This window comes from Dendrobates tinctorius, unplaced genomic scaffold (assembly GCF_039654945.1).
Source record: "Dendrobates tinctorius isolate UK_male_01 unplaced genomic scaffold, ASM3965494v1 ptg000213l, whole genome shotgun sequence".
NCBI classification, from domain to species: Eukaryota; Metazoa; Chordata; class Amphibia; order Anura; family Dendrobatidae; genus Dendrobates; species Dendrobates tinctorius.
The window spans coordinates 375,821-447,909 of NW_027361880.1; the positions used below are offsets into that span (position 1 = coordinate 375,821).

Here is a 72,089-nt window from a genome sequence, read left to right on the forward strand (position 1 = left end):
AGCAGTCTGGCGGTCAGACATGGCCTCAGTCTAGCCCTTTTTATTACTGGCCTTGCACTTATCAGACACCCCTTCTTTTGTTCAAGGAATTCTAAGTTTCTATGAGGATTTTTTTTTTTTTAACCCCGAATAGCCATACTCTTTGACCTTAAAGGAGTGGTCCAGGACTTATTCATTATTCTTAGAGCACTATTGAATACATAGTGCTATACATGTGAAAAGAGGTGTACATTCATAATACAAATATAAATTACAATGAACAAAATAACAGTGACAGATTGATGACCTATTCATTGGATAGGTTATAAATGCCAGATTATTGGGCATCCAGAAACTCCTACCGTTGAGCTGTTTGCAGTTTGTACTGTGTCCATATATACAGAGCTGAATAGTAAATCTCTGTACATTGGTCATTGGCCATTCTTGGGTCCCTAAGCTCCGCTCTCTCTCTCTTAAAGGGACTCAATCAGCACCGAATGACTGTTCAAACTATTCCTGCCACTTGGTGCTTCACGGCGGAGCCAGTCCTTTAAATTCACCTTCCCACCTGCTTATTATCCCTCTCTCTCCACCACCTTCTCTTATTTGATTGCTCTGCCTTCATAGATCCAGAGAAGGATGGAGATAGAGGAAAACCAAGAAGTTGGGGAGGTGTCTATAAATGGTTGGCCTGCCATGATGCACTGAGTGCCTGTACTTGGTTTGAGTAGTCATTCTGTGCTGAAAGAATCTAAAGAGAACTTGTCGCCAGTTTTGTGACATAGCAGCTAAATATATCATCTTACTCAGTGTCTGTGCTGCATTTCTATATATTCCCCCCCCCCCCCCCCCCGACTCACCCTGAAAAACCTTTTTGATTTCTCCCGAGCTATATGCTAATTGTTTCCGTTCGGTCCGATGGGCGTGGTGCTTTGATCCTCTCCCCCAGCTGCTGCTTGCCATCCTTGACATGGATGATGCCTCATCCTCATCGCTGTGAGAAAGCTCGTGTCTGCGCAGATAAATCGCATTTCGCGCTTGCACAGTATGCTTTGCTCAACTGTGGGCAAAGCTGAAAAGCAGAAGTGCACATGCCCATCGGACTTAACAGACCCGGTTAGCATACAGCACAGGAGAAATCAAAAAGCTTTTTCGGGAAGTCGGGTTATATAAGGATAAAGGGAATACAGTGCAGACGCTGAGTAAGATGACATTTTTAGCTGCTATGTGACAAAACTGGTGATGGATTCCCTTTAAATAGGAGCTCGGTTGTCGTACCCAGTAACGGCCAGTACACAGTGAGCAGAGCGGTGGTGTTGCGGCTCTTTGTACTGTGTACATCTAGTCACAACGGGGACTATAAACAGCTGGTCAGGGAGGTTACAGTGTCGGATCAGCAATGATTACAATAGTTGGATACTGATGAGTTTTTTTTTTTTTGCTTTTACTGTACAAACTTTATTATAATTTTTATTTTCTCTCAAGTGAAGTTTGTTTTTATTTAATATTAATGTTCACTTTATTTTTACAGACTAAAGCCAATATACCTTTAAGTTTCACATAAGAAAACCACCAGCTTTGCACTTCTGTAATTGGTTCATCCAGGGTGCTTGTCAATATAATCCAGTAAGAGAAAAGCTGGTACTCCGTCCTTCTTGAGCAAACTGTGTTTTATTACACCTTTATTCCATACATGCTAATGTGGCGCCCTGAGGGTCCAGTCGCCACAGAGGTACTGCATCTCATGCAGAGGTGTGGTATCCCATTCTCGTGTAAGGAGGGAGCACTACCCAGGACTCTAGCACTTGCACCCAACACACACCAGTTCAGTCAGGGCATCTGGGTGTACCCTTAGGGAGGATGGCCTCATCCCAGGCTGGCTAGGAAAGGGTGTTGGGGAGTGAGTGGGGATGGTAGGAAAAAAGGGAGGATCTTAAGGGACAGTTGGTGGGAGGAGTTAGTGCTGAGGTAAGAAGATCGTTCTGGAAAGATTCAGTCAGAGGGGAGTGAGGGCTGGCAGAGTCTGAGGAGAGTTGGTGAGGAAAATGAAAAGGGCTGCAGTAGGAAGAGCTAGAGAGTTTTGAGGAAAGCCTGAAGGAAGTTCCTAGGAGGACAGAAGAGGAGTCCTTGGGCCACAGGAAGGGCGGAAGCCACCCGTGGGGCCCGTAACCAGAAGTGGAGGGACCAGGTCGCAGTGGGGGAATCGGCACCCAAAGACTAGTGGAGGACTAGAAGATTCAGCTAGCAAGCCGGAGGCTGAGGTAACTATGTACCTCAGCTGCTACCACATCCATTCACCAAAAAGGTAGCCATATAGGTGCAAGGGGACTCGAAGAACGTCGCCCGACAAGGTCTGCGGCTGCTGGCTTGGGGACACTGCTTGTGAAGGTGCTGGGCAGAAGAAGTGGAAACCAGTAAAGTAAGACTGCCAGGAGAGAGATACGTAGAAGGGAGTCCTGGAAAGGTGTATACCAATCTACCTGGAAGTTTGCTGGACCCTTCAGCTGGAGGACACGGCACTAAGCAGTCTCCTGCGCACAAGAGAACTGTGAGTAAAATATTGGAAACCACCCTGCTGTGTCATCTGTCATTCACGTCTCGCCTGCCCTGCACCGCACTCACAGCCACCATCTTTTCTTATAATATCCTAACTGCCCTGGGACACAGCTCTACCTGTGGAGAGCTTAACCATCTTTGCTGCCCTAACACCATCCCAGAGGATCTGCATTGCATTGCAGCGTCAGCTACCCTTGCCGAATACCATGGGCGTCACAACTAAATTCCCTATAAACTACCCCATCATCATTTATTATTTTCACTGGATGCCCAGGGCCAAAGATCGGTCACTGGTGCCGTGACCTCCCTCTTTAAGAACCATCCGGCCCGGTATTGAATCGAGTATCCCACGGCCCTGTGGGGCGCCCCAACTGGCGTCATGAACAAGATTCATAATTCGGCATTGCCGGGTACTGTGTGCTAGAGTCTTCATTACATTGTGTGCAAGAGACTTTATTATACTGTGTGCCAGAGATTTTAATGGGCTGTCAAAACACCGCCATAACTGCGCCACAGGGTGCTCGCGATTGAACTTTCAAAATAACCGCCATTGCTGCATCACAGAGTGAGCGCGAGCTGAGAGGAGTGAGCTGTGGTGGGTGGGGCCTCACAGTGACGTGCAAAGACCATGCCCGCCCACTGTCAACATTATTATGCGATGCGGAGGTGTCCGTCAGCAAGGAAGACCTGCCTCCTGCATTGCTGTGGTGGGCATAGAGAAAGGAGGAATGTCAACCCCCGAAGGGCTCAGTGGAGAAAAGGAAGCACATGGAGTGCGTAGCTGCAGGCATGGCAGCATAATACCCGGAAGACACCCCAGAGAGTGGTGATGACCCGGACCCACCGACAGCCAGAGACCCGGGACGCAATGTGGCGGTAGGAGGAGAACACGTGCAGGAGTGTTGGTTGGAGCATGAGAACTTCACCAGCTGAGTTTCAACTAACCTGTATCGGTCACCTATAATGGACCCGGACCTACTGGGCATGGAGGTGGAGGCGCTCACCCGTCAGCTTCTAAAAACAGCTGATGGCGGGGGCAGGATAGACCGAGGCCTTCCTGGAGAAACTGACCAGGCGGCCCCCAGCAACATCTTCCACCCCAGAGAAGGAGAGAGGGCCGGCACCCAAGGAGTGGAAGTAAGTGGTGTGGGCCTGACTCGGAACAGCGGAAGCATTACCACAGCGCTTCTGCTGCGTCCACCTCTGTACACTCATGGCCAGGACTCCGAGCTATTCAGTGAGTTGTCACCAGAAACTGAGGGCACGCTGACAGCGGGTAATGATGCAGCTCCCGCACTTAACGACACCCTGGTGGGATCTTAACGCCCCTACTAACACCAACACCCGGACAGATGTACAGACCGCTCCACTGGGATCAGGAAACCGGTGACCTGGACAGGATAGCTCCCGCCAATCAGTGGGCCCCGGAAGGTTTATGCTGAGCCGGTGGTGTTTCAGGGGGGACAGCAGGATGCGAACATGATAGCGCTTCAGGAGGAGATCCCCCACCATTACACTGAGGAAATATTGCCGACAGAGGGAAGAAAAGGAAAGGGAGAAAAGCAGGGCCCAGAAGGAGGCCTTTGAAAGGCATAATCTGGAAGCTAAGGCCCAGGCCCGTAAAGCCAGAAACTCCGATCAGAGTCCACTGCGGTAACAGGTGGTGATTGTCTTACATAAGGAAAAGGGATGTGGTTATATTAAGGAGCTGGGCATGATAAATGATATCTTTGTCACCCGGCTGGACGTTGAATCCCACCTATTAGAGGGCCATCCCTATAGAGATTTGCACCTGGGAGGTCAGATCACTTACACCCGCCACATAGGTGAAAAGGGGTGGTATGCATTAAATGGCCTAAAGTGCTTCCCCTTGTCAAGGGAATTAACATCTGCGGACCTGGCAGCATACCCAACCACTGAAAGTGCAGCCAAGCCAGTCACCAAGTGCACTCAAGCTACTCAGACACCAGTAGCAGCTGCAGGACATAACTTGACAGTGCATGACTGCGTCGGCCATGACCTCTTTGTGTCACTAGGAGTGAACTTTGTATATGAACTTCCCCGCCCAGGGAGTGGTAGGCACCAGGACCTGCCATGGAAACCAAAGAAGTGAGAAAAAAAATATGACTGTAAATAGTTATAGTACCTGGTTAGGTATGTTGAGTTATAATAATTGGTTAGGTATGTTTTACTGCTGTTTAGAAGAACTGTGAGGTTATGAAAAGTGAATAATCCAAAACTCTTAGTGTAAATAGTTAGCACTTCTTAACCCCTTTCTGACATCAGACGTACCGTCCATGGGTCCCGGGCCCCTATGCCCATGGACGGGATAGTACGTCTAGCGCGATCAGCGGTGCTCACGCAAACGTCACTACTTCCCTTCCGAGCCCCGACGTGTGCCCATACAGTAGTTTTCTCCCACATATGAGGTATCAGCGTACTCAGGACAAATTGGACAACAACTTTTGGGGTCCAATTTCTCCTGTTATCCTTGGGAAAATAAAAAAATTGGTGACTAAAAGATCATGTTTGTGGAAAAAATACGATTTTTTTTTAGTTTCACGCCCGGGCGTTATAAACTTCTGTGAAGCACTGGGGGGTTCAAAGTGCTCCCCACACATCTAGATAAGTTCCTTGGGGGGTCTAGTTTCCAAAATGGTGTCATTTGTGGGGGGGTTTCCACTGTTTTGGTACATCAGGGGCTCTCCAAAAGCAACATGACACCCGCAGACCATTCCATCAAAGTCTGCATTCCAAAACGTCACTACTTCCCTTCCGAGCCCTGACGTGTGCCCATACAGTAGTTTTCTCCCACATATGGGGTATCAGCGTACTCAGGACAAATTGGACAACAACTTTTGGTGTCCAATTTCTCCTTTTACCCTTGGGAAAATAAAAAAATTGGTGACTAAAAGATCATGTTTGTGGAAAAAATACTATTTTTTTATTTTCACGCCCAGGCATTATAAACTTCTCTGAAGCGCTGGGGGGGTTCAAAGTGCTCACCACACATCTAGATAAGTTCCTTGGGGGGTTTGTTTCAAAAATGGTGTCATTTGTGGGGGGTTTCCACTGTTTTGGTACGTCAGGGGCTTTCCAAACGCGACATGGTGTCCGATCTCAATCCCAGCCAAAAACGTCAAATGGCTCTGCTTCCCTTCCGAGCTCTGCCATGCGCCCATATAGTGGTTTACTCCCACATGTAGGGTATCAGCGTACTCAGGACAAATTGCACAATAGCTTTTAGGGTCCTGTTACCCTTGGAAAAATAAGAATTGAGGGTGAAAATATCATTTTTGTGGAAAAAATTTGATTCTTAATTGTACGGCTGTACGTTATAAACTTCTGTGAAGCCCTTGGGGGTTCAAAGTTCTCACCACACATCTAGATAAGTTTCTTGGGGGTTCTAGTTTCCAAAATGGTGTCATTTGTGGGGGGTTTCCTCTGTTTTGGTACATCAGGGGTTTCCAATCGCGACATGGTGTCCGATCTCAATTACAGCCAAAAAAGTCAAATGGCGCTGCTTCCCTTCTGAGCCCTGCCATGCGCCCAAATAGTCGTTTACACCCACATATGGAGTATCAGCGTACTCATGACAAATTGCACAATAACTTTTAGGGTCCTGTTACCCTTGGGAAAATAAAAATTGGGGGTGAAAAAACCTTTTTTTGGAAAAAATATGATTTTTTTAATTGAACCACTGTACGTTATAAACTTCTGTGAAGCCCTTGTGGGTTCAAAGTTCTCACCACATAACTAGATAAGTTCCTTATAGGGTCTAGTTTCCAAAATGGGGTCACTTGTGGGGGGTTTCCACTGTTTAGGTACATCAGGGGCTCTCCAAACGTGACATGGCATCCGATCTGAATTCCAGCCAAGCTCTGCCATGCGCCGAAACAGTGGTTTCCCCCCACATATCAGGTATCAGCGTACTTAGGACAAATTGCACAATAACTTTTGCAGTCCAATTTCTCCTGTTACCCTTGGTAAAATAAAAAAAATTGAACCTGAAGTATTTTTTTTGTGAAAAAAAGTTAGATGTTCATTTTTTTTTTTAAATATTCAAAAAATTCCTGTGAAGCACCTGAAGGGTTAATAAACTTCTTGAATGTGGTTTTGAGCACCTTAAGGGGTGCAGTTTTTAGAATGGTGTCACTTTTGGGTATTTTCTATCATATAGACCCCTCAAAGTGGCTTCAAATGTGATGTGGTCCGTAAAAATAAAATGGTGTTGCAAAAATGAGAAATCGCTGGTCAACTTTTAACCCTTATAACTTCCTAACAAAAGAAAAGTTGTTTCGAAAATTGTGGTGATGTAAAGTAAACATGTAGGAAATGTTACTTATTAAGTTTATTGTGTGCCGTATCTGTGATTTAAGGGCATGAAAATTCAAAGTTGGAAAATTGCGACATTTTCGCCAAGTTTCCGTTTTTTTCACAATTAAGCGCAAGTTATTTTAATGAAATTTTACCACTAACATGAAGTACAATATGTCACGAGAAAACAATGTCAGAATCACCGGGATCCATGGAAACGTTTCAGAGTTATTACCTCATAAAGGGACAGGGGTTAGAATTGTAAAAATCGGCCCGGTCATGAACGTGCAAACCACCCTTGGGGGTGAATGGGTTAATGTGCTCCCTATTGGTTTTACGTAAAACACGGTACCACAATTTTATTTTGTATTTTACAACATAAAACCTTAAAATGTGAATAGCGCTCTATTTATTGCACTGTGGACCAAAGAACAAAAACCGCCTGGTGTGGCCGAAAAGTGGTCCAATGAGGTGAACAGCTATGCCTTGTAGCCACGCCAAAGGCCTACGTTGGGGGTTTGAGATGGGTCCCCCATATTGCACTAAAGAGGAAGAATACCCTGGTTCGGGATGCCACTGAACTTTGTTGCATTTGATGGGAAATGTTTTATTGATAGTATAGTTATATTGTATTGCAAATAATTTAATATTTTACTAGTTTTCTATGCTTATAGTACATGTCTCAGATAGTTTTCGATAGTGAGGATAGTGTTATTAAATGTATATTTATAAAGATAGTAGTTATTTGTAACATTTAAGTATAAAGTGCCTTCCATAAAGGGAAGAAGAGTTATTTATTCAGATATTTAACCCTGTTGAAATGCATTTCAGAAAATTTTGTATGTTTCTCTGTAACACCTGTTTTACTTTGTTCCAGCTGCCTTTTCCTACTTTGTCACTTATGACAAAAAAAAGGAATCCATGTTGCAATGTTTGCTGAAATGGAATAAAACATCTCTACAAAATAATTACAAAGCAATTTTTATTTACAGGATATGTTACAGGTTCAGGTAACAGGCAGAAAAAACAGTTGTCTTAATGGTTTGTTTACTCGTCAAGAGCGCTCCTGTAGATTGACCGTTTGTACCGGCGGAATGGTCCTGCGCCTTTGGTGTGAACAGTGCATTTTCCCAGGCTGCAAGCAGAGGAAGCTCAGCCTCTGCAGCATTGGGAGACCCACTGGGGCACTGAGGCTGGATGTATCCAGCAATATGGCCAGCTTCAAAGTACCGTGAGCAGGCTATAAAGCATAGAGCCTACTAACAGCGAGCTACAGTATTTGCATGGGCAGCTAATAAAAATCTCTATTCTTGAGAATGGAGAGGATTTTTTAATAGGGTCAATTGCAAAGTTAACTTGTTTGTTTGCAAGCACTATTCAATTTATCGTTTTGAACTTGAGACAAGATAAATTTACAACTATTGCAGTTAAAGAACGTCTATTTACATAGGGAAGGTCTAAGAAAAAAATGCAGGGACCTGCCTACTGAGATTTGAAAAATGCAGTTCATAATTTTCATTAGCTGCATTTCACCGTTTCCATATAAATGATTCTGATATTACGTGCAGAGACCACATAGGTAGGCAGAATTTAGGGCAACACTACTTGGTTTTTTTTCAGAAAGAAGATATTTTGTTCCTTAGTAACAGACTACCTTCCCTTTTTTGTACATTGAATTGTAGTCTGTTGCTGTGGATAAGAGGATTTAACGCACCAATCTCAACAAGGCGACCTACTCTTTAAGAAATGAAATCACGATTCTTATCATAACTTTAAGATCCGCTTTCTTCAAGGTTCACTGGCAGTATATTGTCAGAGTGTCCTGCTGATTACCACGGATGAAAGTTACTGGTGGGACGATGTCACGGGATAAACTTTCCAGCCAAGCCATGTAGAGGGAACTGGGACATGCTGATTTGATGGAAATTGGCAGGCTTCTGCAACACAAATAAGAGAAGGGTACAGTATTAGCATCTGACTAATAATGTCTTAAAAATGCATTTTATATGTATTTGGAGTTTTCTGTCAAAATTATAGGGTAAAGGAAAGAGAAAATGCTATAGGGAGACATTGTGAAGGACAGTATTGGACAGATTCACAAATCTGTTACCAGGCTTCCCCCATATAAAGTACGGCAGCATTCTAGTTTTCTGCATGCATGTCCCCAATCCGCTCTGCAAGGCACAAAAAATAGCTTTTATACTCACAAATGACACGGTCAGGGCCGATGGGCACTTCTCTCTGTCCTGCTTAGGGCAGAGCAAAGCACTGTAGGTAGTGCGCATGCATCAGCTTTACGTATAGGTCGTCAGTGCTCTTTGGCCTTTTCCGGCACATGCGCACTACAGTACTTTGCTCAGCCCTTGGCAGGGCAGAGAGAAGTGCTCCTGCAGAGGAGCACTACAGCGGACACTGTGTGGATAATATATAGAGAGGAGACGCCGGACCAAGACCATAGACGCCCAGAGGACCGGACTGCACCATCTGTGTATAATAAAAGGTCTTTTTTGTGCCTTGCATTGTTGACTGGGGACAGAAATACATTATTCCAGAATACTGCTACAGATTCTCTCATCTCTTGGCATCATAGACTTGGCCCTATCCTGGATATCATCATACCTAACAGACCGAACATTTAGTGTCTCCCTCTCACACACCACCTCCTCACCTCGCCCCCTGTCTGTCGGTGTTCCTCAAGGCTCAGTCCTAGGACCCCTACTCTTCTCCATCTACACCTTTGGCCTGGGACAGCTCATAGAATCCCACGGTTTGCAGTATCACCTCTACGGCGATGACACGCAGATCTACCTATCTGGACCTGACTTCACCTCCTTGCTGCCCAAAATCTCACAATGTCTGTCTGCTATCTTAGCCTTCTTTTCTGCTGGCTTTCTCAAACTGACCATGGAAATATCCCCTTAAAAATGATACTTTATTGATTAAAAAACCACAAATGGTTATACACCAAAAAAAAAAAAAAAAAGGAAAATGTGACAAAGACACAAAGCAAAATAGTGTTCAAACAAAACCCCTAAAGGGAACAACTAGGAATCCCTAATATATGATCTGAGCTTCCACCTGCCTGGCCGCTGAGGTTGGCACCCTAGGGGGGAATGTTGTTGCGCCCCCGCTCAGTGATGACTGTCCCTAGGGGCCCTGATATACCCTGCGGCCACTAAGGAGACCCTCTACCCGATGCTTAAAGGGACCCCTAGTTCTAAACAGATAATCCTGCTATAAAGAGGACCCTATGTCCCTTAAAAGTTAAAAACAATAGAACACGTTTGGCATCAGGTGGCATAAATGGGTAGCAGATTGTTGTAGCAGACCCCTCAAATGATCTCAATCACAATACATAGTGAATATAAATATGCAGACTGAACATGGACAAAACAGAATTCATCATCTTTCCTGCATCTCACTACCCCTCCACCTGTTCTATCCGTCAATGGCTGCTCGCTTTCCCCAGTCCTGCACGCTTGGTGCCTTGGGGTGATCCTCGACTCTGCCCTCTCTTTCAAACCACATATCCAAGCCCTTGCCTCCTCCTGCCGCCTCAAGCTCAAAAATATTACCTGGATCCACGCATTCCTCAACCATGAAACCACATAAACACTAGTGCACGCCCTTATCATCTCCCGCCTCGACTACTGCAACCTCCTACTCTCTGGACTCCCCTCTAGCACTCTGGCACCGCTACAGTCCATCCTACACTCTGCTGCCCGACTAATCCACCTGTCTCCCCGCTATTCCCCAGCTCCCCCCCTATGCCAGGACCTTCACTGGCTTCCTATTGCCCAGAGGCTCCAGTTCAAAACCCTAACCATGACATACAAAGCCATCCACAACCTGTCTCCTCCATACATCTGTGACATGGTCTCCTGGTACCTACCCACACGCAACCTTCGATCCTCAAGATCTTCTCTACTTCCCCCTTATCCCACAACCACATACAAGACTTCTCTCGTGCTTGCCCCATACTCTGGAACTCTACCCCAACACATCAGACTCTCACCAACAACGGAAACCTTCAAGAAGAACCTGAAGACCCACCTGCTCTGACAAGCCTACAGCCTGCAATGATCCTCAGTCTACTGAACCACCGCACAACCAGCTCTAAACTCTCCTAGTGTATCCTCACCCATCCCTGTAGACTGTGAGCCCTTGCGGGCATGGCCCTCTCTCCTTCTGTACTTGTGTGTCCCTTGTTTTACACATGTTTATTGTACTTGTCTATATTTCCCCTTTTCACATGTAAAGCGCCATGGAATAAATGGTGCTATATAAATGAATAATAATAATAATACTGTAACATAGGGCTTACAGGTGCTCACCGTAATGTATATTGGGAAAGCCTGATGAAATTGCAACAGCGAAGAAGCAAAAATTGTAGCATTTGGGAAATCACATGATCGATAGTCCTATTAATAATATGCATATGATGAAAAAATTAACAAACCATCTCGATTTATTCAGTATCAAGTATAAGCGCCACTTGCAGAAATACACACACACCTTTGCATGCTATCAATGAGGTTATTAATGGTTGTCTGAGGAACGTTCTGCCGCGCTGAATGCACTTGGGCATGCAAATCATCAAATCCACTACTGTCAGCTCCCTCTACAATTGCTGACCAATGACATCCCAGACGTGCTCAATGGGAGACAAGTCCTTGAGACACTACTGTATATGCAGTGGTAGCTGGTAGCATGTTTAGGTGATGCAGGCTGCTCACAGGAACACAAGCAACATGTCGTCTATCATTGTCGTATTGAAAAGCAGATCCTGGGAAATACAATACCACTGATTCCACAATTAAGTCAATTTATTGCAGAGCTATTCATATATTATGACACCCTACACTTAAACATGGGAGTAGGACCTATGTAACAATCTCTCATGAAGGCCTCTTCATGATGTAGCTCAGATGTTCTCCATACCAATCCGGCTATCATTGCTTCCAAGACAAAACTGGGTGGAGAGGATGGACCATCCGCTCCAGCCTCCATTGTCTTGCTCTGTACCATAGTAGTCTTTGATAGCGTTTGGAATGAGGTAAAAGGAACATCTGCAGCTGGACTTTTGGCTAGTAGCTCAGTGTTGTGCCTTCTGATAGTTTGTGTAGACACTGATATACCTTATGCCTGGTAAATGGCATCCAATATCCGTTGCAGTATGGAATGGATTAATCTTGGAACTACTGGGAAGGCCATTTCTCCAAAGTGGCCGATGAGCTGTTTTTTCAACATAGTGATGCCAAACTATATGGTGTTTGTGCCATTGTGAGCTGCTTGCGTGGCTTAAACATGCTACTATTCTCTGCAGCATCTCCTGACTTGTCTCCCACCGTGCACTTCTGGGACGTCATTGGTCTGAAATTGCAAAGGAAGCTTCCAGGAACAGATCTGAATGGCAATCAGTGTGACTGAACATTCCTCAGACAATCAGTAAAAACCTCATTGATAGCATTCAAGTCCTGTAAGTACATGTGTTTCTGTGTGTGGCTCTCATACTCGATACTAAAAAAATAAAGATGTTTTGAAAACTTAGTTTCCATTTTTTCACCATATGCAAACCACCAACATGTCTATCCATCCTGTAATTTTCATAACTCCACAAATTTTCCTTTTTGATTTTTCAATTTCCCTGTTGAGGAGTCTATATGTTTGCTTGTATATTTTTTCAAGTGCAATATCAGACATAGATGAGCAACAACTGTTATTTTCTTGTGAATATCCTGTGTTCGGCCGGGGTCCCATTAGCGTATGGCATCTGATGATTCTCTCATGTGAGAGTATTGGATGTGATATGCTAACGACACTCGGCTCCTGCTCTGCTGCGAGTGTGATCCGAGTGTCAGTGTTCTGTGCTCCAATCCTCTCGCATGAGAGACTGGAAGCACAGGTGCAGAGGAGACAGAGAAACTCATTTTTCCATCTCTTCTGCTGCTGGCATTGGTGGGAATCGCATTGCGCTAGGTTGATATCCGAGTGCAGTGCGATGCTTCACACGCACCCATAGACTTATATGGGTGTGTGCGATCTGATTCTCGGGTGCAGTCACAGAATGCCGAATCGACATGAGAAAATAATCCCAGATGTGAGCTCACTGCACCATAGAGAAACATTGGGGTGAGTGCAATCCGAATTTTTTTCCAATTTCATCACAAGTGGGAATGAGCCCTTTATCTGCTTTTCTCACAATTCAAAGTTTTCAGACAAGTTATTATAAGTTCTGTTTATGAAGGGTGCAAAAAGGGGCATAATTCCATACAAGGCCTCATTTATTGTAAATGACAATAAAAAAAAATGAACCCACAATTTCTTGTCTTTCGATGCTGATTTTTTTCACTTACATTGCAATAAGAGCAGCATCCTGGGAGTTTTGTTGCAGGATCTCGTTTATTCTGACATATCGTTCCGTCTGAGAAGGAAATGCAAATCGTATTAATAAACCACCTTGATAAAGTACTTCTCTACTTAAATGCTGTTTGTTTCCCTCAGTTTGGCCGGGATCACACATGCGAGAAACTCGGACGAGTCTCGCATCTTAATACCCGGCACTGCCGCCGGCCCTCGGGACCGGAGTGTGCGGCTGTATGTATTTCTATGCAGCTGCATGCTCCGTTCCCGAGTGCCGCCGGCAGTTCCGTGTGTTAAGATGCGAGACTCGTTCGAGTTTCTCACATGTGTGATCCCGGCATTTGGAGAAGATTTGTGTCATTTTACCCGAGGAAGACATTATATACCTCGAAATGTGTTGAATACCGAGGCATTAAATAAATTTCCACAATTCAAAAACATCTGGATTATCTCCCAACCTGCTATTAACATTGGAAATGACTGTGTCACATATGGACGCCACAAAAACAGCTGCACCCATCACATAATCTAAACTGGTGAGCAACTGTCCCCTCTATCATGTATGTAAATCTAGTATTCTTTTATTCAAATAGGTGTGGTCATCAACTCTTCTTGAGGACCACCTCAGATGGTATAGTGTGAAGAGGGCTACACCTCAGGAATGGAGGGCTCCAGGAGCAACAAATAAACCAAACATTCAGGATAAGAGCGACATTTACATCAACTGCCAAAATTTAATTTTATGGCAAGTGTTATATCCTCTTTAACCCCTCCACATTTTTTGCTAGCCTTTTTTTCCAAGAGCCATTATGTTTTTATTTTTCCATCCTCATTGCCGTATGATGACTTGTTCTTTTTTTCTTGTGGGACCACTTGTAGTTTTGAATGAAACCATTCATTTTACCATTCAATGTACTGAAAAATGGGAAAAAAATCCAAGTGTGGTGAAACTGTGAAAATAGGCACTTCTGACAACTTTTGGGGGGGTTTCTTTTTACGCCGTACATTCTATGGTAAAGGTTACTCTGAATCGCAGTTCTTCATGTCAGCATGATTACGGCGATACCAAACGTGTATAGGTTTTTTTTTTTCAAGAAGGTCAGGCAGTTTGGATACACTCATGATTTTAAAAAAGGCATGGTTTCTATGAGTGTATCAAAACTGCCTGACCTTCTTGTTACCTGTTTTTAATATGAAAAAATAAACAGATGTTTTAAGAAACCTTGGATTTCCTGGGATCATTAGTCCAAAGAGGTGCTGGAAGTTAAGTATTTGAAGTAAAAGAATATCCAGACATTACAGCACGGGATCACAGCTGATTCTTTTTGTGAGATAAAACAAAACCCATATTACATATGCCCACTATCTGACCTGTGATGAGAGATCAGCTCCTGAGCCACCACCCCATATGATCACCCCCATAATTGTGTACATGTGTGTGACGTTATAAAGGGATTAAAGAGGTAGCCCACCTTTTTTTTTTACATGCATAAACAGTATTTGTGGCTAAAACGCATTTTCACTACTGGATTTCATTAGAAATTTTGCTTTTACAAGCGCTTTGTTTCCCCGCACAGTCAAAAATGGCTCCCAACCATTTCAACTCTTTTTCTCCAAACGGGAATGAAATTGTTGGAACTTATTGTCCTTTGCTTTTTTGATTTTTTCTTTTTTAATATCTCTACAGACTATCTTGCCAAACAATGTGTAGGCATTTTGCTGGCCTATAGAGCATACTGACCTTATAGTAGAAGCCAATAGCTCATACATTATTTATATATACTGTTTATACAGCACACAAGAAGCACTGTCATTTTCCTATGAAAACTCACCATCATCCCAATATTATGTCATATCAATATAATATTTACCTTAGCTGTGTGGTTTAGGAGGTCCTTTTCACTGATCCTCCAGGGTGGGATCTCTAGTTCACTCCCGCTCTGGATATCAACGTTATATGGGGCAATAAGGTCCTCAAACAACTGCATGCTGTTTGCAGACAGGAAAAAGAGGTTAAAAGAGGATCTTATATTTAAATATGACAAGGTTTTCGATTTTCTAGTAGAAACAAACAGTATTTACAGTGCCTTGAAAAAGTATTACCCTGTTAACATTTCCACCTTTTTTTCAAGTTACATCCACACAAACGTAAATGTATTTTATTGGAATTTTATGCGAGACAATTGGTCTCAGGATTTTATTTAGGAGCATCAGACTACAGAGGGCTGTACATAAATGCACGTCACAATTTCATATTTATAGTTTTTAAAATATTTTAAAAACCATGCATCGTTTCCTTCACAGTTTACAAATACTTGCTACTTTGTGATGGTATAGCACATAAAATCCCAGTAAAATATGTTTAAGTTTGTGGGTGTAACATGAAAAAATATGGAGACAGTCACAGGGTATGGATACTTTTTCAAGGCACTTTTCATTATCTGAAGTTAATTTTAACAGTATCCTACTTATTGAAATTAACTTCTAATATCTAAGATGTTATCTGAATAAATGTAAAAAGATGCCTATAAGGGAGCAGACAGACGGCCGTATAACTTTTGCGAAGATCGCATCTCAATCCTTGTACTGGCCATCTGTTATCCTGACCTGAGCTTGACAGCTGCACAGAAATCTATAATGCCTACTTGCTCAGGTCAGGAGAGATGCTGGTCTAGTCCATTCAATGCAATGCAATCATTGTACGAGTGATACGGCCGTCTTTCTGCTCCCTAATTAGTATTATAGGAGCTGTAGACATGCAGCTGGACAAGTCCGGAACAGAGTGTATGTATCACCGAGGTGCTAAGCCTCAGTGCTATGAAACCTGGAAAGAAGGCTCTAGCACTAATCGGGTACTGAGAGGTTTGTTAAATGGAGCAGCATAGGTCTACATTTCAGGAATGGCTGGTAAGAGATGTGCGGGACTGGTCGAACCTATCCTTCAATCTGTCAGGTGCAGCTGGGTTAAAAATGGCAGCTGGCTGTTTACAGGTGTCTGGGTTTAGAGGTGGTAACACCTCTGGTATTTGGGTCTTTGTGTGGAGAGTGAAAGACCTTGTTTATGTGGCTCGGAATGTGCCAGAGGCTGAGTGAAGGACTGACGTCTAAATGGGTGAGCTCGTGCAATATATAGACTGTTTATTTTCTGTTTTGATTCTGTTATATCTTTTGTGCCCAGAAAAGGCCATTTTGTTTGGACTTTACCTGGAAATTTATGGAAATAAAGCTATTTTGGACCTGACCGCATTGCCTGCCTGTGTGTATGCTATCGACTACCAGAGAGCTTGATCCCTATAGAATCCTATGTACTTACTTTTTAGGATGGGGCTTCTGGTCAATATCTGTCAGCACTACAACATCCTGGAATCCCAGTCTGAACTTTTCTAGCAGTATCTGCATTCTGTTGGTAGAAATTGGATAAGAGACATTAGTAGGGCACAATTGCTCTTTTGCTGTCATCCACTTGACCACCCACTTTCTCTCGGCCATCCATATGGCATGCCAATGGAAACGTACTCTTTTCTCTCTTCTTCTGCATTCTCCTGGGTTCCTCTGATGTAGACTCGTACTTTGCATTGGCTCCAACGTTTTCTTCGAGTCAGCAGGTAAGGGATAAGAAGGGTGAGACCTTGAGAATTATAAAAATGAAATTAAAAAGTCATGCAAGAGTTTTTGTTCAATATGAAATATTTTTTGATACATATATAAAATGTATTGATAAGCAAAACAATATTGAATTGTTTTCACCTCCATCATCATACAGCCAGTAAATATGGATGCTTTTCTTGCCTTGTCGGCTCTGGAATTCAGTGTTGGTTTGAGTCATTATCTCTGGCAATATAGTTGGGTGCTCTAGAAATGAAGAACAGTCGTAATACTAAATAATGAGAATTTTCATCATAAAAGAGCAGTCGAAACTTAACCCCATGGTATTGATATAGAAGGGTTAATGGTTTGCCTTTAATGGCCTTTTAACTTTAATTGCTAGAATTGCTAGAATTTATTCTCATGACGCAGCAGTCTGTCAGTCTCCTCTTCAAGGAGACTATACTTCTTATCATATATGTTCTCAATCATCAGCCACAACATGTTCTGGGTACATGGCAAATAAAGTATGACCCAGGGTAATGGTGGGGGCTACATGAGCTACATAGAGTTACATTAGTTGTAAATGGTATAAAAATTGCCTCATGTTTCATTATGTCAGATAAAGTGATTTGCAGATGACCTGTGTGCGGTCTCCTTTGTCTCCAAGCACGCTTGTCAAATAAGGGCGCAACCTCCTAATTTGGCCTCACTGGTGATCTGGCATGCCTGACTTTGGGTCAGAACGCAAACAGCTACAACAGTATGAAATAGAATCTTACCTTTTTCTGTTTCTTTGTCACATGTGACCTCATCGTCCGAATCCTGGAATGCTAAGTTATCTGAAGCAATAATAGGACATCCATGATCATTTGTGAATTAACAGTTTATACATTATACTGATATTTACTTTTATTTTGGAGAGCCTGCATATTTAAGCTTACTGGGCTGTAAATCTGCTGTTGCAGAACCAAACTTTCTCTTTCTAAAACACAAACGCATCTTAAACTACATGTCCTAAGGAATTCACATTTTCCATGGATGCTAGCGGATCAGCCATCATGTGACGTGTCCAAAACGCGTCAGTGTTTAACATCTACTACATACAGCAATTGTTTATTAGGGACACTTGAGTGATATCTATCTATCAGTGCTGAGCAAACGTGCTTATCCGAGCATGCTAGGGTCTTATCCAAGTATCTTGGGCGTGTGAGTCCCTGCAGCTGCATTATTTGTTGTGTGTAAAGGCCCCGTCACACTAAGCGACTTACCAGCGATCCCGACACCGATATCAAGGTGTCAGGATCGCTAGTAAGTCGCTATGTGATCGCTGGTGAGCTGTCACACAGACAGCTTCACCAGCGATCAGCACAGCGATGCCGAGCGCCCGGCATCGCTGGCCATCCTGTAAAAAATAGAATCAAAATAAAAAATATAGTTATTCTCACCTTCCGATGTCCCGTTCAGCCATCCTGCCTCTCTCCACGCTCCGGTCCCAGTGATCCTTTGCACGAATGACCGCGAGATGTCACAGTCTCGCGGGATAACAAAGTCTCGCGGTCATTCGTGCAAAGGATCACTGGGACCGGAGCGTGGAGAGAGGCAGGATGGCTGAACGGGACATCGGAAGGTGAGAATAACTATATTTTTTATTTTTTTTATTATTTTTTACACCTGATCGCTGGTCTCCCGCCTGTCACACACAGCGATGCGTGCTGGCCAGCGGGAGACCAGCGACCAAAGAAATGTCCAGAGATTTCTTCCAGCGATCAGCGATACCGGCAGGGGGGCCGCTCGCTGATCGCTGTCACACATAGCGATCTCGCTGGTGAGATCGCTGTTACGTCACAAAAGTTGTGACTCAGCTGCGATCTCGCTACCGAGATTGCTTAGTGAGACGGGGCCTTTAGACAACCTCAACACATGCAGGGATAGCCTGTTTGTTGGGGAATCCCCACGTGTTGAGACTAACAACCACAAATCATGCAGCCGCAGGCACTCGAACATAACATATGAGCATGCCCAGGCTTGGACTGGCCCACAGGAGAATCCTCTGGTGGGCCCTTGTGCAAGAGTGGGCCACCACCATCTTATATGAGCAGTACTTGGCATTATACATTTGAATCACTATGTACAGACAAAGGAAATTCATTTAACAATCTACCACATTCATTGTTATATAAATTTGTGATTGAGGAGCTTGCACGGATAATACGTTATTCAAGCACGTTCGCTCATATCTATCTATCTATCTATCTATCTATCTATCTATCTATCTATCTATCTATCTATCTATCTATCTAGTGCACTTATTGTAGACACTACAGCCTTAAAATGAGAAATGGAGCTGATTAAGATGTGCTGAAGCCTTAGCTGTTTTTTTGGTTCTTCAGTGCTGCAAATATAGTACAACTTCTACTTTATTACGATAATGTGCCCTGTATGCTCAACAACTTTTTCAATAGATAACAATGGGCACCTGTAGATTACTCATAAGTCTAAGGGTATGTGCACACTCTGCGGATTCTGCTGCGGGTCCGCAGCAGATTTTGCTGCGTTGTACAGTACCTTTATTTCCTTTGTAAAAGAAAAAACGCTGTGCACATGCTGCGGATTTTTCCGCAGTTTACAATCCTCAGCATGTCAATTCTTTTGTGCAGAACCGCTGCGGTTTCACACCTCATCCATTATGAGGTGTAAAACCGCAGGGCAAAACAGCAGGCAAATCCCCAGATAAACCGCAGGACTTTAGTCCTGCTGATTTATCTGCGTATTTTTCTACAAAATCCGCAGATCCAAAAAACTCTGTGTGCACATAGCCTTACTATCTTGTGATATAACCCTCTACCTACATACATTGCCCTTGCATCTTCTGGGAAACATCAAGGCCATCCTTTATGTGTAGAATGCACACCCCAAACTGACAGTCGAAGGAGTCGCTGTGAAAAGAGTCAAAGTTATTCACTTGGAATGATTACAGCTCAAGTACAGAAAAATAAATTGCAGATTATAAGAAGAAGGTGCTAAACCAAAGACAGAAATGAGCAAGTCAGAGAAGGAAGATCACCAGTGATGGCATATTGTCATTACGTAGGACCCGATTCATCATTTGCATTCATTGCCATTTTTCAGCCAAATTCTTAAAAATTGAGAAATGGTAGAGGTATGACGCATGCCTGACCACACTTTTATGTGGAATAAATTCTTCCACGCTTGAAGTTGTGCCGTTTTAGTAGTTTATAACGCGTTTCAAAGCTGCAATGGCCTCTTAAATCAAATTACAGTAGTTTGATTTGAGAAAGAGAACAGTATGGACTCGAAACGTGTTATGATCTACTTAAAAAGCACAACTATAAGCGTGGAAGATTTTGTTCTACACAGCAGCGGGGCCAGGTATATGTCAAATTTATCTACTATTTCTGAACTTTTATGCAGAAGGACCACTTCTTTCTGTAGATGGGAATGTAGCAGCTAAATTCGATATGGGTATTTATTGCAGTTGTGACATACAAAGCCCAATCAGGTGAGCATCACTCTCATCCCCTATCCACTGTTACCAAACACTGCCACTCTATGTGCTCTTGTCTCTTTTTCAAATTCTTAAAGATGGTGCATATACTTCATAAATTTTGCGCAAAATAAAAAAATGCACCTTTTTTGGTGTTTGACTCATTTTGCCACTATTTAGTACATTTATGCCAAATTGTCTTTTTAAAAAGTTGCATTTGATGCATCAGTTTACAACATCTGGAAAAGCCACACTGATGTAAAAATCAGAAAACTAAGCAATAAAACAACTGTAAATGAGGTACAAAGTCACTAATTGTGAGATATTCAAGCTGACATACTGGCAAAAATGCAATGATGAATCAGGCCCATAATGTTTAGAGGGGAAGAGATTATACATTGCAGATTGAAGAATCATGTTCAAATCTAGACTCTACTCACTTAATGATTCCCACATATTCTTCTAAGCACTGCCCTGGAACCTGTTGCCAATTACTTTTATAACCCAACACCACTGTGTTCGGCTTTAAACGACCTAGACCAGTGACCTGCATGGACAGAACGTATCATAGCTTTCTGTAGTATGTATGCAACAGAGAATATATGCGAGTTATTTCACAAACTTGTGTTAATTGTACATGTTTATATCTTGCACCAATCTCATTTCCGAAAGGCCGACAATCAGGGTAATTATGTCACATCTATATTAATAACAATAGAGAATTGTTCGTAAGTGTTCCTTAAAGGGGTTGTCCACTACTTGGACATCCCCTTTGCAATCTGTATGTTTGCCCCTGTAAAATAATGACACTTATACTCCCCTTTGGTGTCAGTGCTGTCCCAGTGGTGTTGGCACTTGCTCTACTGTGGCTCATGGATGAATCAGACATTAAGAGGAAGCCAACTATGGCTGACTGCTCACTTCCTCTTAATGTCTGATACGTTCGAAGGTAGGTAGAGTGAAGCCAGCACTGATTGGGCGCAAGGCTCATGTAAAACAAAAAAATAGGTCACTTGATCCCCAGGAGAGTGTGTGCCGATACCGCTGAAATAGCACCAGCACCAAAGGTGAGCGTAAGTGTTGCTATTTCCCAGGGCAAAATTGCTCATTGAGAAGGGTCTTGTTGGAGTAGTGAATGACCCTTTTAAAAATAATAAAAAAATCTTCAAAATTAGATTTAAATTAAAAAAGAGCAAAATGGTTTTCTTAGAATTGCAGGCGTTGGAAATAGTTGTGGGAATCAGCTCTTCGCAAGTTTTGGCCAAAAGAAAGAAATAAAAGGGGTCTTCTCTCAGTAACTTATGCCATGGGATCTTGCTGGAATGAAGCCACAGTAATGATGTACTATGGGAAGATGGGCACCAAATTCTGCGAGAGCACAACATTTCTTCCCCTTCCCCACTGTCCAATGACTGTCAAGATGTCACTTTTTGGAGCAGTGTTGAGTTTCAGTGCAGCCAGCGAGATGACATAGCTCTCAGAATAAATAAGCAAGCTTTGTCATCTCAGCCACTGCCTGTGCAGCCGATATTGACAACTTTAGCTGATGTTTTATGGGGGCGCTGGCTCACTGATGGTCAGGAGAGACTTCAGATTGAATTGCTCTCCTGGAGATAAGCTGCTGGACGACATGCCATCCAGTGGCTTTATTATAGTGGACACAGGAACGCTTGGCTGAATGAGCGCTTCTCTGTATGGGAGAGCCGATTAAGGCTACTTTCACACTTCAGGTTTTTGCCGTCAGTTGCAAACTGGCAAAGTTTGGAAAATGGATTTGTTTTTGTTTTGCCACAAAGTGATGACACCGGATCCTTTTTTTGGATGGATACGGTGCACCAGAAATTTAAAGGAACAGCGATACGGGGAGGAGAGAGAGAGATTTCTTTTTGCCACTTCCAGGGTTAAAATTCATGCAAGCGAGCATCTTCCGGGCATGCGCTGTTCAAAAAAGCGGTCCCGCACAAGCAAATAACGTTACATGTAGCGTTTTTTCATGACGCCCCACCATCACTGTTTGCCATATCCGGCCAAAGCCGGACGCGCCGCGTGTGCATGCGGCGCAAAGCATCAACAATGTAAGTCAATGTGGAAAAAAATGGACACATATCGCCGGATCCGGTTTTGCACATTTTCGCCGCAGCCCGCCAGATTAAGAAAGCCTAAAGTGTGAAAGTAGCCTAAGATGACTTTCAACTAGATGATCAGCTGAAACGTCGTTCGCCCAATAGTTATCTAACAGTTGTCTGCACGTCACCTAGCTGTTTATAGGGATTATTTAATCATCAAAAGGGTAATTACAATTAGATCCCCATGAATAGCAAGTGGTGGCATATCCTATATAACGTGCATACAAGTGACACACTTAAAGGGAACCTGTCACCATCAAAATACATTCCAATCTACAGGCAGCATGATATAGAGCAGAAGGAGCTGAATAGATTGAGATTATATATATATATGCTCTTTCTATCTAGGATTTTCAGTTCAGTGGACGCCCTATCCGTGATTGACATTTTTCTTTGTACATGTGTACAGACAGATAGCTTTTAGTCACTGATAGGACTGCCCACTGGACTTAAAACCCTAGGAAGCACACAAAATTACATTATTCAATTATTAAATAAGTTCAATTGAATTGTTTTTCAAAAAATATATATCAATCTGCTCAGCTCCTCCAGCTCTATAACATGATGGCTGCAGATTGGACTGGATTTTCATGTTAGCAGGTTCCCTTTAAGAAGAACTGCCATTAGTAAAGTTGTATGTTGCTTCAGGAGTAAAGCAATCACTTAATACAAATCATCAGATGTACTGTATGCAGCTCATTGTGAATTAGTTGTATGTGGCATTGTACATCACTACACAATATGTTGCTGCTACATAAAGTTGACTACCAGTTATAAAGGTGTTAAGTTGTCTTTGTACCTGCATGAGACTTTTGGCTCCAGCTCGTAATGTCTTTTCCTGGATCACACTGTAGAATGATCGCACCTTCCTAGTGTTTAACCACCGAAGTTGTCCGTCCGAGTCTGGCACCTTGTCCGAGTCCTGTCAATAAACAGTGGTTACAAATGCAGCGGTTTCTTGTCAAGGACATTTTCTTTTTTCTTTAATCATTTATGTTCTGGTCAGTAAATACCTTTACTTCCTCAATGGGTATTGTCAGATAGCACTTGTAAATAAGGCAATTTTGCAATTTACACAATTTACTTCTAATTATGACTTTGAAAGATTTTGGAAAAAAATAACCTTTTTATGTTTACAGCTCATTGCCTAAGAGATTGACCACCGCTGCTAGACAGGAGAATAGAGTCAGTGCTTACAAACTCTTTTCCATTGAGCTTGTAGACACTGATGAAGCTGCAGTGCGGTTACCTCCTATTCCCGACCAGCTTCAGGGCAGTGTTTAGAAGCAAGAAAGCAGCAATGGCGGGTTTCCTAGGCACCAAGATGTAAATTAAAGTGTTAATATCTCAAGAACAGTCACAAATTCTAATAAGCAGTAATTTGCATTTGTTTTACAGGCACTATCCAACAATATCAATCTATGAAGATGGGAATAACCCTTTACAATTCATAAGAAATATTGCATGTACTGCAATACAACCAAGTTCAAATATCTAATACTCACAATTGCAACATTCCCGCAGATCATCAAACTTGTATTCTTTGTTACAGAACTGACAAAGTCAACCAGGGCAGGACGGAAGTTGGGGGGTCCAGTTAGTACAAGACATTGTGGTCTATCAGTAAGAATAAACAATAGAAGTTAATGCCTTGCACACACTTCATGCTATGGTTATTCAGCATCATATTAACTTCCATACCTAAAGTTCTTGACATGCTCTTGTACTCCGGTCAGGCTCACACTGTAGGTTAGCGCCATGGTGTAAGCTCCGGCCTGCACAGAAGACCCCCAGTTCACATCTAATGGTACAGAGGAAAACTTGTTTAATGCTACAGAGTCTTGATCACTCATCCGAAAAGACATAGTAATTAATTTTCATATTGGATATGGAATAAAGGTAATCATTCTTACCGGGCTTTTTGTAGGTGACATAACCTAGGAGTATGACAATGATCGCTACAGCAATGATAGCTGCCCACCATGTCAGAAGAAACATAATGACCACTGAGACTACAGCACCAAAAAGGGAAGTCCATTTGTTGTAGTAACGGAATGATGGCCGCCATCCTGTAAGATGTTAGATATAAATTATAGTGGGAACAGAGTGAGAAACACACGCATACTGTCTGTCTATCTATCTACAAAATCTATCCAGTGCTCAGCATAAATGAGTACACTCTAACAGATTTGTCAGAAAACCATTAGATACCTTTTAGAATCAACATTTTCTATGGGATACCAAAAAAATATGGAGCATTGGTTGCGAACAAGATTTGTTACTTTGCACCAAAAAAAAATATTTTTTCTAACAAATTAATTCAAGACCATGTTGGAAAAATGAGTTCACCCCATTCAAAGCCTTGGGAGCAAAGCTAAAGTTTAGACCACAAAATTCTAATTAACAAGAATTTAACCACAGGGAAGTTTAATTATTCATTAAACAGGTGTCTAGCAAACAGTTGACTATAAAAGGGCATTATTTAACAAATAAAACCCATTTAAATTCCATGTTACCAGCAATGGCACAACATGGAAGAGAAATGTCACTAGACCTGAGAAACTAATTTATTTTCTCAAAAAAGGTGAAGGCTATAAAAAGATCAGCACAGTTTTCGTTACCTATATGAATACTATAGCAAAAGTGATATAAAAATTTAACAAAGATGGAACTGCAAACATCTCACAGAAGCGTCCAGGTCGACCATGGAAGTTAACACGTAAGGCCTGTTTCACACATCAGTTTTTTGCTTCAGTTAAAATCCGCTAAAATGGCGGACAACGAAACCATTGTTGGACTGATGACAATGTTTGTCACCGGACCGTTATTTTAACGGATCCGTCGAAGGAAGAATTTTAAAGGAACCGCTGCCTGGGGAGGAGAGAGAGATAGAGTTTTTTCGCTGCCAGAACAGAGTTTAGGGTTAAATTTCCGAGTGAGCCAAATCCTCCGGGCATGCGCAATGTCAAATGCGGATCCGGCCGCCGAAAAAATGTTGCATGGTCCGTTCAGGCATGTCGGCGGACGCCAAAATTTTGGCGGATCCGCAAAAAAATGGATCGAACGGATGGCCATCCGTCAACATCCGCCGGTAATGCAACTCAATGGGAAAAAAAATGGATCCGCCAAGCAAAATGGCGGATCCGTTTTTTTTGCACAACGGCGGATTTTGACGGATTTCAAAAAACTGATGTGTGAAACAGGCCTAAACAGGAGTGTCTTCTGATGAGAAGAGTTAAAGAAAATCAACATGCAAATTCAATGCAGTTAGCTAAAGCAGTAGAAAGTCAAACTGGGGTAAGTGCTTCCCATGATGCAATACAGCTTACACTGCAGATGAATGGCATGCATGGGTGTTGTCCACGAAGGAAGCCCAAGGCCTGTGCTGAAAAATATGAAGACTACTAGGACTTTATGCTCTGGAGTGATAGGAGCAAGACAAATGTTTTTGAAAATGATGGCTTCAAAACTATGGGGTCACAAAGGTGAGGAGCACAAAGAAAAATGTGGTGGTGGAAGTTTCCTTATGTGGAACTACATGAGTGCTATTGATGTCAGGGAGCTACAATTCATTGATGGTGTCCTGAATTCACAGATGTACAGCTGCATATTGAAAGAGAAGATGCAACCACCACTCTGTGCCTTTCGTAGACTTGACTTTTTCAACATGATAAAACACTGTTGCATTTCTGAAGAACAGGGTGAAAGTGATTTATTGGCCATGTATGTTTCCTGATCTGAACCTTATCAAACATCTATGAGGAATTCTGAAAAGACAAGTTGAGCATCACCTTCTATCCGGCATCCAGGCTATACAATAGGTCATTCTTGAAGAATGAAAAAGATAGATGTGGCAATATGCCACCAACTTATTCATTTCATGCTTCAAAGACTTAGTGCTGTCCTTAAAAATCATGTTTTTTATGTGTGGTGCATTCATTTTTGCATCAAGTAATTTGAGTAAAACTGAAGATTTTGTAAAGAAAATTGACTTCTACAGCCAAGATGGCTAAAGACTTTTAACGCTTTCTAACCCTGGGTCCCTGCTGTCTGGTTTAAGGTGTGCTTCTCCAGTATTAGGTCGCCCTAAATGTGTATAGAAGAACCTATTGCTCCACGTGTTGAGGAAATCGAGGGTCCCTCGCCTCACTGTAAATTATCCGTTATTTACTTCAAGTATATTTCTGCATGTACCGTGACCAGCTGAGAAAATGAATACGGGATTTCAGGTCTGTACATATTGCCATATATTTCCTCTTCTGCCTTTATGCTACCTAAAGACTTTGAATTTCTTATAATTACCTGCAAGTACTGCTCCTAACTAATACAGGTTCTTAAAGCTCCGGAACCTCAATTCTGTGTCAGAATCAAATCCTGAACTGTATTGGTCATGGATTCCCACATGTGAACTGTAAACTACTATTTCCATGTTATATCTCCCCCTTCTGCTGAAGTAAAGCAGCTGTTTTCCCTGAGACCTGTTGTCTGTGGTTATTCACTTGGCTGTGGAAGCTGCGTGGGGGTGGATAACAGTGAATGGAATGGCCCCATACCAGGGATGTTGCAATTGCTAACCCTGAGCAGGCTTATCTCCGCTAGGAGAAGGACTGTTTTGTCTTATTTTGCTGTTTTTGTTTCTGGCGGTGTTTACTTTTTTCCAGCTTGGTTTATACTGCATTTAATAAACCAAGCATGTTCTTAAAGAGACAGTGTTCAATTTCTACCTCGATGTCCAGCCGATTGAGCCGATCTACCATAGGATACATACTTGTCTATCTTTCTATCTATCTATCTATATTGGTATGTAAAACTTTGGGCGCCTCTGGTCAAAATTACCGTAATGCTGTTGTGAACAGTTAAGCAACGTGAAGATGAAATGATCTCTAAAAGGCTAAAAATTAAAGTTGACACACTCCCTTTGTATTTTAGGTTAAAAAAAGTCACTTTTTAACATTTTAAAAATTACAGAAATGGAAAATGCAAAAGTTTGGGCACCCTTGGACATTTGTGTGCTCAGATAACTTTGCCAAGGTTTCAAACCTTAAGTAACCTGTTAGGGTTATGTCTTGTTCACTATCATTATTAGGAAAGGCTAGGTCATGCAGAATTCCCAGCTTTATTAAAACTCAGCCTCCTCTAACCTTGTGCCAAAAAACAGCAGCCATGGGTTCTTCCAAGCAGCTGCCTAGCACTCTGAAAATGAAAATAGTGGCAGCCCAAAAAGCAGGAGAAGGCTATAAGGAGATAGCAAAGCATTTTCAAGTTGCCCTTTCCTCAGTTCGAAATGTAATTAGCAAAAATGGCAGTTTACAGGTCAAGATAAGGTCTGGAAGACCAAGCAAGTTTTCAGTGACAGCTGCTCGTAGGATTGCTAGAGAGACAATTCAGACTAGACTGCTAAACTGCAAAAGACCTTCAGAAAGATTTAGCAGACTCTGTGTTGCAACCCATGGCATGGGGAACATTCACGGGTAGAAAGAAAAATGTATTATGGCATTCAAAGAGTTACATTTTTGGTGTCATCTGACCAGACTACATTCTCTCAGTATTTCACAGACTTGTCTAAATATTGTTGCGCAAACTTTAAACATGCTTGAATATGCTTTTTGTAAGCCATCATCTGATATTATTTTTCACTATGTGGCAGAATTGCCTTCTAATTAATGATAGATTTCAGCTGGTGTCATAACATTTCATGGCACCCAGGGCCAGACTGGCCATCTGGCAATTGTGGCAAATGCCAGAAGTGCCTGTCTAGCCTTGTCTGCTACGTTATTAACAGAATCTGTGTTCTCAAGACACCCATACTGTTAAGAGTTGTGACGGAGCATAAAGTCGCTGACTCCATCACTTACCCCAGCAGGCCACTATCATTAGAAATATTGGTCTTGTAGTAAATCTTGCTTTCCTCCATCCAGGGTAATATATCCCATCTGGTGCATGGGGACAGGGAGAGCATGGGCATGTGTGACTTCAAATGCCAGGAATTCAGCCCCAGTCCGTATCTGATGGCACCTCGTTTACTTCATGTGTTCAATACTTTTTCCCCGGGTCATTTCTCATTTTTACGCATAACTTAATTTTGAGGACATGTATGGTTTGATTTCCTAGCCTGGGTGGATTGGATGGGTTACAGCTGGAGTCAATTGCATGTCAACAGCACCTTTAGAAATATATTTACTTAGAAGATTGATGCTATGTTTAATACTTATTTTACCCACTGTGTGTATATGTGTGTATATATATATATATATATATATATATATATATATATATAAAATATACACTGCTCAAAAAAATAAAGGGGACACTTATATAACTCCAAGTAAATCAAACGTCTGTGAAATCAAACTGTCCACTTAGGAAGCAACACTGATTGACAATCAATTTCACATGCTGTTGTGCGAATGGAATAGACAACAGATGGAAATTATTGGCAATTATCAAGACACCTTCAATAAAGGAGTGGTTCTGCAGGCGGGGACCACAGACCACATCTCAGTACCAATTCTTTCTGGCTGTTGTTTTGGTCACTTTTGAACATTGGTTGTGCTTTCACACTCGTGGAGGCATGAGACCGACTCTACTACCCACACAAGTGGCTCAGGTAGTGCAGCTCATCCAGGATGGCACATCAATGCGAGCTGTGGCAAGAAGGTTTGCTGTGTCTGTCAGCCCAACACTGTGCAGGATGCTTGGCATTTGCCACAGAACACCAGGATTGGCAAATTCACCACTGGCACCCTGTGCTCTTCACAGATGAAAGCAGGTTCACACTGAGAACATGTGACAGAGGTGACAGAGTCTGGAGACACCGTGGTGAGCGATCTGCTGACTAACATTCTTCAGTATGACCGGTTTGGCAGTGGGTCAGTAATGGTGTGGGTTGGCATTTCTCTGGAGGGCCGCAAGGTGTTGGGCTGTGAGCACAACCCCCATCTGTGGACGTCGGGCACTCAGACCATCCTCATGTAGTCGGTTTCTAACCGATTGTGCAGACACATGCACATTTGTGGCCTGCTGAAGGTCATTTTGCAGGGCTCTGGCAGTGCTCCTCCTGTTCCTCCTTGCACAAAAGTTGGGGGAGCAGTCCTGTTGCTGGGTTGTTGCTCTCCTATGGCCCCCTCCACATCTCCTGGTGAACTGGCCTGTCTCCTGGTAGCGTCTCCAGCCTCTGGACACTACACTGACAGACATAGCAAACCTTGCCACAGTTCGCATTGATGTGCCATCCTGGATGAGCTGCACTACCTGAGCCACTTGTGTGGGTTGCAGAGTGTGTCTCATGCTACCATGAATGTGAAAGCACAACCAACATTCAAAAGTGACTAAAACATCAGCCAGAAAGCATTGGTACTGAGATGTGGTCTGTGGTCCCCACCTGCAGAACCACTCCTTTATTGAGGGTGTCTTGATAATTGCCAATAATTTCCATCTGTTGTCTATTCCATTTGCACAACAACATGTGAAATTGATTGTCAATCAGTGTTGCTTCCTAAGTGGACAGTCTAATTTCACAGAAGTCTGATTTACTTGGAGTTATATTCTGTTGTTTAAGTGCTCCCTTTATTTTTTTGAGCAGTATATATATATATATATATATATATATACACAAACATACATTATGCAGTAAAAAAAGAAAAACACACAGAAAAGAAGCAAAAAAAATGTAGTTGCTTAGGAAAATGGAAAAGTACAGTTTTGTCTTTACCTGGAGAGTTGGTGATAGATGCATGGAAGCAACTGAGGTTGATGAGAGCATAGGAGCACAAAAAGAAATTGGAGATAATAGGGGCAATTGTGTTAAGCTCAGCTGTGGAGAGATAAGAGTTAAATAATAGATATAACTATTTTCATTAAGGAAATTACATGGAATAACTGATATGATTAGTAAAAAACAAATTAACTGCACTGAAGTAAAGATCTGCCAAACCTAAAAGGACCTGTCACCATGTCAATAGTGACCAGGAAATGCTTAGCGTACCGTTACACATAGCGATGCACCAGCGATCCCGACAACGATATAGATTGCTGGTGCATCGCTAAGTGGTCGCTAGTGAGCTGCCACACAGGCAGATCTCACCAGCGACATAGCAGGGGTCGGGGGTCGCTACTTACCTGTCAGACGCGGCGATCCTGACGTCCTCCCGCCCGCGTCCACGCGTCGCCACAGGAAGCACCCGACGAGAAATGGTCCAGGACGTTCTCGCGCGACCAGCGATGAGCAGCGGGGGAGCCGGTCGGAGGTTAGTATCACATGTAGCGATATCGCTAGCAATATCGCTGCTAAGTCACAAAATCGGAGATGTTACAGCGATATTGCTAGCGATATCGCTATGTGTAACGGGCCCTTTACATACTCTGGCCTTTACTAAGGGGGCATCATTCTAAGGGCATGTCTTTAGGCTACTGCCCCATCCCCCAGGGAAAGACCATAAACAATGTATTAGATAAAAAGGGCTATATCTCTGGACCATATGAAGGATTAAAAAAAAAATAAAAACAAAGAGAAACAAAATCCATAATACTATGTGTTAGAGAGGCAGCCGGAATAAAATAAGAGCAAAAATTGGCCACTTTTGACTAGATGACAGGTCTTCTTTAGAACTCTATGCATTACATCTGCCTTGCAGAGATTTTTTGTCAATTATTCTTTCCATGAAATATTTACTTCCAAATGTTGTGATGAAAGGAGTTTGGCAGCTAAACTTTCTGCCCTAAGCTTTTCCTGTCTGACTGGTTCATTTTAATTCACAGGAGATATATCCCAAGCACTTCTCTGCAGGCTGTGCAGTGTTGATACAATCCTACATGATGTTGTACCAATATAAAAAGTCAGGAACCAAACACCAGACAATCTTCAGATAACTTTAGTAGTGGACAAAACCTTTGATGATTTTCTATTTCTAGATATATAGTACTTTGACCGCTAATATAACCACATAGGAAAGGGCAACACATTTTTTCTGCCCTAGACTTCATAAATTATAATCTATACATAGTATTGGATATTCTCAGCCCACTGTATAAATGAAGCAGATTGACAGGTTGTGGAATAAACTTACCTATAAGGATAAATGCAATGGCAATAATAAAAGCAAGAAGGTATCCACGGATAGGCTCGTTGTTCTTCCCATAGCCCTTCCCAAAGAATCCAATAAAGGGGTACAGCTTATCCTTACACAGGCACTGCAAAGATGCATTGTGTGTTAGCGGTAAGGAAGTGCACATAAGAGTACCCATAAAATGATTTCAACCACCTATGATAGACATGTAAGTATATTGGAAAATGTGATGTGTGTCCATAGTATATTGTGCCAAGTTTTTGTCCTACAGATACATTTTTGTTATAAAATGAGAACATATGCCCTGTTGTATCTTATGGTTCATTGTCTAGAAGGCACAAAAAAAATGAACATTTTACAAATTAATGGGCATTTCCAATATCCTCTTACCTGGAAGACTTTGGGAGCAGAGACCAGGCAGGCCAGAGCGGAGGACAGGGTGGCTGCAAAGATTCCGGCTGTGATGAGGGGGCTGAATGCAGAAACCATGCTCATTGCCTGCAATTAAAAGTCAGACATTTACTGTAAAATGTGACATCTGTTCCTTTTTATTCCTTATAATAGATACAAAAATAAGAAAAAAAAAATCACTACATTCCAGAGTTCTGGAAATCAGATCATACACTTTTGTCCCTATTTTATTTGTCTTTTGATTTTGGAGAATGAAAACCTAATATAAAAATTATATACATTTCAATTTCTTATTATATCCATAACATTTTCTCACCTGATAATGATTTGCTAGCCCGTAGTAGCAAGTTTCATTTTGGCGACATTCGCTAAAATCCCAGCCGAACTGACAGCTAAGCCCTTCGCAGTCTGTGTTATTTAGAAGTATTGTATCATTTATGATGCCAGAGGCGTCACGGAGGACACAGGAGCCTGTAGAGATATATGAGAATAACATATATGAGAATGTCTGGACAGATAAATATTCATGCAGGCGAATCACATTCTAATTATTTAAATGACTGAGCTGATGCTGCTCAACTATCTACTCACCTATAGTTGCTGAAATAGCCAGATATGATATTGTGGTCCAAAATATGGCCATCAGGGTTCCTTTAGGTATGGCCACTGCTGGATCCTGAAATATGCATTAAAAGATGAGTCATTAAGACGTTGTCCACTATTAGCTCAACCCATTCTTAAATACTATATACTCCCTAAAATAAAAAAAAACCCTCTACTCTACTCTCATACCAGCACTGTTCCAGGAATGTCACTGCCAGATTTCCTGAAGCTCACGTGACATTGTTATGCCTTGCGAGCTCTGCAGCCAATCAACTTACACTATTGAACTACTGTACTTTCACATTTTTATGATGGACCTTGGACGTCCGGAAGAGGTGTTAGAAGTAGAGATGAGCAAATTTGTTCAGATTGGGTTCTGAATGCGATCAGACTCGTATATTGCTTTTGCAATATTTGTCGAACACAGCCGAACGTCATAAGAGTCAATGGGAGTAAAAATTACACAAATAGTGTTCGAATATGGCCCGAATATGTCAAAATCAGATTTGGGGCCAAAATCCAAACAAGTTTGCTCATCTCTAATTAGAAGTGCTGCCTATTAGCAACCGTCCATTCGTTAAAGGGCTTATGTGGCATAACTACTGTGTTTTCTTGAAAAAAAAGTCCTAGCATGATTTTACTGACGTTTTGGAGTATAATTCATACTCTGAAAATAAACCTTAGTTACACTCAGAGTTGGAGTTGGAACTGGGCCATTGCCCAAAGCCCCCACTCTTTTAGGTGTTTCTATTTAGAGGTTAAGACTGCTTAAGGACCTTGTGGCAACATGGCCATAAGACCATGATGTCACTAAAGATCCTGAACTGCAAAGTCTAGAGGAACTAAAGAGGATGCAGGCTAATATGCAGGGCCAGTGTTAGATGGAAGAGGGGGGAAACAGCAATTTTTCAGGGCCCCACTCTCTTAGGGGCCCCCAGCATTTCTATTCTGAGGTTATGACTGCTTAACGATCTCTTGTGACATCACAGTCATATAAACCTGATACAACCAAAGATCCTTTAACCACAATAGTCTAAAAGAACTAGGCTGGTAGGTACCATATGTGCAGTGTGTGTATATACATCTGTATGTAAGCGCAGTGTGCATGTATATACATGTGTACGTACAGTATGTGTCGGATGAGAAAATTATATTTGAATAAATGTTGATTTTTTTGTTCAAGAATAAATTTAGAATGTCGTTCATGGAAAAAAATAAGTCATCCCCTGAAAATAATCCCTAAACCATTTTTCCAAGCAAAAAAAAATATTTTAACATCCTATGTTATTTTCGGTGAAACATGGTATATCATGTGAGCCTCAGGAAACCCAGCACCAACATTGCTGGAACGCCTTTGGTATAGAAGGTGAACATAGGATATTTTTATTTACAAGGGGAATATATTATTTAAGAAGGGGTTATCCAAGTTGTAGTCAGCGCCTTTAATAAAAACTGCAGTGGTATAATTGTATCTAGATAAACAAGTATGTCACTGTGATCTGTTAAACTGCAATATTCAGAACGCTATACCTTAAGGTCTCCTGAGATGTTTGCACCAGCAAGAATGCCAGTAGCAGATGGAAAGAATATAGAAAACATTCCAAAGAACGTGCCACTTTCCCCACGCCAGTTGGGAACAATGTTTTCCAAGAAGATTGAGCCTGTGTGCACATGAAAGGATTACACATAGACATGATCAAATGAACACTGATGAAAAATGTGTAATCTAGCCAGGCCAGGCTTTTGTATTACGCATTTCTTCAGAATGAAGCTTTGGTTTCATTTCATGAATTTTGACGTTCTTACAGATACTCTGAGTCTGAGTTCAGATGAGCGTAGGAACCAATTGTAGCCTATCTGCTAGCACACATGAGCAATTTTCTATGAGGACCTCAAGATTAAATTGCAGAATACACTACTCTGGTTCATCCATAATGTGTACAAGCACGTGCAGTTGCACATGGAGCCAATCATACTCATCCAGGATTTGCATACTTGAATGGCCCAATTATAATAACACCCATCTGAACCGATTGTCTATGTGGGTTCTCACCTTGGTAACTGAAGAATCCTTTAGTTTGTTTCTCTTCACTAGGAGGTAACAGTGTCCCCACTATATAGCTTGCAAAAGACACCATGATGACAATGAAGAACACTACTTGTGCCTGACGAAAATTATTGAGATAAATATTAGTTTATTATGACTGGAAACATCTAATGTTATAAAATGTATTCCACTATACCTTTGCTTCCCACTCCATTCCAGCTAGTGATATGAAGAGAAGAACTGTCACAGTAACTACACCTATGATCCTGATGTCATTGACAGGGTCAACAATCACAGCTTTATATTCCTAAAAAAGTTCAATAGACAGTTAGGAACACGCTTTATCAATATCCTTTCTTACCGATTTTTCTTTTGTTTTAGACTATGTACATGGTAGAAATTAAGTACACAAACTTACTATAAGTAGGTCTCGAACTGTCTCCGCAAAGCCTACAGTGTGCATTGCAACTGCTACTGCATTGGCAAAAGCAAATATAAGTCCAATAGAACCTCCTAATTCTGGTCCCAAACTTCGGGAGATGAGGAAATATGTTCCACCTGTTTGTCAAGGAAATACATGTTACATTTAAACATGACAGAGAAGACAGACAAAAGTGCAAGGTATTGTCATTTTTAGGGTTCACTCACACTAGTATAAGAATTTGGTCTCATTCTCATCCAGGGGAGGTGGACGATTTTTTTTATTACTTGTCATCCATGTGGTGTCCGCTTTTTACGCAACAGGATTATTTACAGTTTCCGATGCTACAAAACTGTAATGTATCTGTAAAAATCAGATGCCACTCTGATGATTCATATGGCATGTGATTTTTTTTAACACACCCATCAGATTTCGGAGAGAAATCGCAGCATGTTTGCCAATGCCAACCTCAAATTCACCTGGATGATCATCCCCGGATGCACATTCAGCTAAAATGTATTGCGGCACAGAGAGCCGCCAGCTCCCTGCACTCCAATACATGCTGCCGACCAATCAGAGGCCTGCAGCAGATGTTGGATTGCCCATGACAGGCAGAGCATGGCAGTGCAATCATGCACTGCTCATGCTGATAAGCCAAAGTCAGCTGACAGCTTCAGCACAAGCTATAGAGGAGGATACTGCATGTTGTGGGAGTGGGGGAAAGTAAAAACAATTGTTTGTTTCTTTTAAAATGTGCTGGAGAAGAATGGAAGGGTCCCAGGATGGGTAGCATTATACCAAGAGGGTGCCCAGGATGGGGGACATAGGATCTAGAACCCTACAAGGGCCCATACATACTGTATACCAAACATGTTGTTGGGAGCCCAGGTCTGAATTTTGCATCGGGGCCCATCATGAAGTAACTGCCTCAAGTGATATCTAGCCAATCAATGAGATAATTATCTTATATTGTAAGGGCCCCGTCACACATAGCGAGCTCACTAGCGAGATCGCTGCTGAGTCACAAGTTTTGTGACACAACAGCGATCTCACCAGCGAGATCGCTGTGTGAGACAGCGATCAGCGACCGGCCCCCCTGCCGGTATCGCTGATCGCTGTTGGAAAGCCCTGGACTTTTTTTGGTCGCTGGTCTCCCGCTGGCCAGCACGCATCGCTGCGTGTGACAGGCAGGAGACCAGCGATCAGCTGGTAACTAACGTACACATCGGGTATCTAGGGACGCACGTCCCTTGGATACCCGATGTGTTCATTAGTTACCAGCTCCCTGCATCAGCGCGCTGGTAACTAACGAACACAGCGACGCCGCGCGCTCGGCGTCGCTGTGCTGATCGCTGGTGAAGTTGTCTGATTGACAGCTCACCAGCGATCATGTAGCGACTCACCAGCGATCCTGACACGTTGATATCATTGTCGGGATCGCTGGTGAGTCGTTATGTGTGACGGGACCTTTACAATCAGGTTAGGTCAAAATTACTGCTATTGTGAACAGTTAAGCAAGATGAAGATGAAATGATCGTTAAAAGGCCTTACATTAAATGTGACACATTTCACTTGTATTATAGGCAAAAAAATTCTCATATTTTACATTTTAAATATTACAAAAAGGAAAATGGGCCGATGCCAAAGTCTGGGCGCTCTGCTTGGTTAGTACCTAGTAGTACCCCCTTTTGAAAGTATTACAGCTTGTAAACACTGTTTGTAGCCAGCTAAGAGTCTTTCATTTCTTCTTTGAAGGCTTTTCATTCATTATTCCTTGGAATGTTCTTCCAGTTCTGTGAGATTCCTTGGTCGTCTTACATGCTTAGAAGGGAGAGGGGCATTTTGATTTGGGAGTTCAGAATTAGCTGGATTTCCTTTAGGAGTCGAGGAGCCATTTTGTTTTTCCAGAGCCTTTGTACTACCAGTAACTTGGAAACCCCCTATATTTAAGTAGATGAGACACAGACCAGACAGACACAGCCCATGGACAAGTAGGAAAAAAATGCAGTTCCCAATTAACAACCTCTAAAATAAATATCAATATGTTTGTGATCAGTGATACAAAGTGCTACTGCATCCCTAAAAGTGTGATAAAACTTACCTGATTTAACTTTCCCATTAGTAGAGATGGCAGAAATGGACAAGCCGGTGATAGTTGTGACTAGTACAGACATCAAAATGATCAGCCATGTGAGACCTAAACAAAGGAAAAAGAAAATATGGTGGCTGTGGTCAGTTTTCCCTGAGTGTATTTACATATAAATATATATTGTTCTATTCTATATTGACCTTGTCCTCTAAACTCCTCTAATATTCACTTTGTTGACAGAAAGTCTACAGTATCTGTCCAACACAGGCTTCCCTTCATAATATGTCTTTTTTTTTTTTTTAATCAATTCCTGGAATTCCCTCTCTTTCCATATTCTGTGCCTTTTCTCATAATTTTTAATAATCTATCTGTAATGTAATATTTTTTTTCAAAAAAATAAAACAAAGAACAACAAGAAATAATGGTCATATTATATTTGGGGATATCCAAATCAGATTATTTATTGTACCCAGTTATCCATACCTATCCCAGCTTGTGCTGTGATCCATGGCAACCTCAAGTACAGGATGACACCCCAGATATTTAGCATGCACCGGATCTGAAGACGGAATAGATATAAAATAATAAATATATTAAATTATTGAACATATTTCAATATACAAACATTGAGGATGCTTGTATATTGTAAAGGGGCTTCTTCTACAATGTTATGGTTCTTCTTACCATTACACCCTTGATCCACCCAAACCGAACAGGTTCAGAATTAGTTTTCTTTTTCTTATTCTTCTCATCAGTCTCCTCCTGTAATTCAAGCTTGTCTTTGTCACACATTTCTACATCTTGATCCAAATGTACTGGAACTAGTTGTTGGTCATCCTGAAGACAGTATAGAGCAAATAACTCATGATGGAGAAATGAGGAAACACTTCACAATATGAAAACTATAAAAAGTGGGCAAGACGTTTACCTACTTCTCATTACTGACTTACCACTATGGCATTACGAAGAAGATCAAGGGACGGACGACTCCTTTTCAGTCTTCCAGGGGCTATAGAGTTGATGTAATGTTCATGCCTTGGTATAGCATCCAGAGTATTGTAGGTGATCAGATTATTACTCATAGGTAGCTGTGCAGGATTTAGACAGATGCCAGCTGACAAAGAATTATCTGTTTCTCCACAATTCCCAACCATTTCATGCTCCTCATTTTCAATGGAGCATGGAATCATCTGAAGTCCTGTACTAAGGTCCTCGATTGACTGGTTAAGGTGATTCAGAGCTTCTTGTATGTGTTCTTCTGGTACGTCTAAAGCTAGTCCATCAGTAGTAGAGGTGTATCCCAAGGAGAGGTCATAACCACCAGATGAACATTCTAGAGACTCCACACTATTAGATGTGATTGTGATAGCCATCTTTGTATTTCTCTCTGGAGAATATCCTGGAGTTGGACAAGTGCAGTTCTCATGTACATGGGCATGGTCATTCTCAGCAGCAAGAGTAGAATTTTTATGGACATTTTCGTAACTCGATCGATCTTCAGAGTAGTTAACTGTATAGAAATCTTGCTCACTGGATTCAGGCATTCTGTTAGGAGCCCACGTTCCACAGTGGCCAGACATGGAGACTCTCTGTATAGTAAATCTGCCAATAGTGAATGTACTACTCCTTGGGCAATTCATAAGCTCCAGACAGAAGATCTGCTGGAATTGTATATATTTTCTGGAAAACAAAATGTAGCAATTAATCATGTCATATCAACACTAAGGTCAGGTGCACATATTAAGCACTTGGTGAGTTTTTTTTACCTCAGTATTTGTAAGCCAAAACGAAGAGTGTAATAATCAGTGGAATAGTAATAATAATAGAAACAGCTGCACCATTTCTGCATTTTTTACCCACTCCTGGTCTTGGCTTACAAATACTGAGGTAAAAAACTCACCAAATACTCAACATATGCACATGGCCTAAGGGCTTGTTCACTCATTGCATTTTTTTAAAGTCTAATGTCATCTACGTATGCAAAAAACAAGTCCTCACTCAGCCCCATCAACAGAAAAATAAAAATGCGTTGGTTCTCGGAAAATGGTAACGCAATGCAAAAACATTTTTTTTTTTTTTACAATATTCTGATTTTTTTCTCATCACTTAAATGCAAGAAAATTGCTGCATGCTTTCTATCAACGTAATCAGACTGACCTGAACAATTGCATTTACAGGTCATTTTTACCGCACAATAAACACGATAAAAACAACACACACCAGAATTGTATTTCCTTCACTATTTTTTCACACTGGGAACTTTTTATTCTTATGTTTCAGTATGTTTGATGATAAAAAGAGAGGTGTCACTCAAAGCTATAAGGCCAGGTTCACATAGCGTTAATGCAGTCCATTCAACGCATAGCGTTGACGGACTGCATTAACGCTACTGCCTATAATGATCGCGTTATGTGATCCCGCTAGCGCAGATGCTCCATCTGCGCTAGCAGTGACGGACCCTCGGACGTTGCAGACCGCGTCCGAGGGTCCGTCACAGAATGGGGACACATCGCTAACGCATGCCGATTATGACATGCATTAGCGATGCGCTCGTCTATAGCAGTCTATGGGTGCGTTAACGAATCGTGTACATAGCATTAATGCCACTATGTAACGGATGCATTAAACGCAGCCCACAAATGCAATATGAACCCTGCCTAACTTGTCTAGCAATAAAACAAGCCCTCATATGGCTATTTTGAAAAATAGTTATGGCTCTTGTAAGAAGGCTAAGAAAAAACGAATAATCCCTTGGTCCTTAAAGGGTTTTTCCCCGCCAAAACATTACAAAAGTGTGGAGCTGCCAGTGGACCAAAAGAAAATCCTGGAGGTATGCAAAATGTTGTTTAATGAAAATGCGTTTCTGATAATTCCAACATAAATGGTAAGATTTTTGACCATACACAAATTTACAGTATATGTATGTATGCATGTGCAAAAATCTTAGCATTTTTATCATAATTATCATAACTGTATTTTCATCAAACAACATTTTGCGCACCTCCAGGATGTTTTTTTAGTTCCATTGGCAGCTCCACAGATTTGTAAAATATTGTTTTCTTTGTGTTTTACATCAAATAATGCAATATTATTCTTCTTTTTAAAGTTAGCCACAGGCAAATATACACACAGATATATACATAATAGTAGATAACCTCAAAGTTTTTTGATTAAGCTAATTCCCAGCAGATTGCAGCTCTGAATGAGGCAAATGGAAGTCATTTTATGACACTTTCGTTCCCCATCAAATGGATGGATCCTGTACTGTAACATTTTATTCCTGTTTTATGATCCCAAAATAGATGCAAAAATGGAAATTACTACTGGACATGTCAACGGAGCTTAGGGTTCCCAAAAAGGGAAAACCTTTTTTTTAGCCAATATAGGCAAAGAGGAAAACCAGCAACCCAATGGCTTGACACAATCAAGACAATGGTGGAGAAAACTCTGGTGGACCTATCTAAGGCTTACATAAGATCAAGCTTCCTACAAAGCATTCATCCATCAAGTCGCCATGGCTCGAGGTCGAGCTGAAGGCCGATAATAATACGAATAATAATAATAATATATTAATGATCAGTAATTAGAATATATAAAATAGCTAGGAAATACACAAAGACCCACACAAACCAAGCACTGATAATATGTGATACTTTTCTAATATAAGCATATAATTCATATATACGAAAGACTTACACAAAAATTGCTTTTTTGCTGCTTTTTTTCATTTGTAAAAAAACTGATGCATTTTTTTCAAAAATTTCAGTATGTCAATTCTATTAGCGTTTTTACAGTTATCCACGCCATCAAATAAATGGGGGAAAAAGACAAGCAAATACACACCATAAAAAGCATCAAAATTGCGCATATTGTATGCAGTGTTGTTCCTGCCAACCCTCTGGTTTTTGGTGCAGGAAATTGCGCTGCAAATACTCAATATGTGCACACATTTGTCTCTTGTGCATGCTGATAAACTTTAGTGACAAAAAAAATATCACATTCTACTTCATAAGGTTTTGACACAAAAAAAGAAGCAATGGGTGAAAAACGCTGAAAAAAGTGACATGCTCTAGTCTACTAAATCCAAGCAAAGCACAAAATACGGAGGACAAAAAAACCCAAGGTGTGCATAAGATTTCTGAAATCTCATACTTTGCGGGTATTGTAAAACACATCTTGAAATTTGCCTTAAAAAAATGCATGAAAAGGGCAGCAAACGCATAATGTGAGCATACCCTAAACGATTTTCCTGAAGAGGTTTCAATATTCTTTGTCTACTTATTTTATAACGTTAAGAATATCCAAAACTAAAGAGTACACTCACCCTTTGGAATATCCTCTGCGTCCCAGTAGGAAAATAGGACTTCTAATTTAGTTGATGTACCTCATTAGTACTGGTGTATGTCCAATGCGTGGAGTCTTATATCCAGTGAAGAAGACAATGCACCTTGCTTAGCCCTGCCTCTTGACCTAAACCTAATGAAGTTTGGATGGTGCCACCATCGAACCATTGCAACCTCCCACCTCTTACATTTACTTTTCCCACCTCTGCAAATAAAATAAAGCGGTTTTTACATTTGTCATTGTGTGGAGCAAGGTGCACGTGATGGACCCAATCTGCATACTTCATATCTTATACCACAACTACTAATAATTACAGAATAAACTGTGTGGTTTCTGGTGGCCACATTGGAGGAGCCCTATTGTGGTGTAAAATAGTTTCTCTACAGTCTGAATTGAACAATAACCAATTAGGTGGCAATTCTTTGAACAATTACTCTCATCCACTTGAAGATGCTACACAAACCTAGCGGCGCAATATGCATGTTCAGCAAATCTAATGAATAAAATCATTATGGTTATCCACAGACAAATGAGAGTCTTGTATATGATCAATAATGAGCTCTCATAATTATAACTCTTGTATTCAACTGACGTCCTTCAGAATTTTTTCCTTGTTATAAAACACTTTCTGGTCATGAATTTTCAGTACAAATGTTAAGAATCAGCAAAACTGTTTATTATTTTAATTAATCTTTGTGCTAATAGCATTCTTATATATCATACACTATTTCAAAAATGTCATATTTCCTAGTACAACAGATTGTGGACAGAATAAAATGAACGCATAAAAAGTGGATAAAAAAAGTCTGCACACCCCTTTACAATGCCAGGTTTTTGTCATTAAAAAAAACATACCAAAAATAATCGTTTTCACCTCCAAAAAAAGCACTCTCAATTATGTTTTTTACCTTAAAGGGAAGCTGTTAAAGGGAAGCCCTATTCACCTGCCTATATGGGGTCAATCTGCAGGTTAATCTGACCCTTTACGGTACAGGCACTTAAACCTCCTCTGCCGAGAGAAAATAAACTTTATTTTTCCCAGTTGTGTTTGGATTTCAGTCACGGGGGTGGCGCCGGCACGGGTTCAGTCTCTGTTCTGTGTATAGAGAGTGGCAGCTGTAACAGCGCCCACCGGTACTGACTAACAGCCAGCCCTAATGTTGAGCCACTGTTAGTGCTGTGGGTGCATTTACAGCTGCCACGCTCTATACACAGAGCGATGAGTAAACCCACCGCGGCCCTGCCCCCGTGACTGAAACCCAAACACAGCTGGGAGGAATAAAGTTTCCTCCTGGCAGCGGGGTTTAAGTACCTGCACTGGGCAGGATCAGACTACCATTAACCCCATATCTGCAGGTTAATAGCGTTTTTTCATACGACAGGTTCCCTTTAAATGTGTGTATATGTGCATGTAATGTAGTGTGAGTTTATTAACATACTTACCTATGCTGCTCTCTCCAGTGTCCAGCGTCGTTCTTCATCTCCACTTTTTTAAGTGTTTCTTACAATTTAAGTCTATGTAGGGTCAGGACAAGGCTCCATAGACTTTCATTGTAAAATAAACTTCCGACTCATGCATAAGGCATAGAGGGAGCCAGCAAGTCACAATTGCGGTTACATCATTGAGACGCGTACTGGACACCGGAGAGAGCAGCGGTAGCTGAGAATATTAATACACTCACACTACAATACATCACATATACACATATTTATTAAAAAAATATATAAATAGGAGAGTTTTGTTAATGTCACTTATAATCTGCACACTTCAACTGAGAAATAAACTGAGTTCTGAGTAGAAAAAGTAAGATTAAGGGTACCGTTACACCTAGCGATGCACCAGCGATCTCGACTAGCGATATGACGCGGTCAGGATCGCTGGTGCATCGCTAAGTGGTCGCTAGTGAGCTGCCTCTCAGGCAGATCTCACCAGCGACATCGCAGGGGACGGGGATCGCTACTTACCTGTCAGACGCGGCGATCCTGTGTCCTCCCGCCCGGCTCCACGCGATTCGTCGTCACAGCAGGAAGCCCAGCAGGAAGTGACCGACGAGGAATGGAACAGGAGCTTCTCGCGCGATCAGCGATAACCAGCGGGGGAGCCGGTCGGAGGTAAGTATCACATGCAGCGATATCGCTAGCAATATCGCTGTTACGTCACAAAATCGGTGACTTTACAGCGATATTGCTAGCGATATCGCAGTGTGTAACGGGGGCTTAAGGGTATGCATATTTATGCAATCACATAAAACAATGCTTTGTTGAAATACCCTTATTTAAATTTATGACAGCATTCAGTCTTTTTGGGTGGGAGTCTATCAGCATGGCACATCTAGAATTGACAATCTTTGTCCACTCTTCCTTGCAGTAGTGCTACAAATTTCTCAGATTGTGAGGGCATCTCCTTTGTACAGTGTCCTCTTCAGGACAACCCACAGATCTTCAATTTGATTTAGGGCTGGGTTCGGACTGAGCCATTCAAAATGTTGATCTCCTTCTGGCAAAGCCATTTATTTTTGTTGATTTGGAGGCAGAGGCATGCATAGAAATCACGGGTATCATAGCAAAAATCTTAACTGGGCCCTCATCTCACCCACAAAAAAATTCAGCTGAATAGAAGGGGTCATACCTCCCAACTTTTAAAATCAGAAACAGAGACATGTATTATGGCAGGTGAACGGTAATTATGCCAGTACTGAAACCCCTTGGTGTTTTCGCTCACTATGATACTCGTTTCATGGCCCTTATAGAGCATAATGTCCTAAAAATACCCTTCATACTGCATGATACCCTCACAGTCCCCCCTCACGCACATTATGCTGACATCACAGTGCTGGAGGCAGCAAAGTGTGTTGTTGACACAGTAAGCACAACATATTATAATTCCTTGGACATCATGATGGCCCCACAGCTCCCATACATATAGCTTGGTGGCCCTACAACCCCCTATACACAGTATGATGGTTCCTATAGCCTGAAAACACAGTATAAGGGTCCCACACACAATTTTATTCCTAACCCTAGATCTCAAAGTCAGTGATAGGGCCCCCCACACTATAACGTCATCCATAGCCTCAACATACAGTATGGATGCTCCACAACCCTCCACATAGTATGAGGGCCGCTACACACAATATTATTTCCCCCGCAGATACCACAGAGCCCCCCCACACACACACACTATAATGTCATCCACAGACTCCACAATGTATTACGTCACCCACTGCCCACACAAAATATAATGTCCCCTTCATCACCAATATGCAGTTTAAGACCCCTCACACATTAACACATTAACCGCTGACGTCATTATTGCCCCAATCAGCAACTATCTATTGAAGACATTGCTGAGACACTAAGGGAAAATCCCTAGGATGCTAAAATTGTTCATATAACACCGTATAATTTTAATTCATTGGGGTACGTATATATATCAGTAGGCAGCGCTGAAAGAATAAGCTCAGCTACTGATATATAAGTGGGCAGCGGCCAATGTATTAGGAGGACCCAAACATACAATATGATGGCCCCATAGCCCACCACTCAGTATATGGGCCCACATAGCCCCAAAAAAAAGTATAGGGACCCCTGCACACAGTTAGATAATGCTGCAGTCCTTCTATGCTCCCACAAACACACACACTATGATGCCCCAATAAGGCATTATGTCACCCACAAGCACTGACAATAAAAAATTCAAACTACTCACTTTCTGTTGTTCCACTGATATTTGGTCCTGTCAGCGCACTGTTCTCTCAGAAAGCGCGATGTATTGATGTCGTCAAGTCTGATGTGCTGAGTCACTCAGATGCACAGGCAGAGAGGTGCAACAGATTGGTGCAGGGGGAGCCCTGAGCATTCTATTCAATGGGATCTGCATCCTATGGATGCAGATACCATTGAAATTGTGACAACAGGTTTACGGGCCCCATAGCGGCTGCGTTGCCTGCTACTATTGATGGTATGCCTCTGTTTGGAGGTATGCTTAGGCCTATTGTCATGCTGAAAGGTCAAATTCCTCTTTATTGTTTTAGCAGAGGCCAGAATGTTAGGTTGCAAAATTGACTGATATTCCGAACTGTTCATAATTTCCTCCACCCTGACTGAAGCCCCATTCTAGCTGCTGAACAAAAGTCCCAAATCATAATGCTGCCTTAAAGATGCTTCACTGTGAGTATTGTGTTCTTTTGGTGATGTACAGTGTTGGTTTTGGGTCAACATTTTAGAATTATGGCCAAAAAGTTCAACCTTGGTCTCATCAGGCCATAAGACATTTTCCTACATGATTTTGGCAGACTTGATGTAGGTTTTGGCAAAGCTTTGCCATAATGTTTTTCTTCTTGGAAAAGGTTTCTATCTTGCCACTCTACCTCACAGGTCATACATATGAAGAATACAGGAGATTGTTGTCACATGCAATGCACAACCAGTACTTGCCAGCAGGACCAGAACAAGGTGTTTTGGTGGCCTAGGCTGATGAAGCCGATGGCACCCCTCAAGAAGGAATGAGTTAGCAACTAAGGTAACAGGTCCCCTAGTGCCCCCTCACCCCCTCTCCGATGAGTAAGGCAACAAGTTCTGACAAACACTTCCACTAGAATTGTTACCTTTTATACTAAAAAATAAAAGCAAAAGTAAAGCAAAAGTGGACCATTTACACAATATAATAAATAATAATCTTTATTTATATAGCGCCAACATATTCCGCAGCTCTTTACAGTTTAACAGTTTCAAAACACAAGTCATAAGTAACAATGGTAACAATGCAACAATTAAAGCAAAATTACACAACCCTGCTCATGAGAGCTTACAATCTACAATGAGGTGGGGGAGATACAAAGCACAGGTGTGTATTTACAATGATGGTCCAGCCATCTTGAGGGAGTGGGGGATAGATGGGGATAGTGAATGGGCTACATATGCACACTTTGACATAAAATGACTTTGATTAGCGAACATGATAGGCCGCTCTGAACAAATGTGTTTTGAGGGAGCGCCTAAAACTATGCAAATTGTGGACAGTCCTAATTTCTTGGGGTAGAGCATTCCAGAGGATTGGCGCAGCGCAGGAGAAGTCTAGGAGTCAGGAGTTGGAGGTACGGATTAGTGCGGAGGTTAGTCGAAAGTCGTTTGCAGAGCGCAACAGTCAGTTAGGCCGATAGACAGAAATTGAGGGAGGAGATGTAGGGGGTGCCGCACTGTGGGTGAGAACAAGTACTTTGAATTGGATCCTATAATGAATGGGCAGCCAATGTAACGATTGGCGAAGAGCGGACGCATCCGAGCACCGATTAGCCAGATGGATGACCCTGGCTGCTGCATTAAGTATGAACTGGAGAAAGGAAAGTCGAGTAACGGGGAGACCAATTAATAGAGAGTTGCAGTAGTCCAGGCTGGAGTGGATCAAGGCGACAGTAAGGGTTTTTGTTGTTTCCATGGTGAGAAAAGGGCGGATTCTAGTGAAGTTCTTTAGGTTTAAGCGGCAAGAGCGGGCAAGAGATTGTATAAGGGATGTGAAGGAGAGATTGGTGTCAAACATAATACCCAGACAGCGCGCCTGCTGCCGGTGTGTTATTATGGTGCCACCCACGGAGAGGGAAATGTCAGGTTTAGGGAGGTTAGGAGATGGCGGGAGCAGAAGAAGATCAGTTTTGGGGAGGTTGAGTTTCAGATAGATGGTGGACATGATGTTGGAGACTTCGTATAGACAATCACTGGCATTTTGTAGTACAGAGGGGTTTAGTTCAGGGTATGACGTGTATAGTTGTGTGTCATCAGCATAAAGATGGTACTGAAAGCCAAATCTGATTATGTTCTGTCCAACTGGGGCTGTGTAGAGACAGAAGAGAAGAGGGCCAATGACTGAGCTCTGAGGTACCCCAACAGTGAGAGGAAGAGGAGATGAAATGGAGCCAGCGAACAGAGAACAAAACACTGAAGGAGCGGTCAGAAAGATAGGAAGAGAACCAAGAGAGAGCAGTGTCTTTAATGCCTAGAGAGTAGGAGATGGTGGTCAACAGTGTCAAAAACTGCAGAAAGGTTGAGAAGAATGAGCAGAGAGTGTTCACCGTTACATTTTGCTGTCACAATATGAGGGAAAATAGCGATATTCAGCCCTGACATCCTATACTTTACATGTCAGACTCAAGGATGGTTCATGGAAAGTAATATAGCTTAGCTATAATGCATGTCGTTTGGTTTCAATTAAGGTGTCCAGCATTTCATGGATACTAAAATGGAAACTAAACAGACCCCATTATATATAAAGCAATATATCTAATGGTTTTTACGTCCGTCATGCGACAAATATAGTTTGCAACAAAACTGATGGTGGCTCTGGTGCCATATTTCTGTATGGATAGTGGTTCTGGTGACATACTATGTACGGATGGTGGTTCTTTTGACTTACTCACGTATTGATGATTGCTCTGGAGACTAATTCATTAACAGAACTATCATCATTACATGAATCTGAAACGAAAATCAACATCAGTACATAAATATAACAACAGAGCCATCAATAGTATATAAATACGGTATCAGAACCATTATTAGTAAATAAATAGGTAACTATAACCACTATCAGTACATGAATAACCACCAACAGCTCATGAATACATCACTAGAACCACTATTAGTACATTAACGTTTTACAACAATCTCCATTAGTACATGAATGCATCATCAGGACCATATTCAGTACAGGAATACAACTTGAGAACCACCGTCAGTAAGAAAATACAACACAAGTACTAGCATCAGCACATGTATATGTCACCAGAACCACCATCAGTACATGAATACATCTCCAGAACCACAAATAGTAGACAACTACATCACCCATAATAGTACTGCATTTAATTGTAATGTCAAGTCAGTCCCATATACATGTGTATCTCATGAACCAACAGCTCCCAGTATGTCTTTAACCCTTTCATGACCGGAGGTATTTTCATTTTTGCGGTTTTTGCTCACCTTCTTCCCAGAGCCATAACTTTTTTTATTTTTCAATATGGCCATGTAAGGGCTTGTTTTTTGCAGAACGAGTTGTACTTTTGAGCAACATCATTGATTTTAACATATTTTGTACTGTAAAACAGGAGCAAAATTCAAAGTGCGGTGAAATTGCAAAAAATTGTTTTTGTGTTTTGCTTGTTTAATATGTTCACTAAATGCTTAAACTGACCCACCATTATGATTCTCCAGGTCATTATGAGTTCATAGACACCAAACATGTATAGGTTCTTTTTTATCTAAGTGATAAAAAGCAATTCCAAACTTTGTTTAAAAAAAAAATTAAAAAATTGGACCACCTGTCTATACCCATAGTGACTCCATTTTTCGTGGTCTTGGATTGGGTGAGGACTTATTTTTTGTGCACTGAGCTGACATTTTTAAGAATACCATTTTAATGTAGGTACGATATTTTGTTCTCCCGTTATTGCATTTTAATGCAATGTTGCGGCAGCCTAAAAAAGTAATTCTGGCGTTTTGACTTTTTTTCTCGTTATGCCGTTTAACAATTGAGTTAGTTCTTTTTCTATATTGATAGATCAGGCAATTCTGAACTCGGCAATACCAAATATGTGTATTTTTGATTTTTGTTATTGTTTTATTTTGAATGGGGCAAAAGGGGGGTGATTTGAACTTTTATATTTTTTTAATATTTTTTAAAACTTTTTTTACTTTTGGCATGCTTCAATAGTCTTTATTGGAGACTAGAACCTGATAACACACAGGTGATGATCAGATTGCCTGTATGTAGCAGAATTGCTCATTTGCTATGAGCGCCAACCACCGGGCACGATTGCCCGGAGCACGTGTTAAATGCGGCTGTCAGAGTTTGACAGTGGCATTTATCGGGTTAACAGCCACGGGAGGAACACGATTAAAACAGCTGGGCCCCAACCCTCCCATGTGGTGGCAATAATACTGGAGGACTATGGGGGCTGCATTGTACCATATGGGGGGCTGTATTATACCAAGTGGTGGCCATAATACTGGAGGTCTATGGGGGGTTGCATTCTACCATATTGGGGGCTGCATTATACCATATGGGGGCTGCATTATACTCTATCAAGGACTATAGGCTGTGTATTATACTATATGGGGAGCACATTATATTTTATCAATGACTATATGTTGTGCATTATACTATATGTACTATATGGGGCGCATAATACTCTATCAAGGACTATGGGCTGTGCATTAAACTGTATATACTATATGGGGAGTGCATTATACTATATTAAGGACTATGGGAAATGCATTATACTATTTGTACTCTATGGGGCTGCATTATACTCTACTGAATACTAATGGGTGTATTATACTGTATGGAGGACTATGTTGAGTATATTATACAGTATGGAGGATTATGGGGAATGTATTGCATTATATGAAGGGCTATGGGGTGTATTGTACTATGAAAAGTTCACTGTACTATATGGAGGACTATGGGTGGTGCATTATACAATATGGCGGACAATGATGCGCATTATACTGTATGGAGGACTATGTGGTGTGCTTTATACTATATGGAAAATTATGGGGAGTGCGTTACACTTTATGGAGGACTATAGGGTACATTATACTATGTGGAGGACTATGGGGCACATTATATTACATGGAGAACTATGGGGCACATTATTTTATATGGATGACTGTTTAGTGTATTTTACTATGTGGAAGACTTTGGAGTGCATTATACTAAAGAAGCAAAATGCTGCCTACTCATCGAGTGATTTGATTGTTTATGCCGGAACAAAAATCATTATTTTCAGCAGCACATCTCCCGGTGGAAACTGTAGATGTGCTGCTGATAACATGATACTGTTCGGGGACAGATTGATACACTAGTGATCATTCCGTACCCATCATTCTCCCTCAGCCAGTGTAAAGAGGCTGGGAAACAAGCGTTAAACGACTTCAATTTTGTGGATCACGCTCATTTAACGGCCTGAACTCAGCGCATGTAAATACAACCGAAATGTTTCTGTGTGATGTGCAATGTGTTAGCATTTTGGACCCTACTTCAAGGTTTTGCCCAGAGCCCCACTTTGTCTAAAACTGGCCCTGGTTTTCAATCATTTTAAGACTGCTGACCATACAAGAACCACAGTACTGATGAGACGTAGTCACTATCAACTAGTAAACATTTACATCCATATACCTTATAGGTGATATCTTCTCTGATTGAGTAGTTTCTTTCTTTTTGTCTCCATCTTGTCCAGATGCCATGATGACTTTTCACATCCACTGCTCTTAAGGAAATACGGAAAATTAACTTAAACTTTAAAGCACCATTGTAGATAGATATAAATATGCCTTATGAAAATGTAATTCTATCTGATTAATCAATGATAAAATTAGAAAACAATAAGACACATACTTCTTGAGACCCACAGATTCCTGGGAAACGTACTCAGGAACCTCTGGCGGATGGCTAAGTGTCACGCCGTGCTCACCTGGGGGCGGGACCTCGGTCCCGACGTCATCTCTTCCGGAGCTGCGGTCACTCCGGGGGTCCCGTAGGGTGTGCACGCGCAGCTCTCGTCCCCGGGCCTCCTCCTACATGTCACGTTTGCGCTTGCGCGCTCCTGTCAGTGCTGTATAGGGCTCGGTCCTCTCTATGGTAATGGAGGACCTGACCCGGAACCTGTAGTGGTCATGTGCTTTCTGGCTAGGTCCTGACCCGGAACCAGTAGTAGTCATGTGCTATATCAGACGACCTCCCCCTAGGGGAGGCGCCTGATTATTGTTGTGCTTCCTGGCTTGGTCTGCCGTGTACCTGCCTGGCTGTGCGCTGTACTCAGGTCCTCTGCCTTGCACTCTGTTGTGCCTCTTGGCACACGCTCTGAATCTGCACTCTGCTTTGTACTTGGTTGTGCCTCCTGGCACACGCTCTGACCCTGTGTTCTGTCTCGTACTCGGTTGTGCCTCCTGGCACATGCCCTGACATTGTACTCTGTCTCATACTCGGTTGTGCCTCCTGGCACACGCTCTTACCCTGTACTCTGTCTTATACTCAGTCGTGCCTCCTGGCACACACTCCGATTCCGTGCTCTGTCTTATACTCAGTTGTGCCTCCGGGCACACACTCTGATCCTGTACTCAGTCTCTTACTCTGTTACACCTCCTGGCACACCTGCTGCCTGACTCAGTGCTCTGACGTGCTCCTTGCACGCTTCCTGCTTCACTCACACCCGGACGAACGAAGTCTCTGTATACCACGTGTTCCCGTGTCCACACTTTACACGTTCCTGCAGACACCCTCACCCACTCGTGTCTCCTGTGAGCCGGCCGCCTGGTGCCAGCAGTCGTGGTGCCTCACCCCCTGGGGCTTGCCCCTGACACTCCCTGTATAGGGGGTGGTCTTCACTAGGTCAGCTCGCCCTGGGAGGGTTGGTGTCACGACCCAGAGGGTCCACTCCAGGAGTCGTCACAGTATAATCAGGCCATGGACCCCGCTGGTGCCACCACCTCCATCCAAAAGGAACTGGTGGTCCTACGGGAGAGTCAGACCAGGATTATGGTCTTTTTGAAATCCATGGAGTCTCGTTTGTCGGCCATACAATCCGTTTCTGCCCAGTCCTCGGCCCCGCACCCGATGCCGCGCATCGGCAAGCCACCCCGATATAGCGGGGACCCTAAGTTTTGTCGAGGATTTCTGAACCAATGCCGGTTACATTTTGAGCTTTTGCCGCAGCACTATCCCACTGAGCGCGCCCAAATTGCCTTTATTGTTTCACACTTAGAGGGGGAGGCATTAGCATGGGTGAACCCCCTCTGGGAGCGCAATGACCCACTCGTCTCTCGGCTTTCCACCTTTTTGGACACCTTCCGCAAGGTGTTCGATGAGCCGGGTCGGCTGGCCTCTATCACCGAGTCCCTCTTTAACCTCCATCAGGGTACGCTACCGGTAGGACAGTATGCCATCCGTTTTCGTACCTTGGCCTCCGAACTCGGTTGGAACAACGAGGCTCTCGTAGGGATCTTTTGGCGTGGCCTGTCCAGTCGGATCAAAGACGTACTGGCAGGTCGGGATACTCCCACCTCTTTAGAGGATCTGATCTCACTGGCGACACGCATCGACCTGCGGTTTCAGGAACGTGCCCGTGAATTAGCCAGAGAGAGGAGCTCCTCTCACCTCCTCCGTTCCTGCTCCAAGAAGCCGGGAAACTTCTCCGCCTAGGGTTGATAGGAGAGGCCTCCCTAGGTGTACGTGATTCCTCTCCTCCCCTGCTCGTGTCCGTATTATTGAATCTCGGTGCCAAGCGTTATTCTGAGGAGGCTTTCCTGGATTCTGGCGCGGAGGGGAATTTTATCACACTCGAGGCGGTTAAAAAATACCGGATTCCTGTCAGATCCCTGGAGACTCCTCGGTCGATTGTTTCGGTCAATGGTACTTCCGTGCTGGAGTCCGTTACCCAGGCCACCGAAGAGATCGAGCTGCAGATCGGAGCCCTGCACCTGGAGAAGATCTCCTTCCTCGTCTTGTCCACCATGTCTCACGCACTTCTTCTAGGCCTCCCTTGGCTACTGACTCATGAGCCAACCCTGGACTGGCGGTCGGGCGAGATACTCCGGTGGGGACCGTTCTGTCAGGAGAAGTGCCTGTTGCCCGTCCGTCTGATGAACTCTGCCGGTCCATCCCCGGCACCTACAGGTCTGCCGTCGGCTTACTGGTCCTTTGCAGATGTTTTCGACAAGAAGGAGGCCGAGACTCTGCCCCCCTATCGGCCATATGACTGTCCGATTGACCTCATTCCTGGTTCTACGCCACCCAGGGGTAGGATATACCCGCTATCCCCTGCTGAGACCCAAGCTATGTCTGACTATATCCAGGAGAACCTTGCTAGAGGTTTCATCCGTAAGTCCTCCTCGCCCGCGGGAGCGGGATTTTTCTTTGTAAAAAAGAAGGACGGCTCCCTCCGTCCTTGCATAGACTACCGAGGCCTGAACAATATCACGGTCAAGAACAAGTACCCATTGCCATTGATCCCGGAGCTCTTTGACCGACTTAGAGGAGCTCGAATTTTCACCAAACTGGATCTTCGTGGGGCCTACAACTTGATCCGCATTCGTTCCGGGGATGAGTGGAAGACCGCCTTTAACACCAGAGACGGTCACTACGAGTACTTGGTCATGGCCTTCGGCCTCTGCAATGCCCCAGCGGTTTTCCAGGAGTTCGTGAATGACGTCTTCCGGGATATGCTGTACTCCTGCGTGGTAGTCTATCTGGATGACATCCTCGTTTTTTCTCCAGACCTCTCCGCCCACAGAAAGAACGTGCGTCAAGTCCTCCAGCGCCTGAGGGAGAACCGCCTTTATGCCAAGCTCGAGAAATGTGCCTTCGAGCAAACGTCCCTGCCATTCTTGGGGTACATTATCTCAGAATCAGGTCTATGCATGGATCCGGCAAAAGTGTCCGCCGTCCTCGATTGGCCACAGCCCCATGGGGTGAAGGCAATCCAACGCTTCCTTGGTTTTGCGAACTACTACCGACAGTTCGTTCCTCATTTTTCCTCTTTGGTTCGCCCCATCTCGTCCCTTATCTGCAAGGGAGCTAACCCAAAGGCTTGGCCCTCTGAGGCTGAAGAGGCCTTCCAGTCGTTGAAACAAGCCTTCGCCGCTGCTCCGGCGCTTCACCGACCTGAGGTTAGTAGACCTTTCACTCTCGAGGTAGACGCATCCTCTACTGGGGCTGGCGCAGTCCTTCTGCAGAAATCCTCTTCTGGACGTTTTGTCACCTGTGGCTTCTTTTCTAAAGTATTTTCCTCCACTGAGCAGAACTACTCCATTGGCGACAAAGAGCTATTGGCCATTAAGTTGGCCTTGGAGGAGTGGAGGTACTTACTGGAGGGTGCCATACATCCATTCAAGATCTTCACAGACCATAAGAACCTGGCGTACATCCAGTCCGCACAGAGGCTCAATCCTCGGCAAGCCAGGTGGTCCCTATTCTTCGCCCGCTTTGACTTTGAGCTACATTTTCGGCCCGGCGATAAGAACGTTAGAGCGGATGCGTTGTCAAGATCATTCCTGTCGTCTGATGCAGAGGAAGAACCCTCTCATATCATTGATTTATCTAAAGTAATTACTGTGGCTCCTGTCAAGTTTACCTCGTTACCTCCGGGAAGAACCTTTGTGGCTGAGAATAACCGAAAACGAGTGCTAAATTGGGGACATTCGTCCAAGATTGCCGGCCACGTTGGTGTCAAAAAGACTTTGGACTTAATCTCTCGCCATTATTGGTGGCCTTCACTCTCCCAGGATGTTAAAGACTTTGTAGCATCTTGCCCGTCCTGTGCCCAGAACAAGATACCCAGACAACCACCCTCCGGTCTTCTGTTCCCGCTTCCCATTCCGTCGGCTCCATGGCAGCACATAGCCATGGATTTCATTACTGATCTGCCTTGTTCTTCCGGTTGTACTGTGGTCTTGGTGGTTGTAGACCGATTTTCAAAGATGGCTCACTTCATTCCTCTTCCCGGACTACCCTCTGCTCCTGACTTGGCAAAGATCTTCATTTCCCATATCTTCAGGATTCACGGCTTCCCCAGCACATCGTGTCGGATAGAGGGGTCCAATTCACCTCCCGGTTCTGGAGAGCTCTATGCGGACTCATGAAAGTGTCATTGGATTTCTCTTCCGCCTATCACCCCCAAACCAATGGGCAGGTGGAACGTACCAACCAGATCCTTACATCCTATCTACGGCATTTTTCTAATGCTCATCAGAATGACTGGGTCGGTCTACTTCCTTGGGCTGAGTTCGCCTACAATAATCACTCCAGTGAATCGTCTACCAAGTCTCCTTTCTTCATCGTCTTTGGACAGCATCTCAATGTGCCTCTACCGGTACTTCCTGTCTCGGGGGTACCTGCTGCCGATTCTCAGTCTGTGGAGTTCTCCAGGGTATGGCAGGAGACCAAAACCGCTCTCGAGAAAGCACGGGACAGAATGAAATTACACGCTGACAAGAGGCGCCTGGACGTTCCTCCATTTCTCCCTGGTGACAAGGTGTGGCTCTCCACCAAATACGTCCGCCTTAAGGTACCATCTTACAAACTGGGTCCCCGTTACATTGGTCCTTTTGAGGTCCTCAGGCGGATTAATGATGCTGCTTACAAATTGAAGCTGCCTCCTTCACTCCGTATTCCCAATTCCTTCCATGTGTCTCTCCTAAAACCTGTGGTTCTTAACCGATTTCATCCTTCTCCAGGCCACACACCCCAGCCTGTTGGCTTGGGGGATGAGTTTGAGGTGAATGACATTTTGGCCATGAAGAAGGTAAGAGGGAGAACCATGTTCCTGGTCGATTGGAAGGGTTTTGGCCCCGAGGAGAGGTCATGGGAACCCAGGGAGAATATCCACGCACCCCAGATTTTGTCTAAGTTCCTCTCCAGTTTTAGAAAGAGGGGGCGTAAAGGGGGGGGTACTGTCACGCCGTGCTCACCTGGGGGCGGGACCTCGGTCCCGACGTCATCTCTTCCGGAGCTGCGGTCACTCCGGGGGTCCCGTAGGGTGCGCACGCGCAGCTCTCGTCCCCGGGCCTCCTCCTACATGTCACGTTTGCGCTTGCGCGCTCCTGTCAGTGCTGTATAGGGCTCGGTCCTCTCTATGGTAATGGAGGACCTGACCCGGAACCTGTAGTGGTCATGTGCTTTCTGGCTAGGTCCTGACCCGGAACCAGTAGTAGTCATGTGCTATATCAGATGACCTCCCCCTAGGGGAGGCGCCTGATTATTGTTGTGCTTCCTGGCTTGGTCTGCCGTGTCCCTGCCTGGCTGTGCGCTGTACTCAGGTCCTCTGCCTTGCACTCTGTTGTGCCTCTTGGCACACGCTCTGAATCTGCACTCTGCTTTGTACTTGGTTGTGCCTCCTGGCACATGCTCTGACCCTGTGTTCTGTCTCGTACTCGGTTGTGCCTCCTGGCACATGCTCTGACACTGTACTCTGTCTCATACTCGGTTGTGCCTCCTGGCACACGCTCTTACCCTGTACTCTGTCTTATACTCAGTCGTGCCTCCTGGCACACACTCCGATTCCGTGCTCTGTCATACTCAGTTGTGCCTCCGGGCACACACTCTGATCCTGTACTCAGTCTCTTACTCTGTTACACCTCCTGGCACACCTGCTGCCTGACTCAGTGCTCTGACGTGCTCCTTGCACGCTTCCTGCTTCACTCACACCCGGACGAACGAAGTCTCTGTATACCACGTGTTCCCGTGTCCACACTTTACACGTTCCTGCAGACACCCTCACCCACTCGTGTCTCCTGTGAGCCGGCCGCCTGGTGCCAGCAGTCGTGGTGCCTCACCCCCTGGGGCTTGCCCCTGACACTCCCTGTATAGGGGGTGGTCTTCACTAGGTCAGCTCGCCCTGGGAGGGTTGGTGTCACGACCCAGAGGGTCCACTCCAGGAGTCGTCACACTAAGTTTTCGGCACCTGAATATCATGTTGTTCACTGCCCGCATTAATGCTTGTAACCACTGTTTGCACAAGACTCACCATTCAGTTTCATTTGTGAGCGCTGAACCATGAGAATATTTTCAGGGATAGAGGTCAAACGGACCCCTGCATTGTCTTTCTGAGATCAACAAGCCATTTAGAGAGAATAGCAAGTGCCAAAAAGTGTTATCCTGTTTTTTGAATACACGGCTTATCAAGTTTGTGGAATATCCTTGGATTTATCACTATATATGATAACAAACAATGATCTGGACATTTATAGCTCGACTATCTCTGCTTTCACTTGCAGGATTATCTATGTCATGAAAAGGTGAGAATAAGAAGTAATTGCCTTCAGGTATCAGTGTCACCTGTTTGATTTGAGTGATACTCTGCAGGTGGATCTGTAAACATTGGTATGGTCAGTTTAAGGAGTTATTCCCAAGATAGGATAGTGGGGTAACTTATTTATCCAATGATCAACTTTTGACTGGGTGGTCTCAACTTTTGGGACCAATGTCGGATACAGACAGAAAAGAGCCGCAGTGTAATAAAATATACTGGTGCTTTGCAGTCCAATTGCTCATGATAATGCACAATTACTCCTACTTTTGAGGTGATCGTGGGCAACATTATCTCATGGGCACCTGTGCAGCTTCCCAGGTTGCATCAATGGTATGTTTGCCCTTGACTAGGACATCAACAATGCAGAGAACAAGGTCCTGGAATGTGGATACCGGGCTCTGTAAAGCCCCATCTTGTATGGATTAGACGCACCCATGCGCAACTTCTGCCCCATTCATTCTCTATGGGACAGCCCATTCTCGGGATAATTTGGGGTCCCACTGGTTTGACCCCAAGCAGTCAGAAAGTTATTCACTATCCAATGGGTGGGGGATAACTTACTATTTTGGAATTAACTCTTTAACCTGCAAAGTTTCTTGATATCATTGCGCAGTCCCAGCCAGGGCTGGGAAAATAGATCAATAGAATCTCCTCAACATTGCTAGGTTTTCTTTTCTTCTTTGGTTTAGGAGTTATTTCTAGAGATACTGAATTTTTAAAATCATTTGTATTGCAAAGTAACAGTAGCAGTAACACCAATCATTTATACAGTGGGGAAAAAAGTATTTAGTCAGGCATCAATTGTGTAAGCTCTCCCATTTAAAAAGATGAGAGAGGCCTGTAATTGACATCATAGGTCGACCACAACTATGAGAGTCAAAATGAGAAGACAAATCCAGAAAATCACTTTGTCTGATTTGGCAAGATTTATTTTGGAAATTATGGTGGAAAATAAGTATTTGGTCAATAACAAAAGTTCATCTCAATATTTTGTTTTATATCTTTTGTTGGCAATGACAGAGGTCAAACGTTTTCTGTAAGTCTTCACAAGGTTGGCACACCGTGTTGGTGGTATGTTGGCCCATTCCTCCATTCAGATCTCCTCTAGAGCAGTGATGTTTTGGGCCTGTCGCTGGGTAGCACGGACTTTCAAATCCCTCCAAAGGTTTTCTATGGGGTTGAGATCTGGAGACTGGCTAGGCCACTCCAGGACCTTCATATGCTTCTTACGAAGCCACTCCTTCGTTGCCCTGGCGGTGTGCTTGGGATTATTATCATGCTAAAAGACCCATCCATGTTTCATCTTCAATGTCCTTGCTGATGGAAGGTTTGCACTCAAAATCTCACGATACATGGCCCCATTCATTCTTTCATTTACACAGATCAGTCGTCCTGGTGTCTTTGCAGAGAAATGGCCCCAAATCATGATGTTGCCACCCCCATGCTTCACAGTAAGTATGGTGTTCTTTGGATGCAACTCAGCATTCTGTCTCCTCCAAACATGACGAGTTTTGTTTCAACCAAACAGTTCTATTTTGGTTTCATCAGACCATATAACATTTTCCCAATACTCTTCTGGATAATCCAAATGCTCTCTAGCAAACTTCAGACGGGCCCAAACATGTACTGACTTAAGCAGGGGGACACGTCTGGCACTGCAGAATCTGAGTCCCTGGCTGTGTAGTGTTACTGATGGTAGCCTTTGTTACGGTGGTCCCAGCTCTATGCAGGTCATTCACTAGGTCCCCCCGTGTGGTTCTAGGATTTTTGCTCACCGTTCTTGTGATCATTTTGATCCCACGGGGTGAGCTCTTGTGTGGAGCCCCAGTGGTCTTGTATGACTTCCATTTTCTTATTATTGCTCCCAAAGTTGATTTCATCACACCAAGCAGCTTTCCTATTGCAGATTCAGTCTTCCGAGCCTGGTGCAGGGCTACAATTTTTGTTTCTGGTGTCCTTTGACAGCTCTTTGAACTTCACCACAGCTCTTTGGTCTTCACCATAGTGTGTGAAGCCCAAGATCGTGGGAGATTATCAGTGGTCTTGTATGTCTTCCATTTTATTATTATTGCTTCCACAGTTAATTTCATCACATCAAGCTGCTTGCCTATTGCAGATTCAGTCTTCCTAGCCAGGTGCAGGGCTACAATTCTGTTTCTGGTGTCCTTCGACAGATCTTTGGTCTTTACGATAGTGGAGTTTGAAGTGTGACTATTTGAGGTTGTGGCCAGGTGTCTTTTATACTGATAACAAGGTGAACCAGGTGCTATTACCAGGAGCCTCTTAAAGAAGAAGTTACAGGTCTGTGAGAGCCAGAAATCTTGCATGTGTTTAGGTGACCAAATACTTATTTTCCACTATAATTTGCAAAATAAATCTTGCCAAATCAGACAAGGTGATTTTCTGGATTTGTTTTCTCATTATGACTCTCATAGTTGTGGTCTACCTATGATGTCAATTACAGGCCTCTCTCATCTTTTTAAGTGGGAGAACTTGCACAATTGGTGGCTGACTAAATACTTTTTTCCCCACTGTATGTAGAGCCATGATTAGAAGAACCGATGCTCATATTTAAGTTTACAGCATATGGATTGTACCTTACGAAGGAAGTAATCAAAAGAATGGGTGAAAAAACTACAAAGCTGGTAGAAATATCCTCTACCAGATATAATGAAACTACCATCCATTAGATGCCATACTATAGAGCCATCCTCTCTTAGAAGAATTGCTTCTAGTATAAAATGACCCTATAAAACAGTGATATACAGCTCACCGCAATGCAGAGTCCCTAAGGTGTCATAATATTAGGTTTTCATTTGTTGCAGTCACGAAAAGCTATTTCCCACAACTTTCTAAAATCCATATGTAAGGGTCGGCCAGGGCTGTAGTCGTGGCCGAGGACTCCGGGGCAATGGTGTCCTGGCCTCGCCTCACATAGACATGACAGCTTCCTGTCAGCTTACCTGCAGCTCCATTCTTCTCAGGGCTTTCTGTAATGAGCAGCAGGTTCTCCTCAGACGATGTTGAACAAACAGAGTCACAGTCCCATTCAATTTTAACAATAACAGCTCATTTTTGTACACAGCACATCCATTTTCTTTACAGCGGTTATCTCAGATTCCACAGTGCACAATTCTTTCACTTTCCCTATGCTCTCACTGTCTTCCTTCAGCATCACAGCATCCTCTCTGACTAGCTTTACCATTTTTGGGAGTTTCCCTGTCTGTTTCGCCCCAGACAAACAGGCGTCTGCCCACATAGCAAGCTGTCTCATAATGAGCGATCTGTGCTGCCACACTACTGCCAACTGTCTCACTACCATCTGTAGTGTAGTCATCTGCACTGCTATGTTCTGCGCTACTGTGAACTGTGCAGCTGTGATCTGCGCTGCTGTGTTCTGCAGTGTTGTCATCTGTGGCCCTCAGGACCTGGACGGCTGGGCCCGTGTCTTTAACATTACAGAGCTGACTACCCTGTCAGGGCACTCCCGCCCAACTGATTCAAATCTCAGCTGTTCCTCAGCTTAACAGCCATTAGCTCCTCCTAGTTTAACTATTTACAGGCTGAGTATGCGCTCCACCCGAATCTAGTAGCCTAACTGGGGTACTACGCTTTCCCTACAACTATAACAGTAGTTATACATAAAATTAACATAAATCTAACATTCGAGTGTTAGATCTGTGTGACTCAGAGCATGGCCTATTCTGATCCAATTTTGAGGATAGGTATAGGATGTAACTCGGTGAGTTTGTGTGCTAAACAATAATAGATCGGACAGCACACTGACATTGTACGCCAATGTGCGAATGCAGCAAAGAAAAGTATAGAAAACAAAAGCAACAACTCACTGAGCAGCAGATTCCTAGAATATGTTCCTACATGAGATGGAAAAACTGTAAGGTTTCCGTGCAGATTTGTGCTTGTAAACCCTGCAGCACAAAACAGCAGCAGGCATGAGAATGGGATTTTGGCAAATTTCATCCACCTGCTGCTCATAGGAATTCACCTTCTCTGTGGATTTTAAAATCCTCTGCACGTCCATGTCAATCTTCTGTTGCGGATTTGCTTTGGAAGATTTCTTCCTTCTCAGTGTCGTGTTGATGAAATCTGTCCAGGAAAACTAGACTGTTAAGGCCCCGTCACACTAAGCGATATTGCTAGCAATATCGCTATAGCGTCACTGGTTTCATGATGCAGCAGCGATATCGCTATGTGTGATACTTACCTCCGACCGGCTCCCCCGCTGATTATCGCTGATCGCGCGAGAACGGCCTGGGCCTTTTCTCGTCGTCTGCTTCCTGCTGGGCTTCCTGCTGTGGAGACGAGCGACGCGTGGACGCGGGCGGGAGGACATCTTCATCGCCGCGTCTGACAGGTAAGTAGCGACCGCCGACCGCTGCTATGTCGCTGGAGAGATCTGCCTGTTTGGCAGCTCTCTAGCGACCACTTAGCGATACACCAGCGATCCTGACCGGGTCATATCATTGTTGGGATCGCTGTTGCATCGCTAAGTGTGACGGTACCATAACACTTGCAGATTTTGCTGCAGACTGGCATAGGCTTGGTGAGCAAGACTAATGGATTTGAGAAGTGGACAAAGCCTTATACAACTCTGAGATACTTTGCTATATCCATTTTTAAATCCTGACTGATTTCCACTGATTTGTTTTTGCTGCTGAATGAAGTTTTTTTTATCAATCTAGTCTGGGCATTGGGATCAGTCTAAGGGCTCATACTCACTTGCGAGAGAGTCGCACATTTCTTGTGTGAGTCTCTCTCATGAAAACCCAGCACTGCTGCCGGCACTCGGACCAGAGCATGTGGCTGCATAGAAATACATGTAGCTGAACACTCCGGTCCGAGTGCCGGTGGCAGTGCCAGGTTTTCATGCAAGAGACTCGCGCGAGAATCGTGCGACTCTCTCGCAAGTGAGTATGAGCCCTTATAGTAAGTTAACGTGACAGTTTACAAATTCTTTCAGAGTTTCTGTTATAAAAGTGGGTTGATTTTTTTTCTCCCTTGTCATCCGTGTGCAATCCATTTTTTTTACAGCATCAGTCATTAATAATTTACAGGACCATTTAGAGTTTCCTATGCTACATAATTGCAATGTAAAAATCAGATGCTATATTCTGGCACCCGATTTGTTTCTTGCACCCATAGAATTGAATGGATGAGTGTTGACCAATTTCACGAGGAAACTAGTGCATGCTGCCATTTTTTTCAAACGTCAAATCGGTTAGTGAAAAAAATCGTTCATCTGTACTGCCCCATTGAATAACATTGGTCCGAGTATGATCCGTTTTTTCAACGAATAACACTTGGACCGTAATTATGGTCATGTGCCCGAGCCCTAAAGCTAACTTCATATGGGTGTTTAATTTCTCGGAGCAGTCATGTCCACAAATTGCAAATGTGGCTGGCTCCATGTGCTCGTCCACATAGTAGATGGGTGCAGGAGCTGCCTGATATCTACATGCCCTAGTTCATAAATTAGACCAGACTTAGCACATGTTGCAAATTTTTCCATGCTGACCTGAAGTCCATGTACAGTGTGCCATAGGCTAACATTGGTCCATATGCTTTTTGCGAGTAGTCCATTATGCACATGGACGGAAAATGCACCCATATTAACCTTGCCTTGGTGTTCAATTTTCATACTGTCCATGTCCTACAGGAGTAATGCAAAATCATCAGTACTGGATCCTGATTTTAATGAAAAGCTTCAAGACTCCATAGCTCCTCAGCTGAGATTGTTAATTCTTCATCAGAGTTCCGCTGTGAACAAAAAACAAATATAATATAAGTAGTGACCCTATTGTTTGGCACGCCATAATTGTCTGTATGTCTATTAAGAGGGTATTCTTGGGATTCTTGGAGGGTCAGTCTATGTTTGCTTTTCACAGCAGGATAGAAAAGAAGGTTCTTTGCTCTTCTTATCTGCGCCCACTTTTACAACCTTTTATAAACGGTTAAGCCCTCGTCACACATAGCGATCTTGCTAGCGAGATCGCTGCTGAGTCACAAGTTTTGTAGCGCAACAGTGATCTCACCAGCGAGATCGCTGTGTGTGACACTGACCAGCGACCGCCCCCCCCCTGCCGGGTATCGCTGATCGTCCTGGAATAGCTAGGACATTTTTTTGGATCGCTGGTCTCCCGCTGCCCAGCACGCATCGCTGCGTGTGACAGGCGGGAGACCAGTGATCAGCGCGCTGGTAACTAAGGTAAGTGCAGGGTTTCTAAGCACTGAGCGGTGCTTAGAAACCCGATGTGTACCTTAGTTACCAGCGCGCTGATGCAGGGAGCTGGTAACCAAGGTACACATCGGGTTTCTAAGTGACGCACGCCCCTTAGAAACACGATGTGTACCTTAGTTACCAGCTCCCTGCACCAGCGCGCTGGTAACTAATGTACACAGCGATGCTGCGCGCTCGGCGTTGCTGGTGCTGATCGCTGGTGAAGCTGTCTGTTTGGCAGCTCACCAGCGATCATGTAGCGACTCACCAGCGATCCTGACAAGTTTATATCGTTGTCGGGATCGCTGGTGAGTCGCTATGTGTGACGGGGCCCTAAGTGAAGTGGGATGAGCAACTGTTTGACTAGAGTTTTCATGGAACGCTTCTATCTCTAATTTCTTCTACTAGAAAGTAAAGTATTTTTTAGGGATTAATATGATTTTAGGAAAGCACGTAACCTTGTCACATGACTACTTCATCTAGTGTTGTAAGCAAACAGCATTGGAGCTACTGGGTGATGACTGAGATGATAGACAGGACATCACCATCACTGGATTGTTTGCCTAATGTTAGGGGTCTTGTGGGACAACCTTTAAATGGAACCTTAGGTGCTTAAATGCAACAATAGCTGTTGCCTTCTCACCAAGCTGCTTGCCTATTGCCCTGTAGCTGCTCCCAGCAGCATACAGGTCTACAATTTTGTCCCTGGTGTCCATAGACAGCTCTTTGGTCTTGCCCATGTTGGAGAGGTTAGAGTGTGATTGAGTGTGTGGACAGGTGTCTTTTATACAGGTATCGAGTTCAAACAGGTGCAATTAATACATGTAATGAGTGCAGAGTAGGAGGCTTCTTAAAGAAAAACTAACAGGTCTGTGAGAGCCAGAATTCTTGCAATCAAATACTTATTTCATGCAATAAAATGCAATTTAATTATTTAACAATCATACAATGTGATTTTCTGTTTTTTTATTTTTAGATTCTGCCTCTCACAGTTGAAGTGTACCTACCTTAAAAATTACAGACCTCTCTATTCTTTATAGGTGGGAAAACTTGCAAAATTGGCATTGTATCAAATACTTATTTTCTCCACTAGGAAAAAATTTTGTCAGCTCACCAAACCGTAGCAAATGCGGAGTCTGGAGGAATGCAATCAATCCTGGGCGGTGCAGGGAACTTGGATTCCGGAAAATCTTGTAGGCACAATACTCAGGAGGTGTTCCAGCAACTTCGACCAAAGGATGGTTAAAATCAAAAGACTTTATTCCAAAAAAATGATTAAAAACAGAATAGAAGCATAAAAAACATATGGTTCACCATTGTGACAGACGCTTACGCGCTTCGGACTGGAGGGTCTGCCCCACTAATTCATCTCTCTCCTCGCTTATTGAATAATGAATGTTTTGAATTTTCTCCAAAAGTAAAGTAGTTGCAAACTCATCCTTTTAGAAACTTGTTTGGGCTGTTGAGAGGAGTAGAAAAACATCAAAAATTTCAATCCTGCATGATTCTACCAAGAAATGTGAGGCCTCTTTCCAAGTATTGAAGCGCGTTTGACCGTGAAAAATTTTCTAAGTCCCAACGGTTCTTTCTGAAAAGGCAAGTATTACACACACGGACACTGACATTTCCCTGTTTAAAATTTAATAAAAATTATTGGAAAATAAAAGCTTTCCCTCAAGTTTTACTGAGGTGGATGAAGTGAAAAATAAAAACAAATCTTAAAAAACTGGTGTTGTCAAATGTTGCCGTGATTGGGGCTTTGCATGCAAAGTCTGGATCAGAACAGACCGTAAATTTATAGCTAATTTTTCTGGTATTGCTAAGGACCCTCCAGTCCGAAACGCGTAAGCGTCTGTCACAATGGTGAACCATATGTTTTTTATGCTTCTATTCTGTTTTTAATCATTTTTTTGGAATAAAGTCTTTTGATTTTAACCATCCTTTGGTTGAACTTGCTGGAACACCTCCTGAGTATTATTTTCTCCACTGTATGTGCAGAAATATATGCACTTACAGGACTTGGCATGCTATTAATAAGATTAATAATGGATGTCTGAGGAATGTTCTGCCATGCTGAATACACTTGGGAATGCAAATCATCAAGATCCTCTGCTGGCAGCTCCCTTTGGAATTGCTGACTAAAGACATCTCAGATGTGGTTGATGGGAATCAAGTCTGAAGATGCTGTAGGCCATGGTAGCACATTTAGGCCATGCAGATTGCTCAGCTCACAGTAGCCTAGCAAAATGCAGCCTGGTATTGTTGCATTGAAAAACAGTTTTTGGGACCCTTTGGAGAAATGGCTGTACCACTGGTTCAACAACCAAATCAATGTCGCGCTGAGCTGTTTGTGTACCTGCAATGAAGGCTATGGTACATAATGCCACCTCACACCATAATTTCGAAAGTAGGTGTAAGCTCTTCATTGTCTTGAACAGGGTATCCAACAAATCTAAGAAAGTACACTAATAGTCAGTATGAATCCCTGCTTTGATCATAGATTTATTTCATCAGTCAGAAGTCAAAATAAGCAGAGAAGAATGTGCAGTGACCTGCTTTGTACTTCCTGTCTCATAGAATCATAGAATCATAGAATCGTAGAGTTGGAAGGGACCTCCTGGGCCATCTGGTCCAACCCCCTGCTCAAAGCAGGATTCGCTAAATCATCCCAGTTAGATGTCTGTCCAGCCTCTGTTTGAAGACTTCCATTGAAGGAGAACTCACCACTTCTCGTGGCAGCCTGTTCCACTCATTGATCACTCTAACTGTCAAAAAGTTTTTTCTAATATCTAATCTGTGTCTCCTCCCATTCAGCTTCATCCCATTGCTTCTAGTCTTTCCTTGTGCAAATGAGAATAAAGTTGATCCTTCTACAATGTGACAGCCCTTTAGATATTTGTAGACAGCTATTAAGTCTCCTCTCAGTCTTCTCTTTTGCAAACTAAACATTCCCAAATCCTGCAACCTTTCCTCATAAGACAGGGTTTGCAGACCGGTCACCATTCTGGTCGCTCTTTTCTGAACTTGCTCCAGTTTGTTGATGTCTTTTTTAAAATGTGGTGCCCAAAATTGGACACAATATTCCAGATGAGGTCTGACCAAAGAGGAGTAGAGGGAAATAATTACTTCACGTGATCTAGACTGTATGCTTCTGTTAATACATCCTAGAATTGCATTTGCCTTTTTTGCTGCTGCATCACACTGTTGACTCATATTCAGTCTGTGATCTATTAGTATACCCAAGTCTTTTTCACATGTGCTGTCACTTAGCCCTATTCCTCCCATTCTATATATGCTTTTTTCATTTTTATTGCCCAGATGTAGTACTTTGCATTTCTCCCTGTTAAAAACCATTCTGTTAGTTGCTGCCCACTTCTCCAGTTTATTTAAATCTTTTTGAATCCTCTCTCTCTCTTCTCTAGTATTAGCTATCCCTCCTAGCTTTGTGTCATCAGCAAATTTAATCAGTTTACCCTCAATTCCTTCATCTAAATCGTTGATAAAGATGTTGAACAATACAGGGCCCAGGACAGAGCCCTGTGGTACCCCACTTGAGACATTCTTCCAACTGGATGTGCAGCCATTTACGACCACTCTTTGGGTCCGATCACTAAGCCAGTTATGAATCCACCTAACAGTTGCCTTGTCCATTCCATACTTAGTCATTTTTTCAATAAGGATTGTATGAGAGACTTTGTCAAATGCTTTGCTGAAGTCAAGATATACTATATCTACAGCATTTCCTTGATCCACCCAATCAGTAATACCATCATAGAAGGAAATTAAATTAGTCTGACATGACTTATTAGTTACAAACCCATGCTGACTCTGTTTAATCACTTCATTCTTATCCAGGTATTGACATACATGTTGTTTAATAATTTGTTCAAAGATCTTTCCTGGTATAGAAGTCAGACTCACCGGCCTATAGTTGCCTGGGTCCACCTTCTTCCCCTTTTTGAAGATAGGAACAACATTTGCTCTTCTCCAGTCTTCTGGCACTTCTCCTGTTCTCCAAGAATTTTCAAAGATTATGGAGAGGGGTTCAAAAATTTCTTCTGCTATCTCCTTCAGTACTCTGGGGTGTAATTCATCTGGACCTGGAGACTTGAATTCATTTAGGTTAGCTAAGTGTTTCCTCACTATCTTTCTGTTTATAGATATCCTGGATTCTTCTATTCCCTTAATAGGACAGTGAATAACAGTTGATGTTATATTTCCTTTCTGAGAGAAAACAGATGCAAAATAGGAATTTAAAAGTTCAGCCTTCTCAACATCCTGTCTTACCATTTCATCATTTTCATCCTGTAAAAATCCTATAGCATCTTTGACTTTTCTTTTACTTTTGACATATTCCCAAAATCCTTTATTATTGCTTTTGACATCTCTTGCAAGCCTCAATTCATTTTCAGCTTTAGATAATCTGATTTGTGCCTTGCAGGTTCTGCAAACAGCATTATATTCTTCTTTAGATATGCCTCCTTCTTTCCATTTTATAAACATTTTTTGCTTCCTTTTTAGCATGTGCTTAAGTTCTGTGTTCATCCATCCTGGTTTCCTTAAATGCTTCCTATTCTTCCCTCTTTTCGGAATTGTTAACAACTGTGCTTTGAGAATTTCATTTTTCAAGATTTCCCATCCTTCCTGGACATTTTTGTCTTTAAGGATATCCAGCCATTGGATCCCTCCAATTCTCTTTCTGAATCCCTTAAAATCTGCCTTTCTGAAATCTAACCTTGACGTCTGAGTCTTCACAGGTCTTCCGCCTCTAGTTATCCAAAATTCTAAAATAGCATGGTCGCTACCTCCTAGGGTCCCAGCCACTTTTACCTCCTCAACCATTTCCTCCCTGTTTATAAGGATTAGATCCAAGGTAGCAGTTCCCCTTGTTTTCTCCTTTACCTTTTGGAAGATAAAGTTGTCAGCAAGAGAGGATAAGAATTTCCTTGACCTGTTAGTTTTGCCTGAGAGAGATTCCCAACAAATGTCTGGATAGTTGAAATCTCCCATGACAACTATGTCATATTTTTTGGAGAACTTGGCCATTTGATGCATAAAGAGTTCATCCATATCTTCAGCTTGCACAGGCGGCCTGTAGTAAATGCCTACAATGGTGTCCTTTCCATTGTTCTGTCCTTGTATTCTTACCCAAACAGTTTCCACAGAACTCCCAGTCTCTGAAGCTTCAATCTCTGTGCAGATATACGCATTTCTAACATACAATGCGACACCCCCTCCTCGTTTATCAAGTCTGTTTCTTGCAAATAAGTTGTATCCTTCTAGTCTTGTATTCCAATCATGTGTATTGTCCCACCAAGTTTCAGTGATTCCAATGACATCATATTTCTTTTCCTGTGTTAGTAGTTCCAATTCTCCTTGTTTGTTGCCCATGCTTTGTGCATTAGTATAGAAACATTTTAGTTTGTGATTGGTTTCTCTTTCTCCAATATTTTTTTTAATTAGATTCTTTCGTCTTTGTTCTTCCTTTCCACTTCTAATAGTAGAGTTCTCAGTAGCATTTGTCAGGTGTATGGCTTTTTCTGGTCTTTTGCTTCCCTTCCCATGTTGTTCTAGTTTAAAGCTCTCCTTACAAGTGTAGCAAGGCGACTTCCAAATACCTGCTTTCCAGTCTTCGTAAGGTGCACCCCATCTCTAGCAAGTAGTCCATCGTATAAGTAGTTCACTCCGTGATCCAGAAATCCAAATCGTTGCTGACGGCACCATCGACGTAGCCAGTTGTTCACCTGCAGAATCTTATTCCACCTCCTTGTTCCATGGCCATCCACTGGGAGGATGGAAGAGAAGACCACCTGCGCTCCCAGTTCTTTCACTTTCTTGCCTAAGTCTTCAAAGTCTCTGCAGATGGTTTCCAGGTCGTTTCTTGCGGTGTCATTTGTCCCCACATGTAGTAGCAGGAATGAGTAGTCATCTGTAGGTCTGAAGAGTCCTGATATCCTGTCAGACACATCTTTAATTTTTGCACCTGGAAGACAGCACATTTCTCTTGAAGTTATATCCGGTCTGCAGATAGCGGCCTCTGTTCCTCTCAACAGGGAATCCCCCATGACCACCACTCTCCGTTTCTTCTTCACAACATTTTTCTTTCTCCATCCAGGAGGACTCTGAAGGCGTACAAGGTTGCTGTTTGTTGGCAAAGTCTTATCCTGATGTATTTCTTCATCGTTTTCCTGCGTGAGAGCCTGGTACTGGTTTCTGAGCAGTATGGGTGCTGACTGCCTCCTGATCCTCCTGCTTCTCTGGGTCACATGTCTCCAATCCTCTGTTTCTTCAGGTGCACTTCGAATTTCTTCTCTTTCTGTAACATGAAGAGATAATTCTGCTCTGTCCAAGAACTCTTCACCTTCCTTAATGATCTTCAACGTAGCTAACCTCTCTTCGAGATTTTGCAACTTTTCCTCCAACAGGGTCACAAGCTTGCATTTGTGGCATGTGAAGTTTGGCTTTTCCACTGGTAAATCTGTGAACATGTAGCAAGAAATGCAGCTCACCAAATGGCTCCTGGCCTCTTCCATCTTGAGATTTCTTAAAAAGATGAAAGATGAGCCAAAATTCGATTTCCTCTTTTCAGCTGCAACGGCCAAAACCCAGTGATCGTTGAGCTCGCGGAGACTCTTCACTTATCCCAGAAGGCACTGGGAATATGCAAATGATCTCCTCAAGACTCTTCCCCTGGTTTCTCCGATTTCCTCTTTTCAGCTGCAACGGCCAAAACCCAGTGATCGTTGAGCTCGCGGAGACTCTTCACTTATCCCAGAAGGCACTGGGAATATGCAAATGATCTCCTCAAGACTCTTCCCCTGGTTTGGTCTCGGTCATATGGACATGTGGATAACCACTGCGGCCAATAACTGGTTGATTGCAGCCGTTATATGTCCAATTTTTGCCAGTAGAGGAAACATTAATAAGTTTTGTTGATATGCACCAAGTGGAAAGAGACCTCTGAGAGAAAAGCAATAGGACCTGGGTGTGATTGCGCTATATGAACACAATAGCTCTAGATGAAGTGTTGGAATGCTAGAAACTTACGGTCTAAAATTACCACAACAAATGGTTAAACTATATTTAATAAAGAAATAAATAAAGACCAGTACAGCAATGGATGGTGGCTGAAACGCGTTGCCATACCAGCTTTTATTTTTCTGATAGATAGAAAATAGAAATATATATAACTGTCCACAAATTGAGAAAATAGATATCCGGCACCGTTGTGTGGAAAAATACCCTGGACGTCTGCACATATATTTTCCACATTAATAAAAAACACCTTAGTCCCACTTGGAACGGGTGCTCAATCCCATGTTGAAAAAACAGAATATTTCATTGTGAAGAGAGTGAAGAGAAAGAAAAAATAGGATGGCACTCAAGGTTCATGTGAATCAAATCACTTTATTTCACATACACAAGGCATCGGCATAGGCACGGGAGCAATGTGCTGGAAGACGGACAACAGCCGTTTCGCGCTCAGTACGCTTCAACAGGTCCTGTTGAAGCGTACTGAGCGCGAAACGGCTGTTGTCCGTCTTCCAGCACATTGCTCCCGTGCCTATGCCGATGCCTTGTGTATGTGAAATAAAGTGATTTGAATCACATGAACGGTGAGTGCCATCCTATTTTTTCTTTCTCTGCACAAGAAAATAGAAATAGAAAATTGGGTTAAAATGCACCTCCTGCAATAGCCAGACAGCAAGTAGTGGAGACAGGGGTGTGATGAGTGGTATTCATACAATGTCATTGTGTTGGATTTAACAAGGTCACGTTATGACAGGCCAGTAATACACAATACAACACAAAGATTTGCCATTAGCATGTGAGGCCCTCGGTGCCAATTGTTTATTGCAATGTTATCAATGTGCAAAGAAGGCTTTTGATTCCCTGTTAGATAGCACTGTGAGCAGGCAACCAATTATACAGACATCCCAATAATTCCTAACTGGAGTTTCCAAGAGAACAACCAGGTCAGATGATGTCTAGATCATTAACACATGGAGATTATTTGCTAGAATCTGCAAATTTTACATTGAAGGCAAAAATTAGCACGTGTTAATCCATGCTCCTCCTTGACTGTCGCTTGAGACTCCATATATCTGCATATAGTTCTTTGAAAGCTAAATTATTATAATTATTTATTTATATAGCGGCATTAATTCCATGGTGCTGTACATGAGAAGGGGGGTTGCATACAAAGTTATAGATATCGTTAACAGTAAACACGTTTCCACAACAAATTTACAATGACAGACTGGTACAGAGGGGAGAGGACCCTGTCCTTGCGGACTTACTAAGCTAAATCCATTGACACTTTTATATCTTCTATTCTGTTGCTCCATTCCCAAGAAATCAGCGTTTTAATGCTTATATAAAGGAGGCATTAAGTGCTCTGGGCATGAAAGAGCACTTCCTGAGCCCCCTGCCTCTCGAGTTTGTTTCCCCAGGTAGCACAAAGCAAAATAATCACACAATGAGAGAGGTGACACATGCAGAGTTTCCTAAAAGATCTCTTGGGAAAGCCTTCTGGTTTTTTATGAATAAAAAAACTACATAAAAAACATTTATCTGCAGCTAATTGGCAGATTTTAGTAGTATCTATTGTTAATGTTATGTACGACTGCCACAGAA

At 42.9% G+C, this 72,089-nt stretch overlaps 1 protein-coding gene across 1 annotated transcript; it reads right to left on the minus strand.

Annotated features, from left to right (window-relative positions):
- Positions 1-7,851: 7,851 nt before the first annotated feature.
- On the minus strand, positions 7,852-38,710 carry LOC141058631 (solute carrier family 12 member 3-like). The gene is made up of 26 exons (XM_073554825.1): positions 38,021-38,710; positions 37,755-37,907; positions 37,554-37,629; positions 37,083-37,178; positions 34,979-35,118; positions 34,757-34,867; positions 34,567-34,678; positions 34,044-34,174; positions 32,502-32,586; positions 32,227-32,381; positions 31,890-31,997; positions 31,500-31,623; positions 30,146-30,247; positions 24,348-24,503; positions 24,136-24,235; positions 23,940-24,051; positions 23,234-23,356; positions 20,749-20,855; positions 19,657-19,739; positions 17,583-17,642; positions 16,963-17,067; positions 16,732-16,843; positions 16,529-16,615; positions 15,087-15,204; positions 13,209-13,276; positions 7,852-8,789 (listed from the first exon to the last, which is right to left on the minus strand). The coding sequence occupies exons 1-26, from the start codon at positions 38,708-38,710 to the stop codon at positions 8,648-8,650; spliced, it is 3,456 nt and encodes a 1,151-aa protein (XP_073410926.1). The 3' UTR covers positions 7,852-8,647.
- Between the last annotated feature and the right edge of the window lie 33,379 nt (positions 38,711-72,089).

What these genes read in the sequence shown, in the direction of transcription:
- LOC141058631 (XM_073554825.1), bottom strand. Translation starts at nt 38,710, where the DNA reads ATGAATTGCCCAAGGAGTAGTACATTCACTATTGGCAGATTTACTATA. An exon ending in TAATGGGAAAGTTAAATCAG is followed by an intron (nt 35,119 to 37,082) that starts GTAAGTTTTATC and finishes CTTGACAAACAG; the next exon opens with GTGGAACATATTTCCTCATC. An exon ending in ACATCTCAGGAGACCTTAAG is followed by an intron (nt 32,587 to 34,043) that starts GTATAGCGTTCT and finishes TGCATATTTCAG; the next exon opens with GATCCAGCAGTGGCCATACC.